The following is a 72089-nucleotide window of genomic DNA, read 5'->3' on the forward strand; positions in this document are numbered from 1 at the left end:
GAACATAAAGGTGTTTTGTGCGAAAGGAAAAGGATCATACAAATTAACCTGTTTTCTCGAGAACTTAGAAGGTGATTTGATTGAAGTCTTCAAGATATTTACAAGAAAAGACAAGATAAGTAAAGATAAACTGTGTCCACTGGTTGGAGCTTCTAGGATTAAGGGCATAAACTAGGGAGTTAGAGCCAGACTGTTCAGGAGAGATGTTGATACACAATGGGTGGTAGATGTTTGGAACTCTCTTCCATAAGTGACTGTGAATGCTGGATCTGTTGTTAGTTTTAAATATGCGACAAATATTTTTACATTAAGCAAATGTATTATGGGATATGGGCTAAGAATAGGTATATGGAGCTAGGCCACAGTCAGTCATGATCTCATTGAATGGAGGAACAGGCTCAAGGGGCTGAATGGCCTACTCCTGTTCCTATGTTCCTAGTGTGTTGTAGAAGAACTATTGGAATGGCTCCATTCCCAAATATCAGAAGGAAAGAATCAACCCACTATCCCAGCAATAACCTTACAGATACTTAACCCTCGGTGAAGATTCACCCTAATCTCCTTGCTAAAGCTTCTTGCTCAGCTAGAATCAGTTTCCTTCCTGCTGCACAGATCTTTATGCCACAAAAGGATGTCATTCAGCCCAGCATGTTCATGCCAGCCAACAAAAGTCTCACTACACTAATCCCATTTTCCATCTCTTGGCCCACAGCCCTGGAGGCTACAGCAACACAAGTGAAAATCTAAATACTGCTTCCATGTTATGTGAGTTTCTGACTTAACTACTCTTTTTGGCTGGCACTGTGGCTCCATGGTTAGCACTACTGCCTCACAGCGCCAGGGACTCAGGTTCAATTCTAGCCTTGGGTGACTGTTTCTGAGGAGTTTTCACATTCTCCCATGTCTGCATGGGTTTCCTCAGGGTGATTCAGTTTCATCCCACAGTCCAAAGATGTGTAGGTTAGGGTGGATTAGATCTGGGAAATGCAGGGTTATAGGGATTAGGTGACAATAGATAATAGACAATAGGTGCAGGAATAGGCCATTCATTATGATCATGGCTGATCATCCTCAATCAGTATCCTGTTCTTACCTTATCCCCATAACTCTTGATTCCACTATCCTTAAGAGCTCCAGCCAACTCTTTCTTGAAAGTATCCAGAGACTTGGCCTTGCCAGCCTTCTGGGGCAGAGCATTCCATACATCCACCACTCTGGGTGAAGACGTTTCTCCTCAACTCTGTTCTAAGTGACCTACCCCTTATTTTTTAACTGTGTCCTCTGGTTCGGGACTCACCCATCAGCGGAAACATGCTTCCTGCCTCCAGAGTATCCAATCCTTTCATAATCTTATACATCTCAATCAGATCCCCCCTCAGCCTTCTAAACTCAAGCATATACAAGCCCAGTTGCTCCAATTTTTCAGCGTAAGGTAGTCCCTCCATTCCTGGAATTGGCCTCGTGAACCTACGCTGCACTCCCTCAATAGCCAGAATGTCTTTCCTCAAATTGGGAGACCAAAACTGTGCACAATATTCCAGGTGCGGTCTCACCAGGGCCCTGTACAGCTGCAGAAGGACCTCTTTGCTTCTATACTCAATTCCTCTTGTAATGAAGGCCAGCATGCTATTAGCTTTTTCACTGCCTGCTGGGTGGGATGCTCCTTGGAAGGTTGGTGTGGACTTGATAGGCTGCTTCTGCAGTGTAGGGATTCTATGATTCAGGTAGTGGGTTCCAGATCCCATCAGCCTCTGGGTGAAAAGATGTATCCTCTCATCTTAACTTCTTACCCCTGACCTTAAACCTATGCCCTCTGGTTATTGACCCTTCTACTAATGGAAAAAGTGCCTTCTTATCCACCTTATTTTTGCTTCTTATAATCTTAGTTCCATCTTGTGCATCTCTCTCAATTTTCACTATTCCAAGGAAAACTACCTCAGCCTATCCAATCTTCTCCCTTGGCCCAGTGCCTCCAACCCACGCACCATTCTGGTAAATCTCTTCTCCAATGTCTCTTGTGCAATTTCATTCTCCCCACAATGTGATGACCAGGACTGCACAGAGTCCTCCAGTCGCACCCTAACTAGCATTTTATACACTGCATAACCTTGCTGCTCTTGTATTCTATGCTTTGGCTATTTAAGACAAATACCCTATCTGTCTTCCTAACCACCTTATCAACCTGCCCTGCTATCTTCTCTGGATACTTATATCAATGTCTTTCTGAACACCAATACTTTCCAAGGTCCTACCTTTCATTGTCCTGTTAGCCTTTCGCAAATGTGTTACTTTGCATTTTCCTTGTTGAATTTCATTTGCTGCTGGCTCTGCCCACCTGTAAATATCATCCCTGAGTCTACGGTTATCCTCCTCATGATTTAACACCCTAACAATTTTCATGTGATCCACAAACATTTTGATTATACCAGCACATTTAAGTCCAAATCAGTAACTACACCACAAACAGCATGGGCCCAACCCTAAGCCCGACTGAACCCACAGACTTCCATTTAGGGAAATATCCCTCTACCACCACCCTCGGCTTCCTGCCTCTCAGTTAACTTTGGATGCAACGTACCACTTTGTCTCGGATCACATGGTCTCCTTGCCCAGTCTGCCATGAGGGACCTTATCAAAAGCCTCGTTAAAGCCTATGTAGACCACATCAAATACAATAGGAGAAAGTGAGGACTGCAGATGCTGGAGATCAGAGCTGAAAATGTGTTGCTGGAAAAGCACAGCAGGTCAGGCAGCTTCCAAGGAGCAGGAGAATCGACGTTTCGGGCATGAGCCCTTCTTCAGCAAGGGCTCATGCCGAAACGTCAATTCTCCTGCTCCTTGGATGACATCAAATACAATAGCAACATCATCACTCCTGGTTATCTCTTCAAAGCATTTGATCAAACTTGTCAACATGACTTCCCTTAACAAATCCATGCTGACTATCCCTGATTGAACCATGCATCTCTAGGTGAAGACATATTATGTCTCTCAGAATTCTTTCTAATTATTTCCCTTAGGTTAGACAGACTGGCTTGAGGTATTCCTTCATTTCATAAGATCATGACTGAGCTGATAATGGCTTCTATTTTCCTTTCAATCCACATATCAATCATTTGTTTAGGGTTAAAAGGGTCAAATGGTATGGGGAAAAAGTAGGATGGGGCACTCAGTTCAATGATCACATTAGTTTACAAAGATATTACTGAGACTGGAGGGTTTGAGGCATAAAAATAGGTTGGTACGTTTTTCACTGGAGCGTAGGAGGTTGAGGGTTGACCTCATTGAGGTTTATAAAATCATGAGGGGTAAAGATAAGGTTAATAGCAAAGGTCTTTTCCCTAGAGTGGGGGGGTTCAAAATTAGTGGGCATATTTTTAAGGTGAGAGGAGAAAGATTTAAGAAAGACATGGGGACAACCTTTTTACACAGAGAGTGGTTTGTGCTTGGAATGAATGGCTAGAGGAAGTGATGGATGCAGATACATTTACAATGTTTAAATGGCACCTGTTACGTGAATAGGAAATGTTTGGAGGGATATGGGACTAGTGTAGTTTGGAAACAGATCCGGGTGGACTGGTTGGACCAAAGGTTTTGTATCCATGCTGTATGACTCTATGACTCTGTGAGGGCACCAGTACTGCCTTAAGATGGGTAGTTTCTCTCACTTAGCAGGTTGTCTGCCAAGCAAATTCCAAACAAAACCCAAAAACAAAGCCATGAACCAAGGAACCCACTTCCCAGTAAACAGGTTCAAGCAATTAGTTTAAGATATGGGACTGCGAACAGGTGTCTTTAAAGTTCCAATATCATTTTAGTGATCCCAAGAAAACAGGTTCCAGATGAGCCACTGTCCAGACTCCTTCAACATGAATCTTCAAGAAATGTTAAAACTGATGTGTCTTCACGGCGACTGTCTGAACTTACTAATCTCCCATGTTCACCAATGTTGAGTAGAACAGCCTAACAGGAATTGGAAAAGGGCAGAAAAGTCTAAGGAAAGTTTACTGTTAGATAATATCCCACAAAACAGGAACATGCAAAAGATGCTTTCTGTTATTGTTAAGATGTGGAGGTGCCGGCATTGAACTGGGGTACACAAGGTCAGAAAAGTGACTTCACTCGATGAAGGAGCAGCGCTCTGAAAGCTTGTGATTTCAAATAAACCTGTTGGACTATAACCGGGTGTTGTGTGACCTCTGACTCTGTTATTGTTAAAGCAGACTAGCAATTGCTTTCTAGATCAACTGGTGGAACAATCCACTAAATCAGTTCTGTTGCTGCTCCTTTCCATAGAATTGCTTTTGTGGCTGATTCACCACAATTAACTAATTTCGATCCGCAGGGACTCTGTTTCAATATTTACAGCTGCTGAGTGGTTTTTTTAAATGAACTCCCATTTGGAAAAATAATTAAGCGTGCGTGTCCCACTATTAATAATTAACTCAGTAGATTGTTTGCTGAGTGCAATATTCATTTGCTCTTTCTCTTCTTCCACATTATTCAGACCATCCTGAGCAGTTTGGCTTTTACCAATGCTTTTGCCCAAAATACTTCCTGCTGCAAATATAGAAACATAGTTGTTACTTAATCCTACAGCGTTTGGATGGGATTTGGTATCTCCTTTGCTTATTGGCTATCTTCCTATTTCCCCCACATTTCCTGTGGAACAATAAATCAGCCATCAACATGCGTCAGACAATCTGATTTCATGAGTTTAAACTTTGGATGCGATATTAAATTAAGATCCCTGAACTGTCCTATCAGATGGAGGTAAAAAAAGTCCCTCAGTCATTATTTCAAAACATGTGAAGATCATGAGAAGACTTGAGAGGGTCACTGGGAAAAGGGTGTTTTCCCCAGTGAAAGAAAGCAAAGTTTGAAAATAAGAGGTTGCCCTTTTAAGACACAGAGGATGAGAAATGTTTTCTGTTCTCTAGAGAGCAGTGTCAGTGAATATTTTTAAGGTTCAAGTAGATGGAATCATAAAAACATAGACAATTGGAACAGGAGAAGGCCACTCATATCTCCCCTGCTCAGGCCAGGGAGAGAATTCCAGGATTTCGACCCAGTGACGGTGAGGGGCTTGGAGGGTAACTTGCAGGGGGTGGTGGTCCCAAGTACCTGCTGCCTCTGTCCTTCCAGATAGAAGTGGTCGAGGGGTTGGAAGGTGCTGCTTGAGGATCTTTGGTGAATTTCTGCACTGCATCTTGTAGATAGTACACACTGTTGCTACTGAGCATCCATGGTGGAGGAAGTGGATGCTTGTGGACGCTGCTTTGTCCTGGATAGTGTCAAACTTCTTAAATGTTGTTGGAGCTGCTCCCAACCAGACAAATGGGGAGTATTCCATCGCACACTTGACGTGTGCCTTCTCGATGATGGACAGGCTTTGGGGAGCCAAGAGGTGAGTTACTTGCCAAAGTATTCCTAGCCTCTAACCTGCTTCTGTAGCCATTGTGTTTATGTGGAGAGATAGTCAATGGTAAACGCAAGAGGTGAGACAGTGCCTCTGAGATTAGCATTGCTGCCTCACAGTGCCAGGCTTTGATCCCATCCTCGGGTGACGGTCTGTGTGGAGTTTGCACATTCTCCCTGTGTCTGCCTGGGTTTTCTCTGGGTGCTCCAGTTTTCTCCCACAGTCCAAAGATGTGTAGGCGAGGGTGGATTGGCCATGGGAATTTGCCCATAGTGTCCACGGATGCATAGGTTACGTGGACTAGACATGACATGTGCAGGGTTGCAAAAATAGGCTGGGGCTGGGTTTCGGTGGGACCCTCTTTGGACTCAATGAGCTGAATAGCCTGCTTCCACACTGTAGTGATTCTTTGATTGTAAGGATGTTGATAGTTGGGGACTCAGTGATGGTCACATCATTGAATGTTAAGGGGCAGTGATTAGATTGTTTCTTGTCGGAGATGGTCCACACCTGGTATTTGTGTGGTGCAAATGTTACTTGCCACTTGTCAGACCAAGCCTAGGTACTTCTCAGGTCTTCTTGTGTTGAATATGGATTGCTTTAGTATCTGATGAGTTGTGAATGAGTCATAGAGTCAAACAGTATGGAAACAGGCCCTTTGGCCCAACTCGTCCATGGCGACCACATTTCTTAAACTGCATTTGCCTGCATTTGGCCCGTATCCCTCTAAACCTTTCCTAATAATGTACTCATCTGGATGTCTTCTAAATGTTGTATTTGTAGCCGCCTCTACCATTTCCTCTGACAGCTCGTTCCATATACACACCACTCTCTGTGTGAAATATTTACCTCCCTTTTAAACCTTTCCCCTCTCATCTCAAACCTTTGCCCTCTACTTTTGGTCTCCATTATTTTGGGGAAAAGACCTTGGCTATTCACATTATTTATGCTGCTCATGATATTTTAAACATCTATAAGGTCACCCCTAAGGCTCCTATGCTCCAGGGAAAGACATCCCAGCCCATCCAGCCTCTCATTGAGTCATTAAAATGTACAGCATGGAAACATGCCGACCAGTTATCCTAGATAAATCTAGTTGCATTTACCAGCACTTGGCCCATATCCCTCAAAACCCTTCCTATTCATATATCCATCCAGATTCCTTTTAAATGCTGTAATTGTACTAGTCTCCACCACTTCCTCTGCCAGCTCATTCCATATGTGCACCACACTCTACATGAAAAGGTTGCTCCTTAGGTTCCTTTTAAATCTTTCCCTTCTCACCTTAAACCTATGCCCTCTAGTTCTTGACTCCCTCATCCTGGGAAAAGACCTTGTCTATTTATCCTATCCATGCCCCTCATGATTTTATAATCATCTATTAGGTCATCCCTTAGTCTTCAACGCTCCAGAGAAAATAGTCCCAGCCTATTCAGCATCTCCCTGTATAGTATAAGCCTTCCAACCCTGGCAACATCCTTGTAAATCTTTTTTGAAGACTTTTAAGTTTCACAACATCCTTTCTATTGCAGGGAGATCCTATAGCAGAATTGGACACAGTATTCCAAAAGTGGCCTAACAAATGTCCTGTTAATCGCAATATGACTTCCCAATTCCTATACTCAATGCACTGACTAATAAAGGAAAGCATTCCAAATGCCTTCTTCACTATCCTATTTTCCTGTGACTCCACTTTCAAGGAACTACATACCTGCACTCCAAGGTCTTTTTTTTTCCAACAACCTTACCATTATGTGGAGAAGTCCTGCCCTGATTTGCCTTTCCAAAATGCAGCACCTCACATTTATCTAAAATGAACTCTATCTGCCATTCCTCAACCCATTGGTCCATCTGATCAAGGTCCTGTTGTACTCTGAGGTAACCTTCTTCGCTGTCCACTACACCTCTAATTTTTTTTGTCAGTCCATGTGACATTTTATAAATTCCTACTTTGGAAATAGAACCAGTCTGACTCAAGGTTGGGATACAGACAAACTCTAACCTCACACCTTTAATGCATTGTCTGAGCTGAGTTGTCACCTTTTTTCATAAAACCTTAAGTTATCTCAGGACTGTGACTTGGAAGAAGTTCTGAGATTTACATATTAATCAATTGAAACCTGCCTCCCCATTCTAAGTGGTTAAAGACTTAACAGCAATATAGATTTGCTCAATACATCGTATCAGTTGTATGACACTTTTATGTTTTGGCATAAATTCTGTGTCCTGTGATCCTGCCCCACTAGCTATCTGATGAAGGAGCAGCGCTTTGAAAGCTTGCAATTCCTAATAAACCTGTTGGACTGTAGCCTGATGTTGTGTGATTTTTAACTCAATCAAGTTCATGAGATGTGATTTCCCATGCACAAAGCCATGTTGACTGTTCCTATTCAGTCCTTGCCTTTCCAAATACATGCAAATCCTGTCCCTCAGGATTCCCTCCAACAACTATCCCACCACCGACATCAGGCTCACTGGTCTATAGATCCCTGGCTTTTCCTTACCACCTTTTTAAAATAATGACACCACGTTTGACCTCCAGTCTTCCAGCACCTCACCTGTGACTATCAATGATACAAATATCTCAGCAAGGAGCCCAGCAATCACTTCTTTGGTTTCCCACAGAGTTTTAGGATACACTTGATCAGGTCCTTCGGGGGGCGGAGAGGGCTTATCCACCCTTATGCATTTTAAGCCATCCAGAACCTCCTCCTCTGTAATATGGATATTTTACAAGATTAGATTAGATTAGATTAGACTACTTACAGTGTGGAAACAGGCCCTTCAGCCCAACAAGTCCACACTGACCCGCTGAAGCGCACCCACCCAGACCCATTCCCCTACATTTGCCCCTGCACCTAACACTACGGGCAAGCCGCTGTTTATTTCTCCATGTTCTATATATTCCATGTCCTTCTCCACGGTAAACACTGATACAAAATACTCATTTAGTATCCCCCTCCCCCATCAAGGTTCGACACATAGATAGCCTTGCTGATCTTTAAGGGACCATGTTCTCTCCCTTTTGTCCTTAATGTATCCTCCTAACTCAAACCCTTCAGTCTCGGTAATATTACTTGTCAATCAATCTGATCATCAAATTGAGTGCCCTATTTCCACTTTCTCCCCATGCCCTTTCACCCCTTTAGCCCTAACAAGTATGACAAAGATGTGGGAAGAAAGGACAATAGAAGCCACAATCAGGTCAGTATGAAATGACAGAATACCTAAAGGGGCTGAATGGCCTTTATCAGAACTTTGGTTGAAAATTCGGTGCCCTAGCTAATATTTCTTGCTCAATCAACTCAATGGTCAGTATGACATTGATGTTTGTGAGAGCTTACTGTGCACAAAATGGCTGCTGTATTTCCTGCATAATGATAACTTGTAACTATAAATAATAGAACATTTCAAGATTCTTCAAGAGAGTCTTCTAAAGCAAGATTTGACACCACCATCCTTACTTGGAAATGTGTCACTGTTCCTTCAGTGTCTCTGGGTCAAATCCTGGAATTCCAGGATGTTAGGGGCATTGTGGGTCTACCTACATCACATGGCCTGCAGCTGTTCAAGAAGGCAGCTCACCTCCATCTTCTCAAGGGGCAGCTAGGGACGGGCAATAAATGCAGGCCCAACCAAAGACACCCATGTCCCATGAGAGAATAAAAAAGACATATATGGCAGTATTAGGGCTGGTAAATGAAAGTTGCTCAAAAAGAGAGAGGCTTTAAGGAGAAAGTTAAAAGGGGGAATGAGGGCAAAGGGAGGTTTATGAGGGTAGAGGGAGGTGTGAATTCTGGAGCTTAAGAACTTGGCATCTAAAGGCATGGGTTCCAAATGATGGGAGCAATTAACATCAGAAATGTTTAAAAGGCTCAAATTAAATAAGCACTTGGAGGGTTATAGGACTGATGGAGAATAGGAAGAGGGCGAGGCCATGGAGGGATTTGAACACCAGTAACTGCACTTTCAAAAGTACTTCATTGGCCGCAAGGCTTAATTATCTCATTAGGGAAATTGGCAAATGCAAGTCCAGCAAATTCTCCGGGATCTCACCGCACAATGATCCTGGAACAGCAGAGTCTTCATGCACCGAGTCCAAGGATCAACATCGCCAGCCTGTCCTCCAGGAGATTAACTTGGAATTCTAAACAAAAATCTTCCAAGCGACGGAACGCTGGTAAACAGGAAGCTGCCCCACTTTGTGACCCCAGCGTAGCTGCTGGACTGTGAAAGAAAACATCCTGAAACAATCAGGCCCAGCAAACTACTGACGACAGCAGGAGTCAAGAGTTTAGAAAGGAAACTTTGTGTCATCGCTAATGACTGGCAACTCCATGAACTAATCATGAGAACAAGTGCCTATAGCGTGAGTGAATTAGAACTGAATCTGGTATCTGCTCTGTTAACTCATTTAAACGTGTGGAGATGGAAACCAGGGTCAACAATGAGTGACTCAGAAGGAAGAAGCAAGGCTAACATTACTATTATATCTTTTACCAGCTCACGGTGTCCCAAAGCTCTTTACAGGCAATGAAGTACAGGCATAGTCATTGCTGTAATGTGGGAAACACAGTGCAGTGGGTCCCTGGTTTATGAATACTCAATTTACAAATACTCATTGTTACACCACAGTATGGATTGGGACTGTAATTCATATTTCTAAGGTTCTTCTTTCCTCTCAAGATCGTGACAGCAGGATAGGAAGTGGTCAGGCTCTTGGCCCATCTGCTTTTGATCATCAGTTAAAAATTACACAACACCAGGTTATTGTCCAACAGGTCTATTTGGAAGTACAAGCTTTCAGAGCGCTGCTCCTTCATCAGTGGGGCAGGATCATTGGACACAGAATTTACAGCAAAAGATCAAAATATCATTCAACTCTTGCAGTTTATTGAACAAACCTAGATTACAGTTAAGTCTTTAATCACTTCGAATGGGGTGCAGCTTTCGATTGATTTGTATGTAAATCCCAGAATATCTTTCAGGTCACAGCCCTGAGATAACTTAAGGTTTTATAAAAATCTCATTGCAGCAGCTTCAGTGGTTTCCATGGCGTCGTGGTAAGCCCAGCCCGGGATTCCAATGTCCCGGAATACCGACAGTCAGAAAGTGTTGTGCTGGAATAGCACAGCAGGTCAGGCAGCATCTGAGGAACAGGAGAGTCGATGTTTCGAGCATAAACTCTTCAACACACATTCCTCATGAAGGGCTTATACCTGAAACATCGACTTTCCTGATCCTCGGATGCTGCCTGACCTGCTGTGCTTTTCCAGCACCACTCTAATCTTGACGCTGATCTCCAGCATCTGCAGTGCTCACTTTCTCCTCCCGGAATACCGATCATCGGTTTCATCGGCAGCATCCTGGGATTCCTTGCAATGACTTTGGTTTCGGGTTTCCTCTACCTCAAGAGTCCTGGAGCCGTGAATTGAACTAAGATGGACTTTGTCTTAATTCTTTTTTTTAATATATAATTTATATTATTAAAATGGCACTGGAATATGGCAACTTAAACACATTTTGCTGTATTCCTTTTTGTAAAAATACAAAGTGACAATAAATTACTGTTCTGTTCTGTCAGTTTAAAGATCTGCCAGATGTTAATCTCCTGTACTGACAATCAATCATTGGCTGTGGGCTGCTTCATTTTGTCCTGCATTGCGTTCCAACTCGTGGACAAATTGAGAAGAGTCCAGAACAGAACTCATTTGCAACCTGGGGATAGTCTGTAGCCAGTTTGTGTACAGCAAGAGTAATAGATTAATGGCTTCATATTCACTATTCTTAATGATGTTAGTTGAAGGGTAGTCATTGTCCAGAACCCTCGTAGAAATTTCCACGTTTTTCTTCAAAAATAACAGCAGAGAGCTTTCACATTCTTCTGTGATTCTCCGATGAGGTCTCAGGTTAACATCTCATCTGTAAAGATGCTACCTTCAACAGCACAGCACTCACTCAGTGCCACACTGGATCACATGCCGAGATAGACAATAGACAATAGACAATAGATGCAGGAGTAGGCCATTCTGCCCTTCGAGCCTGCACCGCCATTCAATATGATCATGGCTGATCATTCCTAATCAGTATCCTGTTCCAGCCTTATCTCCATACCCCTTGACTCCACTATCTTTAAGAGCTCTATCCAATTCTTTCTTAAATGAATCCAGAGACTGGGCCTCCACTGCCCTCTGGGGCAGAGCATTCCACACAGCCACCACTCTCTGGGTGAAGTAGTTTCTCCTCATCTCTGTCCTAAATGGTCTACCCCGTATTTTTAAGTTGTGTCCTCTGGTTCGGCATTCCCCCATCAACAGAAATATGTTCCCTCCTGCCAGAGTGTCCAGTCCTTTCATAATCCTATACGTTTCAATCAGATCCCCTCTCAGTCGTCTAAACTCAAGGGTATACAAGCCCAGTCGCTTCAGTCTTTCCGTGTAAGGCAATCCTGCCATTCCAGGAATTGACCTCGTGAACCTACGCTGCACTCCCTCAATAGCCAGAATGTCTTTCCTCAAATTTGGAGACCAGAACTGTACACAGTACTCCAGGTGTGGTCTCACCAGGGCCCTGTACAGCTGCAGAAGCACCTCTTTGCTTCTATACTCAATCCCTCTTGTTATGAAGGCCAGCATGCTATTAGCCTTCTTCACGACCTGCTGTACCTGCATGCTTGCCTTCATTGACTGGTGGACAAGAACACCCAGATCTCTCTGAACAGCCCCTTTACCTAATTTGATACCATTGAGGTAGTAATCTGCCTTCCTGTTCTTGCCACCAAAGTGGATAACCAGACATTTATCCACATTAAACTGCATCTGCCATGCATCTGCCCACTCACCTAACTTGTCCAGGTCACCCTGTAATCCCCTAACATCCTCATCACATTTCACCCTACCACCTAGCTTTGTGTCATCAGCAAATTTGCTAATGTTATTGCTGATACCATCTTCTATATCATTTACATATATTGTAAAAAGCTGCGGTCCCAGCACGGATCCCTGCGGTACCCCACTGGTCACTGCCTGCCATTCCGAAATGGAGCCGTTAATCACTACCCTTTGTTTCCTATTAGCCAACCAATTCTCTATCCAATCTAGTACTTTGCCCCCAATCCCGTGCGCCCTAATTTTACTCACTAACCTCTTGTGTGGGACTTTATCAAAAGCTTTCTGAAAGTCCAGGTACACTACATCCACTAGATCTCCCTCGTCCATCTTCCGAGTTACATCCTCAAAAAATTCAAGAAGATTAGTCAAGCATGATTTCCCCTTCATAAATCCATGCTGACTCTGTCCTATCCTGTTACTATTATCCAGATGTGCCGTAATTTCATCCTTTATAATAGACTCCAGCATCTTTCCCACCACTGAGGTCAGACTAACTGGTCTATAATTTCCTGCTTTCTCCCGCCCACCCTTCTTAAAAAGTGGCACAACATTAGCCGCCCTCCAATCCTCAGGAACCGACCCCGATTCTATTGAACTCTGGAAAATAATCACCAGCGCATCCACGATTTCCCGAGCCACCTCCTTCAGTACCCTGGGATGCAGGCCATCAGGTCCCGGAGACTTATCAACCTTCAGACCTAACAGTCTCTCCAACACCAAATCCTGGCAAATAGAAATTCCCTTAAGTTCAGGTCCTTCAGCCACTGTTACCTCAGGGAGATTGCTTGTGTCTTCCCCAGTGAACACAGATCTGAAGTACCCATTTAATTCCTCTGCCATTTCTTCGTTCCCAGTAATATATTCCCCTGCTTCTGTCTTCAAGGGCCCAATTTTTGTCCTAACCATTTTTTTGCCTTGGACATACCTAAAAAAGCTTTTACTATCCTCCTTTATATTCTTGGCCAGTTTACCTTCGTACCTCATTTTTTCTCTGCGTATTTCCTTCTTACTAATCCTCTGTTGTTCTTTAAAAGCTTCCCAGTCCTCCGTTTTCCCGCTTATCTTCGCTAAGTTATACTTTTTCTCTTTTAACCTTATATGTTTCTTTACTTCCCTCGTCAGCCACGGCTTGTGTTCAAGTCTTCAGAATGAGAATTGAAACCACAGTCACTAAAAGAGACAACAAGGTTACTCCCTAAGCTGCAGCACCATGGTCCTACCTGGCAAGTGATCCCAATGAGGCCACCGAGGAACCGGAACAGTCATCACAGGGAGCCATTGAGGGGGGACCAAAGAAGGTGTCAACTTGGACCCCACCAGTGGGCCGCTGCCCTGGGTTTGACATGTATGCTCAAACTGTCAGGGAATATATAAATGCCAGGTTCATCAGCCGCACCCAAAAGGTAGAGCAAAACATCACCCGTTCACAATGCAATGTCATCCATGCTCTCAAAACCAACCTCTACATTGTCATTAAACCAGCAGATAAAGGAGGAGCCATTGTCATTGAGAATAGAGCAGATTACTGCAAGGAAGCGTGCCGACAACTCAACAACCAGGAACACTATAGGCAACTATCAGCCAATTTGACCAAAGAGCACACCCGTGAACTAAACACATTGATCAGGAATTTGGATCCAGTCCTTCAGAGTTCCTTATGCGGCCTCATCCCATGTACTTCTTGCATAGGAGACTTCTACTGTCTTTGGAAGATACACAAAGCCAACAAACCAGGACGTTCCGTCGTATCAGGCACTGGGAATCTGTGTGAGAACTCCTTTGGCTATGTTGAAAGCATCTTGAAACCCTTTGTACGGGGGACCCCAACTTCTGTCGCAACACTACAGATTTCTTACAGAAACTTAGCACCCATGGACTAGTCAAACCGGAAACATTCTTCATCACAATGGACATTTCAACATTCTACACCAGCATCGCCCACTATGATGGCATTGCGGCAACAGCCTCAGTCCTCAACACAACAACTGACAATCCCTAAACACCGTCCTACAACTCGTCTGCTTTATCCTCAACTACAACATTTTCACCTTTGAAAACCAGCTCTTCATCCAGACACACAGAACAGCTATGGGGACCAAATTTGCACCCCAGTATGCCAATGTCTTGATGGACAGGTTCAAACAAGACTTCTTCTCTACACAGGACCACCAAGTAACACTACACACCAGATACATTGATGACATTTTCTCCTCTGGACCCATGGTGAGGAGTCAGTGAAACAACTACGCAGTGACATCAACGAGTTTCATCCCACCATCAGACTTACCATGGACTATTCTCTAGTATCTGTCTCATTCCTGGACACATGCATCTCCATCAAGGATGGGCATTCAGCACCTCACTTTACTGCAAACCCATGGATAACTTCATGATGCTACACTTCTCTAGCTTCCTCCCGAAACATATTAAAACAGCCATCCCCTACGATCAAGCCCTACGCATACACAGGATCTGTTCAGATGAGGTGGAGTGTGATGGGCACTTGGAAGTACTCAAGGATGCCCTCATAAGAACAGGGTACGATGCTCAACTCAGTGACTGCCAGTTCTGATGTGCCACAGCAAGAAACCGTAATGACCTCCTCAGGAGACAGACACAGGCTGCAACCGACAGGGTACCCTTCATTTGTCCAGTACTTCCCAGGAGCTGAAAAACTACGCCATGTTCTTTGCAACCTGCAACACATTATCAATGAGGATGAGTACCTCGCCAAGACCTTCCCCATGCTTCCTCGTCTAGCCTTTAAACAACCACCAAATCTCAAACAGATCATTGTTCGCAGTGAACTGCCCAGCTTTCAGGACAATACCATGCAACCTCGTCACGGTGGACGCTGTAAGATGTGTCAGAGTGTCGACTCAGATACCATCAATACGCGTGGGGGCACCTCCCACCGTGTACGTGGCAGGTACTCATGTGACTCGGCCAAAGTTGTCTACCTCATACGCTGCAGGCAAGGATTCCCTGAGGCAATGGTGAGACTGAGCAGAGGCTACAGCAATGGATGGATGGGCACCACACAACAACCACCAGGCAGGAGGGTTCTCTCCCAGTTGGAGAATGCTTCAGTGGTCTAGGACATTCGGCCTCGGACCTTTGGGTGACCATCCTCCAAGGTGGACTTTGGGACAGGCAACAACGCAATCAGCCAAGCAGAGGATGATAGCTAAGTTTGGCACCCATGGGGATGGCCTCAACTGGGACAAACACACACACACAGACACTCCTACATACATACATACATACATACACACACACACACACACACACAGACACTCCTACAGACATACATACATACACACACACACACACACACAGACACTCCTACAGACATACATACATACATACATACACACACACACACACAGACACACACACACACACACACAGACACACACAGACACTCCTGCAGACATACATACATACACACACACACAGACACACACACAGACACTCCTACAGACATACATACATACATACACACACACAGACATACATACACACACACAGACACTCCTACAGACATACATACACACACACACACAGACACACACAGACACTCCTACAGACATACATACATACATACACACACACACACACAGACACTCCTACAGACATACATACATACACACACACACATACACACACACACACAAACACACACACAAACACACACACATACACACACACACACAAACACACACACACACACACACACATACACACACACACACCTATAGACCCATACACTCACAGAGATCCTCTCTCATATACTTACAAATACACGCGCACACTCCCACATGCATTGTCTCACAGATTTATACCCCTTTACACTCACACTCACACACTATCTCACAGACACTCATACCTCCCCTCCCCCCGCACACACCCACCCACATGCACACTCACACATATAAGTTTATGAAGTGAATTTGTACTTGCAGAGTTACATTTTATTTTGCTCAAAAACCGCATGAATCCATATAAGATTCTGTAAATCCCTTTTTAGATTAGAATTAGTCTGAACATTGGGCACAGATGTTATGGGCTAGGCCAGACCACTCAAAACATTCTTAAGCAGGCAGCCCAGACCAAAATTTTGCAATTTGTTTCGATAAGTGTACAGTGCAAATTACCCGGATTAAGTTAGCGAGGTTGACTACCAGGTTTAAAAAAGACAAAAAATTTATGCACATAGTTGCATAATGAAACACGAAGAACAGAATAAAAAACCCCTACAGAACTCAGTCTATCCAAACTAGACTAAAGTATCCTGTTCCGAATATACACAGAAGTCCCAATAAGCAAATCCCTTTAAAAACCAGTACATAAGGAACACACGCTTACAGGTTGAAGTTAGGAGAGAGAGAGAGTTTTCACATAGTTCACTGTTGAACTCCCAACCAATACTGGACTGAACTAAACTGCTCAGCTCACCGAGAGAACTGACCACTCCCCTTTCTTTAAACAGGTCACTTCTAAAACATGACCACTTTGGTCTGAAGTTTCATCCGTTTACATATAAACAAAAAGGCCTCTCAATACCCTTTAATCTCTGTACCAAACCAGTCTGATCGGAGCCCGGCCTGCTTTATTGCCCCTCTGAAAAAAATCAAGGACAGAGTCTCCTCGAGCCAAGGAACAGCTTTTAGAAAGCAAAAGGATCTAGCTTTGTGACACAGACAGCCTCACACAGGGCACCTCACACCTTCAATGCATTATCTGGCCAACATGGCACCTATTGTTAAAGTTCACTTGAGAATGTAACTCGAAGAAAGTTCTGGGATTTACATTTTTTAGATTAGATTACTTACAGTGTGGAAACAGGCCCTTCGGCCCAACAAGTCCACACTGACCCACAACCCACCCAGACCCATTCCCCTACATTTACCCCTTCACATAACACTACGGGCAATTTAGCATGGCCAATTCACCTAACCTAACAGTTTTGGACTGTGGGAGGAAACCCACGCAGACACAGGGAGAACGTGCAAAACTCCACAGTGAGTCACCTGAGGCAGGAATTGAACCCGGGTCTCTGGCGCTGTGAGGCAGCAGTGCTAACCACTGTGCCACTGTGCCAACCATTTGAAAGAACTGAAACCAACATGCCCATTCTAAAAGATGAGAGACTTAACAAACAATCCAGATCTTTTTCAATATATAATTTCAGTTCCATGCCTTTGTAAACTTTTGCTATAAATTCTGTCTCCTATGATCTTATACTCCACAACCACCTGAAGGAGCAGCGTTCTGAAAGCTAGTGCTTCCACATAAACCTGTTGGACTATAACCTGGTGTTGTGTGATTTCTAACTTTGATATTCCAAAGCTGTGCAGGTTAGGGTGGATTGGCCATACTAAACTGCCCATGGTGTCCAGGGATGTGTAGTTTAGATGTATTAGCCAGGGGAAATGCAGGGTTATAGGGGTAAGATGGGGGGGGGGGTGAGTCTGGGTGGGATGTTCTGGGTGTGGACTTGTTGGGCTGAATGGCCTGTTTCCACACTGTAGAGATTCAATGATTCTATGATCATGTCAAAACTACATTCACTCCCAGCAGAGGGCACCTCCTTTATTCATGGCCATACCATGAACTATTGGCCTTATTCAGAATCGAAACTGAACTTCCTTTCAAAGCACAGAGCTGCGCATTCCCAATCCGCTGACCAATGATTTTCCCGATCAGCTAACAGCACAAATGACCAATAACAGAAAATAGCATTTGACTTTTATTTCTTCATTAATCACAGTTTAAAATAAGGCATTAACCTTTACACTGCGAGAGTCACAGGAACTTCACAGAAGGGTAGAGTGATTACAGTCAATGTCATCATGTGAGTGCTTTGACACAGTGTCAGATTGCTCTCTCTGACAGTTTGGTCTGGATCAGGGGGACCCAGGATCAAGTCCCAACTGTCCAGAGGTGACATATCTGAACAGATTGATTGAAAATCTATACAATACCAGCAGAATTAAGCAATTGCTTGATAGTACAGAACTGTGGTCTTGTTCAAAGTCTTGTTCAAAGTCCAAGCTTTCTTTCATTCATTCATCACACCCGGAGTGCAAGAAATTGTTCTGAGACAAGGAACATCAATGTATGCAGCATAAAAGAGAGTGCTGATTAGTTGGGCCGTGGAGATGCAGCAAGAACTGTTAACTGCCAAGCTTAGATAGCTGAGTAAACTCAAGCCAGACGGATTGGTCAGGGTATTGCCATGGAGATAGCAGAATTGTTGATGCTCCCTATTGGTTAGTCTACAGCAGACCCAGGCATTCATGGTGAGGAGACTCTATTCACCACACCCACACTCTAATCCCACTCCCCCAGTGGTGGGGAGCTTTAACAACCAAATGCCATTTGGTTATCCCAAGTGGAATTTCCAAGCTTTACTCTCCTAAATGGCCATTGCCATGGGCCATAACCCAATTGTCTGGTGTCACTCAGTGGCAGCACTCTCATCTCTGAGTCAGAAATTTAGGAAGGAGAAATAACTTGGCTTTGCAACTGAGCTTCCCAATATTGGAGTTGGGGGCTGGGAGTCAGAAGATTGAGGAGTCAAGCCCCATTTCTGGAGATTCAGGCACAAAAACCAAGCCCAACACACTCAAAGAGTGCTGCACTGTCAGAGGTGCGTATTGGATGACATGTTAATTGACGCCTGTCTTCTCAAATGGGGAGGAAAGATCACACATTCCTCCAAAGTGAATCAGGGGACTTTTGTCCCAGAATCCTCATTCAGTCCCACTAAAAGAAAATTGGATGAGCTAGGCATTTGTCACATCGCTACTTGTTATTGCCACTTGCTATTGGAATGAACTTCTTGAGGAAGTGGTGGATGTGGACAGAATTGCAACGTTTAAAAGACATTTGGATAGGTACATGAATGGGAAAGGTTTGGAGAGATATGGACCAGGAGCAGGCAGATGCGACTAGTTTAGTTTGGGATTATAGTCAGCATGGACTGGTTGGACTGAAGGGTCTGTTTCCTGCTATATGGCTCAATGACTGTACGTGTAAATTGACTTGGGGCTCGGCCACTGATGCAGGGCAAGATCAATAGCATGGGTTCTATTCCCATACTGGCTAAGATCACCCCGTGAAGACCCTGCCTTCTCAACCCCACCCCTTACATTGTGGCCTTCTGATTAAACTCACTAATAGTCATTCCCTTTCAATGAGAGAGCAGTCTGTAGGGCTCAAGTTGCCGTCATTGCACAGTTGGCAATTTTATAAAACACACTCCAGTTTGAGAAGTACTCCACTGAATTTCTGAAACACTTTGGGATGCCCCATGGATGTTATAGGTAATATTGAATTATTACAGCCCTGAAAGAGGCTGTTTGGTTCATCATGCCTACACAAGCTCTCTGCAAGAGCATCTCAGTTACTCCCCCATTCTGAGTTCTTCCTTACTTTCCATTCTCTGTATTGTCTGCTCTCTGACCTCTTTAGTTCAGCCCTTCTATCGGTCAATTGTGACAAAGATACACAACAATGGTGTCCTTTTGAGGGTGGTCTTAATAGGAACATTGACACTTGCTTAAATATATATATACTGTATACCTATTTATAATACATTACAGAAATACTCTTCATTAGAAACAATCATGTTAAAAAAAAAATCACTTACACAAAACACCAGTCTAGTCAATGAACAGAATTCTTATTTTACACCCACCCTGAACACCACCAATCTTCTTGTACATGGTATGACTATGTGACTATATCTTGACTATATCCAGATTACATTGGATAGTTGGCTTGGGAAGGGGATTGATAGATTTTTATTAGCCAAGGCTAATAGGAGTTATGGAACACAGGTGAGTACATGGATCGGAATGGCAGAATAGATTCAATGGGCTGAATGGCTTCCTTCTACTCCCATTTGTGAAAAGCACCAGCATTTGTGGAATGCACGAATGCTCATCCTCCCATTGTTCACTATGTTATCCAAACACATCAGGGTGTATTGTTCCCAATTCCATCTCCGATAACCTTTTCCCAGCACCCGAAATCCATGGGGCTCCATATCTTCCTCAAACTCAAAGATGGAATCATACAAACCATTGCTATCTTGATTAATCACTTGCCAGCTTCTTCCACTTTTCCAACCTGGTTTGCTGTATGTGTTGTATTACACAGTTACACATCCAAAGCCATCATTGTGATCTACTGAGCGTTAACAATCTCAATTGTCTGTGCCACCAAATGAAAGGAAAACAAGCTGGGGGTGAGTAGGAAACTGTACCTTTACTGGCACAGATTAATTAAGCCAATTTGTTTGCTTAAAGGTCAGTGTTCATTGTCCATCTCTAATTGCCCTTGAGAAGGTTGCAATGAGTCACAACTGAGAAGCTTGCTGCAGCCATTTTGGAGAGTGTCAACATCACTGCATTGGGTTGGGAGTCACATATAGGCCTGACCAGGGAAGGATGACAGATTTCCACCCCTGAATGACATTAATGATTCAGGTGGGTTTTTAAATAACAATCTCGTAATTATATGGTCACCATTTTCGACCTTAGCTTTGTGAGATATATTTAATGAACTGAACTGAAATGTGCCAACAGCCATAGAGGGACTGGAACTTTTGTCCCTGAATAATTAGGCCAGGCTTCTGGGGATTACTAATTTAGTAATACAATCCCAAAGCTGCTACTACCCTCTTGTCATGTATTCTAAATGATTTTTAAGATTTGTTCATGGGATATGGATTTAAGACTATATGATTTAGGATCAGAATTAGGTCATTCAGCCCATCGAGTCTGCTCCACCATTCACTGAGATCATGGCTGATAACCCTCAACTCCACTTTCCTGCCTTTTTCCCATAATCCTTGGTTCCTTTCCTGAGTAAAAATCTGTCTCTCTCAGCTTTGAATATACTTAATGACCCAACACTCTGTGGTAAAGAATTCCACAGGTTCACTCCCCTCAGAGAGAAGAGATGCCTCCTCATCTCTGTCATAAATGTGCAATTCCTTATTCTGAGATTGCACTCTTTGGTCCTAGACTCTCCCACATGGGAAACAACAGGATTCCCCTGAGGAATCTTTTATGTTTTAATATTTGCTGCCGAACTCCAATTGCCCTGGCGGAGAAGATTGTAAGAAGGTTGCCCTTCTTTAACTGCTGTGGGTGTGGGAACCCATGTTAGGGAGGGAGCTCCAGGATGTTGACCCAGTGACATTGAAGGAGCAGCGATATATTTCTACATCAGAATGGTGTGACTTGAAGGGGAACGTAATGCTGGTAGAGCTCCCACCTATCTGCTGCCTTTGTCCTTCTAGATGATTGAAGTCATGGGTTTGATGGTGCTGTCTGAGGAGCATCGGTGAGTCATTGTGGTGCATCTTGCAGATGGTACACACTGCTGAAAGTTTGCATCGGTGATAGTGAGGGAAGTGGATATGGAAGGTGGTGGATGTGGGGCCAAGCGGGGGCTGCTTTGTCCTGGAAGGTGTCAAGCTTCTTGAGTGTTGTTGGAGCTGCCCCCATCACACTCCTGACTTGTGCCTTGTGGATGGTGGACATGTTTTGGGAAGTTGGGAGGTGAGTTGCTTGCTGCAGGATTCTTAACCTTTGCAGCCACCGTATTTATATGGCTAGCCCAGTCCAGTTTCTGGTCAATGGTAACCCCCAAGATGTTGATAGTGGGAAATTCAGTGATGGTAATGCCACTCATGTCAAGATACAATGGCTAGATTGTCTCTCACTGGAAATAGTAATTGCCTGGCATGTGTGGAGTCTGGTTGCTACTTATCTGCCCAAGCCTGGATATTGTCCAAGTCTTGCTACAATTGAACATGTAATGCTTCAGTATCTCAGCAGTTTCAAATGGTACTGAATATTACGCAAATCAACTAACATCCTATTTCTGACCTTATTATGGAGGGAAGGTCATTGATGAAGCAGCCGAAGATGGTTGGGCCTAGGACACTACCCAGAAGAACTCCTGTCACTTTACAGCACTGTAACTGACACCTTCCATTATTTTACTAATAATTGAGAGTACAGTGATGCTTTGGTAATTGGCCAAGTTGGGTTTGCCCTGCTTTTTGTGGACAGGACATATTGGATAATACCTGGTAGATGCCAATGTTGTGGCTGTACTGGAACAGCTCATCCAGGGGTGCAGCAGGTTCTGGAGGACAAGTCTTCTGTACTATTGCTGAAATGTTCTTCAAGGTGACTCTGCAGTGCTTTCAACTGTTTCAAGCTATCGCATGGAATGAATTGAATTGGCACCTGTGAATGTGGGGACTACCGAAAGAGCCTAGGTGTCAGGAATTGCTTGGTAATTTAACAGTGGGGTGGTATCACCAGCTGATTGTTATCAACAGTGGCACTTCCAAAAAGAGACAGAATGGGAGAGAATGCACAACAGAGAAAAAGGCAATTTGGCGCAATTGGTATCTTACGCAACATACGCAACCCCTTATTCACCTAACCCAGTCTGCAAATCCCATTCCCTCCTGCTTGTTGAATAATGATCCAGAGCAAAAGATTTGTTTTTCTCCACCTCACAAAGCCTTGAAAACGGAATAGGAAATTTAGACTTTGAGTTTGTTGCAGACTGGATTCAGGATCTTCCTGACGAAGGGCTTTTGCCTGAAATGTTGATTTTCCTGCTCCTTGGATGCTGCCTGGCCCGCTGTGCTTTTCCAGAACCACTCTGATCTAGACTCAAGACCCTCTACTCTTCTCTCTAACAGATTTTTAAAAACAATGAGGATGGGTGAACTGGTTTTATGCAAAATGAGAAACTACCAAAAGGGCCATTTGGGTCCTTGGGCCTGTGACACCTCCCAGAAAGTTTGATGCAAGTGATGCAATCCTACCCTTTCCGTGTAGCGCTGTAAACATTTCTCCTTCATTTGTTACGATTGTACTAAAATTATTGTTGAGCTCGCTTCCACCATAATGTGCTACCTGATCAACTGTGCCGTTAATCAGGAACAGTTGGGGCAGACTACAGACCTTACAGTCGTAAGGTGGATCCATGGTTATCCTACCTTTTAAGGCCACTGTTCTCATAATCACTCTGTGAGGGAAGTAATCTAGTGTCAGCGATCTAGTCTAAAATTGATTTACTTGGGGGGGGGGTGCTTCTGTGAATTGCTGGGTACTGCAAACCCCTTGGTTTGAGGAGGAGACCAACTTCCAAAAGATGGGAAAAGCCAGGGCAAAATGCCTGGCCTTCTTTACAAAACCCCTTTGGTTGTGATGGCCATCTGATACGCAGATTATATAAAATGTTTATTCTCCTCACTTCGCTTCATTTAAACATTGACGAAGAAAAGAGCAAGCCCATTGCCTAGGCTTTTACATGGTGCAAGAACATCCCTTTGACCTTCTGCCTCCGTGCCAGGCAGCAACCCAGAGCTACGACAATGGTGAGAAATATTACAATCATCAATATCAGCAACAAGAGACTCCATGTCGCCCAGTCTCGTGTGCCCTCTTGGCAGAGGCTGGGCCGTGGGCTAAACAATTGCGCTTGCGAGTATCCATCTTTGGTCTGGTAATGGCACAGCACTGACCGTTTGTCTGGGACATCGACCCAGGCCAGCCACCGGACCTCAGTCGACCGGCAGCAGTCAAATGGGTTGCCAGAGAGCAGCAGGGTACGTAGGGTCCCATTCAGCAGCTCCATGGAGGTTTGCTGCAAGGTACTGAACTGATTGTTGCGCAGATCCACGGTTTCTAGCGACAAGCTCCTGCTGGAGATGGCAAGCTCAGTCAACTGGTTCTCAGACACATCCAGCGTCCGGAGATTGGAAAAACGTGACAGGTTCACGCCCAACGAGAGAAGCCTGTTGCCTTTCAAAGACAAGTTGGTCAATGAAGCCTCCAGATCAGACAGAGCCTCAGGATGAATGCTCATTCCAGGATTCAAGGACAGGTCCAACTCCACAAGTGGAGTTTGATGAAAAGCATGAGGAGGCAAGTGCTTAATGTTGTTGTTGTGCAGATATAAATACCCGAGTGTATTGATTCGGGAGAAACTTGTGCACCCATTCTCATGGTCCTCAGGCCAATGGGTGCCCCAACAAATGTTGACGTTGTTGTTATGAAGGCTAATGATCTGAATTCTGTTCAGGCCCCTGAAGGTATTGGAAGGTAGATTCTGTAGGTGGTTGTCTTGAAGGTGCAAGTGTTCCAGGAAGCTGAGGCTGCCCCAGGCCAGTGAAAGGTTCAGTAATGCGTTGGAACTCAAGTCGAGGTTGACCAGCAAGTTCAGCATGTTGGCCTCACCGATGACGAAACTGTGCAGGCAGTTCCTGCTGAGGTTGAGGAACCTCAAGGAGTTCATGTTTCGGAAGAATTCCCATGGGATGGAGGTTATCTCATTGTAGCTCAGATCCAAGTAGACCAATTCAGTCAAGTGCAGTGAGAGAGAGGACTTGGTCACGTTTGTCTGCAAATTCCGATTCAGGCTCCCTTCTAGGTGGGAGGGCGGTGGGGACAGCCCTTGAAGTGAATTCCGTGAGAGGTCGAGGTGCTGGAGGCGGTTCCTCTTGGGAAAGAGGGGAAAATAGAGCAAATTATTGTCACTGAGATCCAACCATTGCAGAGAGTACTCCTCCTCTGACTCAGCCATGAGGAAGTGTTCAATGCTGTTCTTGCTCAAGTTCAGCACCTGAAGTTGCTTGAGGTCGAAGTCAGAGATACAGGGTATGGAGTTCATGGCCAGATCAAGCACAGACAGATTGGGGAGCGACTGAAATGCCCCCGACTCGATCTCAATGATGATGTTGTGCTGTAGGTTTACGTGGGTCAAAGAGGGGGATCCGCGGAAGGTGTGGTCTGAGAGTTTGGTGATGCTGTTCCTAGCCAAGGACAGCTCCTCGAGCAAGGGGGCCTCTTTCAGAAAATCCTCAACAACGTCAGTGTACAAACTGTTACCCGATAGCTCCAGCCTTTTCACATACGGTAACCTGCCGAGGCCATATTTGCTGAGATCCAGGAGGTTGTTTGCGAGGTTAAGCACCTCCAGGTGAGACAGACTGGCAAAGGTCCCTGGTTGGATAAACTCCAGGCGGTTGGATTGTAAATCCAGGTACTGAATGAAGTGGTAGAGAGTCAGATTCTCCATTGTCAGCCTCTTAATGCGATTAACAGATAAATCCAGTTTCCATATGTCGAAAGGGAGACCTGTGGGGATTATGTTAAGGTCTCTATTCTGGCATAATGCTTCTGCCTCTACCTAAAAAAAGGAGAAAGGGGAAAACAAAAGGACAAATTTGTGTTATACACAATTTGCAAATCCAAACTGTGCCTGATATGCCTTAAATGCATCTGCTTTGGCCATTTAAAACAGAAAATTCTGCTGTCAGAAAGAAATGTGGAAAGAAGGGCTGATATTTTTATAGCCACCACCTCAAGACCAATGCCCCCTAACTACGTTTTGAGTGCAGCCAAAGTGCATTAAATTAACTCCCAAGAGGCACCTCCTTCTCAGAATTTGTCACAACATTCAGGTTTTGAGAAACCATTGGTCAGAAAATTCCAGAGCACTTTACAGCAACCTCCACTGATGCAGCACCTTTTAACAAACGGAACATCTCAACATCCTTTACGGAAGCATTACGGAACAGAGTTTGACATCAAGAAGGTTACCTCAGAGGACAATGGGATCTTGATCAGATGGGCCAATGGACTGAGGAGTGGCAGATAGGAGTTTTATTTAGATAAATGCGAGGTGCTGCATTCTGGAAAGGCAAATCAGGACAGGACTTATACACTTTATGGTAATGCCCTGGGGAGTGTTGCTGAACAAAGAGACCTTGGAGTGCAGGTTCATAGCTCCTTGGAAGTGGAGTCACAGGTAGATAGGATAGTGAAGGTGGCGTTTGGTATGCTTTCCTTTATTGGTCAGAGTATTGAGTACAGGAATTGGGAGGTCATGTTGCAGCTGTACAGGACATTGGTTAGGCCACTGTTGGAATATTGTGTGCAATTTTAGTCTCCTTCCTATCAAAAGGGTGTTTTGAAACTTGAAAGGGTTCAGAAAAGATTTACAAGGATGTTGCCAGGGTTGGAGGATTTGAGCTATAGGGAGAGGCTGAACAGGCTGGGGCTGTTTTCCCTGGAGCATCGGAGGCTGAGGGGTGACCTTATAGAGGTTTATAAAACTATGAGGGGCATCGATGAGGGGTAAATAAACAAATGTCTATTCACTGGGGTCGGGGAGTCAAATTAGAGGACATGGGTTTAGGGTGAAAGGGGAAAAATTTTAAATGGATCCAAGGGGCAACTTTTTCACGCAGAGGATGGTGCGTGTATGGAATGAGCTGCCGGAGGAAGTGGTAGATGCTGGTACAATTACAACATTTAAAAGGCATTTGGATGGGTATATGAATTGGAAGGGTTTAGAGGGATATGGATCAAGTGCTGGCAAATGGGACTAGATTAGGTTGGGATATCTGATTGGAATGGACAAATTGGTCCAAAGGGTTGGTTTCCGTGCTGTATATTTGTGTCTATCGAGACACATCAGGAGAATGTCTGGGTAACAGACATTGGAGGGGACGGGGGGAAATAAGGATGATGATAAGTTAGAAAATCATTGGTTGAATAATCCAGCGATCCGGGCCATTACCCTGGGAACACAGGGTTAAATCCCAGCATGGCAGCTGCTGGACTGTCACTTAATTGTCTGGAGTTGAAAGGTAGTTACATGACATGATTTCTGACAGGCCTATTGCAAAACTTTTGGACGGAGGCTGAACATTGGCCTAGGACACTGGACAGAAGTGCCTCCACAACCTCACATCCCATCTCTCAGCTCTTCCCATCCATGCCCCGTGAACATTGACACCACAAAGAAGAGCTCGTAAGTTCTCCCCAGTATCCTGCTCAGTCTTTAGTGCTCAACCTAGAAGGTAGCTATTAGTCATTATCATACCTCTGTGCAGGGGGACCTGACTGTTGTGTTTCCAATATTACAACATGATCTTCCACCTACTATACTCAATGCTCTGACCAATAAAGGAAAGCATACCAAACACCTTCTACACTATCATATCTACCTGCAACTCCACTTGCAAGGAACTACGAACAACAATAATCACTCCTTCAATAAAGCATTTTAAAGGGCTGTAAAATATTTCAGCACATCTCGTGGTGACAAAAGACACTGTCTGAATGCAAGCCTTTCTTTCCAAGTGAAACCTATCCAGGAATCTAATGACCCAATTTCAACACAACCAACATCCTGTTTTAATTGTTAACAGGTCCACTGCAATGAAATGGCATTGTATATACTCTCCGGTATTCCCCAACTGTTACTCAACATTGTTTCATGCATTGCTTCCTCACCAAAATCTCAATTACATGAACCATATTATTTTGCATTAAGCTGTGTCATATTTGTATTGGGTTTCATTTTACACAAAAGCAACCACTGTCAGTCTGTGAACATTATGTGCTGATTGATGCTGTCAATTCACAGCACAGGACACAGCCCTAAACCTTCCTTCTTACTTCAATCTCCAAAACTCTTTCACTTCAGGACTTGAGTTGTCATGTTGAATTGTACAGGACATTGGTGTGGCCACATTTGGAGTGCTATGTCCAGTTGTGGTCACCCTGTTATAGGAAGGAGATTATTAAATTGGACAGGGTTCAGAAAAGATTTACCAGGATGTTGGCGGAAATGGACTGTTTGAGGTATAAATATAGACTGGAAAGTCTGGAACTTTTATCACCGAAGCAAAGGATGTTGAGGGGTGATCTTATTGAGGTTTACAAAATCATAAGGGGTACGGATTGGATAAACAGCAAAGGCCTTTTCCCTGGGGTAGGACAGCTCAAAACTAGAGGGTGTAATTTTAAAGTGAGAGGAGAAAGGTTGAAAAGGGACTTGAGGGGAAAATCTTTCACACAGAGGGTGGTTCATATGTGAAATGTATTGCCAGAGGAAGTGGTAGGTGCAGGGACAGTTCCAACATTTAAAAAGCATTTGGACAGGTACATGAATAGGAAAGGTTTAGTGAATATGGGTTAAATGGAAGAAAATGGGACTAGTTCAGCTTGGAAAACCTGGCCAGCATGTTTCCTTGCTGTATGACTCTATATTCAGCCCAAATGGTCAGTCCCCATCAGCCTTTTCCTACCTAACCTCACAAACATAATCATCTACTTGTTTCTCTCTCATGTGTGTTCAGCCAGCACCCCCTGAAATGCATCTATGCCATCGGTACTCCTTGTGGTATTCACAGAATCCCTACAGCGTGGAAACAGGCCATTCAGTCCAACAAGTCCATGCCAACCCTCCAAAGAGCATCCCATCCAGACCTGTCCCATTCCTGTAACCCTGCATTTTCCATGACTAACACTTAACCTACACAGCCTTAAAACCTACAGGGTAATCTGTTATGTCCAATTCACCTAATTCGCACATCTTTGGATTGTGGGAAGAAACCGGGGCACTCAGCAGACATGGGGAGAGCATACAAACTCCTCGCAGACAGTCACCCGAGGTTGGAATTGAACCTGGGTCCCTGGTGCTGAGGCAACAGTGCTAACCACTGAGTCACCCGGGTATGTGCTCCAAATGTTAACCTCTTGTTTCAAACAATAGGCAGCCCCCTGAACATGTCCCACCATTCAATCATCTCATGGCTCATCTATATTCCAACTCCGCCCATCTACCTGGTTCCATAAACTCCTGGCATACTTCCCTTCTGAATTCCCGAATGGGTTGGCTAATGACCAGCTTGTATTGATGCTCACTACCGATATCACCAGAAGTAAGTTACCTCTAATCTTTCTCTTTCTAGAGAAAGGGGGTCCCCTCTGATTGGTGTGAGCTTTTAAGTCTTAAATATGAGGGTGCTACTGACATTACTGTCTTCCGTTGTAGGCTAACAACAAAGGGACATTGCCCAGTGAACCTAAGGAATGGGAACACAAATAGGCCATTCAGCCCTTTGAGTTTACTCCATTATTCTAGATCATGGTTGATTATCTATTCCAATGCCATTTCCACCTATACCCACATTCTCTCATTACTTGTATTTGTCTTGAGCTTCATGACTGAGTTGCTACAGTCCCCTGCGGTTGTGAATTCCAAAGGTTCATCAACTGTTTTCCTCTCGACCCGAAATGGCCTAATCCTGAGACTGTATCCCATGGTTCTAGACCACCCCAACAGCTCTGAGGAAAAAATCCTTTCTTTACCCACATGGTCTAGCTTTTTAATGAACTTTGCAAGCTTCAGTGAAATCACCCAGAAAATACAAGTCCAGATACCTCAATCTCTTTCCATGGGATAGTCACTCCATCCCAGGAAGTAGCGTGTTAACTCTCCATTGCATTCTCTTCATGAAAGGGAGGTCCTTGCTTAGGATAATTGATCTCCTTCAGTGGAGCTAATGAATGGCAATGGATATTAAAAAATAAATGGAAAGTGGTAACGTGGGGTGTTGTATAAATCAGAAAACGAGAGATGCAGGCAGCAATGAACGTCCATTATTGTCACAAGGTATTGCAGTAACCATGGGTGACTTAAATCTGTACATAGACTGGGTGAATCTAATGAGCACCAATTCTGAGGAGGACAAATTTCTGCAATGTGTATGAGATGGTTTTCAAGGACAGGAACCAATAAGAGAACTGGCTACGTTAGATTTAGTAGCGTGCAATGAGAAAGGGCTGATCAATCTTGTTGTAAAAAAAATTTTTAGGGAAGAGTGACCATAATATGGCAGAATGTCTTCAAACATAATGTCATAGGGTAGTTTGATCCAAATGAGTGTCTTAAATCTGAGGCAGGAAAACTTTGAAGGGTTGACAGGTAGATTGGCTGCAGTGAGTTGGGAAAATACATTGAAAGTATTTGAAGAATTATGCATGGTTTGCAACATACATTCCTGTAAAGCATAAAGCCCCAAGAGACAAAAAGAGTTAATCTTGGCCATCAAAAGGAGTTCAAGGTTACATTAGGTCAAGGGAGACGTTTATAGAGTTGTCCAAAAATGTAAAACCTGAAGACTGGGAGCATTTAAGAATTCAGCAAAGGAAAGCCAAGAAACTGATAAACAAAGGGGGAATAGAATATATAGTAGCAAAGAATGTAAAATCGATGGTAAAGCCTTCTATAGCTATGTGAAAAGGAAAAGATTAACACAGGCAGACAGGATGTGAATCAGCAGGGAAGCAGGTTGTAGCACAGAAGCTAAATAAAAACTGTTTCTACCTTCACAGAAGATGATGCATAAAATCTTCCAGAGAAATGACAGTCCAAGGGACTGATGAGAATAAGGAAATGAAAAAAAAGTTATTTAAAAAAAAGTTGAGCTGGAGGAATTAATGGGACATTGACAACTCCCTAGAACCAGATGTTCTCCACCCTAGAGTGTTGAAAGAGTTGACTATCAGGCTAATGGGTGCAGCGGTGATCATCTTTCAAAATGCTATAGATTCTGGAACAGTGCCTGCATGTTGGAAGATTATAAATATAACCCCAGCATTTAAGAAAGAAGGGAGAGAGAAAAAGGGCACTATAGAACTGTCAGTAGTAAGTGTCAGTAGTAAGGGAAATACTACAACCTATTACAAAGCTCTACATAACTGGTATTTTAAAAATAATGGTAGGGTGGGGCAGAGTCAAGGTCAAAAAGTGTGGCACCGGAAAAGCGCAGCCAGTGTGGCAACATCCGAGGAGCAGGAGAGTCGACGTTTCTGACATAAGCTCATTCCTGATGAAGAGCTTATGCTTGAAATGTCAACTCTTCTGCTCATCAGTCACTGCCTGACCGGCTGTGCTTTTCCAGCGCCACACTTTTTGACTCTGATCTCTAGCACCTGCAGTCCTCATTTTCTCCTGGGGCAGAGTCAATATGGATTTAAAGAAGGGAAATCAGTTTTGACAAACTGGTGGAAAGTTCCTTTTAAGAATGTTACTAGCTGAGTAGAAAAGAGAGAACCAGTGGATGTGGTGTATTTGGATGTTTTGGAAAGCTTTCATACAGGAGGTTAGTGAACCTCAAATTGGAGGACAGTGTTTATTCTCTGAACTTGCTGAATTCAATGTTGTGGCTTGAAATCTGGATGTGTCTAAGCATCATATACAAGGTGCTAGAGATCTGGGAAGGCGGTGGTGCAGTGCTAACATTACTGGACGAGTTAGGCTAACATTGTGGAGGCATGGACTCAAATCACACCATGGCCGCTACTTGAAATTTAATTAAATTAAAATCTGGAATTAAAATAAGTTAGTCTCATGGTGTCCATGTCACTTTTACCGATTGTCATAAAAATCCACTTCTTTTTATTAGGAAAGGAAATCTGCTGTCCTTCCCCAGTTCTGGCTTACAATGGACTCCAGACCCATGGCAACCGGATTGATTCTTCATTGACCACTGGGCAATTAGGAATGGGCACTAAGTGCTGGCCTAATCAGCAATGCCCTCATCCCATGAGTGAATACATTTCTGCAGTCTGCACTGGGCTTCACCAGAACATGGCAGGAGCCCAAGGGCAGAAATATTACCATGAGTACAAGCTCCCATCCCCATGAGATCACCCCTTGTACCTCGAGAAAGTAGTCTTGTGAATTTAGGTCCAGAACTAGAGCTGACCATTCAGAGCAGTCAATCTCTTGGTTACTGCACAGACATGATAATATGACTGCTACACTACTGCTCAAAGTCAGCTCTTCAAACTAGGCCTCAATGTTTTCAAAGTATGGTTTTAATTATACCCAAGGTCTTAGCAATCGCTGGAGTAACTTTACTTTGTTATTTGATATTAGCTCCCTGTACCATAATGCTAGGTTCAATCCTGCAGATTCAATATGCCTTAAATCTAGCTCTTTGCAAATAAAACCAATGATGAAATGGTTTCCTAATTAAGGGATCACCTGAGAATAGTGAATGCGGAGAGAAGTCGAGAGTGTGGTGTTGGAAAAGCGCAGCTGGTCAGGCAGCATCCGAGGAGCAGGAGAATCGACGTTTCGGGCAAAAGCCTTTCATCAGGAATTCCTGTTGAAGGGCTTTTTTCCGAAACGTCAATTTCCCTGCTCCTCAGATGCTGCCTGACCAGCTGTGCTTTTCCAGCACCACACTCTCAGCGCTAATCTCCAGCAGCTGCAGTCCTCATTTTAGCCTAAGTGTGGACAGAAGTCTTCCTTTCTAGAAATATTTCCTGTTCTATTGAGGCATTCACAATTGGACAATTACTTGGATTAAATAAATGCGTAAAAATATGGAGAAAAGGCAAGAGAATGGCACTAGGTAACGATGCTCCTTTGAGGAGCACGCTGGGCCGAATGGCCTCCTTCTGCACCGTAAGCCTTTCTCAATTCCGTTTCACCTGTCTTTTTATTAAAATGGCGGCTGAGAGTACTGTCAGCAGTTTACAAGTTCCAACACCAGGGGGCACAGTATTTGAAGCTGACACTCCCTGTGCAATACCACACAAGGATACTGCACAGATGCAGATCAGCGCTTTAGGTGAGATTTTAAACCAAACTCCCCTCTGCCTTTCTCTGTGGATATAAAACTGATTCTACAGCATTATTGTGAAGAAGATCGTGGGGCCTCTCCCCAGAGTTCTGGCCAATATTTAACCCTCAAGCAACACTTCAAAGAGAGAAACCCAGTTTATTTAATAGTTATTGTGCAGAGTAAGATCCAGTCTAGCTGAATTGTTCTCTATATTACAGTAGTAACTGTACATCATTGGCTAAAATGTACTTTGGGATACCCCGAACTGCAGAAACACTCTACACACTAGGAAGGTGATGGCCAAGTGGTATTATCACTGGAGTGTTAATCCACTAGACGGTGATCAACATTGCCTCATGAATAACAAGTAATAATGTGTAGTGGGAAGATCCATACTGTATGGGAACAGTGTGTTGATAACTAGACTCCCAATTTGTAGAGTGTTGCCGTGGATAATGTACGATTAGATAAGGACTGACAGTCAACTGCCAAACAGTCCATAGACTGTTAATTTAATAGATTGGAGACCTGGATTTGAATCCCACTAGAGGAGCTGGTTGAATGTGAATTTGATTTTTTTTAAAAATCTGGAGTCTAATAATGACAATAAATCGATTGTCAGAAAAATCCATCTGGTTCACTAATGCCCTTTAGGGAAGGAAATCCTCACCTGGTCTGGCCTACATGTGACTTCAGACCCATAGCAACGTAATTGACTCTTAACTGCCTCTTAGCCAGCGATGCCATCATCCCATGAATGAATAAAAAGGGGGAAGAAAAACTTCTCTTTTCCTGTTTTCCACAAGTACGGCTGCGCTGCTGTGACTGCATCTATATACGTGAGGCAGCAAACCTCAAGTCCAAGTCTCCTGGCACTCACCGTCTGGCAAGGATGGAACTCCAGTGGTCGGGAAGTTGTTGCCACACTGCGCACAGCTATCAGAAGGAGGAGGAAATGTTCCATAGTTTCTACAGGGAATATAAGATGAAAACAATGTTTAGTAATAGGAATCAATGACAAAATACAGCAAAACAGTACACATTGTAAATGTAAAGACAGTGGAAATGCTTACAGTTCTAACATAAATTTTGAACAACTTTGAGATGTAGAAATAGATATAACATATAATTAAAAAGTACCATATCATTGACTATCATTGATAGGCGTCATTAAATTACTGCAGTGTAGATAGGCTGGAGTGAGGGAAGAGAAAGTTGAGGGTTAACTTGATAGAAGCTGATTATATACCCCCCTTCCCCACCCCATAAGCATTGAAGCTGGGAACATGTAAAATTGAATGGGTGGCTTTCCAGCTGACTGCTCACCAGACCAGCCAGCTTGAACCATCGTTTGTTCGAGGGTGGAGGAGAGAAAAAATGGTTGGGCAAAGACCTGGGCCTATCATGTTCTTTAGGTGGCCAGTTAATGACCAAACGACTTCATCCCACCACTACCAATATTTCGTCCATGGTGATGGTCAGGAGGTGCGGAGGTGGGGGTTGGTGAGGTGATCTCCTTTGAGGTCTCCTTTGGCCCATTTCCCCTCTCCACCTCACACCTGCTTCCCCTTCCCACCTCAAAACACCCCACCCCTTTCTCACCCCTCTTAGACTCCTCATCAGCTTCTCAAATTTAGCCCCTCATTCCCTTCACCACTCCTCACTGAGCCACTCCTCACTGGCTGCTGGGGAAAGACCCTGTCAGGACTGGGTGCAGGTTAAATGGGAATCCTCCAGAGACAGAGGGTGGAGTCTCACCTTGAAACCATTAGTCCTCCTCTCAGCAAGGTGGGTCATAGGCAGGTCCCCAAAGGGGACATGACTATTCTTGGATTCATTCTTCAAGGCAATGCCTTGACCAATCAAATTCCACTGGTTTGGTTTCAATCTAAACCAGGTTTGGCAGTTGACTGTTAGCCCTATCTAACTGTACATTGTCCACTCTACAAACTGGGAGTCCATTTATCAACACTCTCTTCCCCTACAGTATGGAACTTCCCACGACACATTATTACTCATTATTCATAACAGAATGCTGATGAGAGTGAGACAAAAAGCTTCAACAAAATGTGTCACTTTTCAGCAAGATTTATGACCATATGACTCTGCCATTCAATGCGATCATGGCTGATTTGATGATGCTCAATTCCTGCCTTTTCACCAATACTTTCACTTATTGATTAAAAATCCATCTATCTCAGCCTTGAATATACTTAACAACCCAACTTCAACAGTTCTGAGGAGAACTTCCTGCTTATCGCTGTCCTAAATATGTGATTACTTGCTTGGAGATGATGCCCAGGTTTAGGATACCTGGTTGGCATTGATGAGTTGGGCCAAAGGGTCTTTTTCCACGCTGTATGACTCTTTAACTAGAGTACAAACAGTAAAACATTGTAAAATCCCTATGATATGAACAATGTTGTACTTGATTAAACAGTACTATAGGAACAACATAAAATCCATTGGCCTAGCTCACAATCACCCCTCTTGGCTCCTACGCTGTTATAATATTGTCAGTTTGCTCATCTAACATCCACACTGGATGAGCAGAAAAATCGCAGACAGAAAACAATACCTTTGCCCACAGTTTAACAGACTGTTATCCAAATGTTGAATAAAGCAGAGAAAGACTTTCAGAGATTTACAAGGGTATGATTGTCAATCTGTAGTTTAGCATGAACAATCCCTTCCAGAGCCTATCCCCATCCAGCAGCCAACCTCCCTCATGGGTGGAGAATCGAGCTTTTTTTTTAAAGTTTGATAATTCCACCACCATCTGAAGCAATCACCTAATGAACAAACAACAAATTACAAACATTAGGGGAAGTATAACAATAAATTAAAAATAGTGTAGAAACACAGAAGGGAACTAAGTTGAAAAGAAATCGAGAACAGTTTTCTTTAAACATCCGGAAGTGATATTACATACAATTGATTGCCCTTTCCCACTAAATCCCCTTTTTATCTATTATCCACCACGGTGTTTCCAATTGCATTGCACGTTTTCTAGTCAACCTGCTCAGGGATATTATCACACACCACTCGAGCAGGTAGCATTTAAACCCAGGCCTCCTGGTCCAGAGACAGGGACATTACCACTGCGCTACAAAAGCACATAATTAATCAAAATATTATTTGTAAACAACCTATTCAGAGACATAATGACACAATTCTGGAGCAGGTGGGATGTGATCCCAGACCCTCTAACTCAGAGATAGGGGCTGTGGCACAAGAAACCTTTCAATTAATGCAAAGTTCAATCAGCATCACCTGATCTTGATCAACTCCAAACCCGATGTGGTTTATATATAAAAAGGGACAGTATTTCTACTCACTACACACCCCATGTCAGAGCTTCACTGCGTCCCTTTCCCTGTCTCAGGATGGGCAGAATGTTGGCAATCTTGCTGTCGAACTCATCTCCCACTTACGCACCAACACAAAGACCATCTCCTCACCTCTGACCCCACCTTAGTTTACCTGAAGCTGGTGAGCCGACAGTCTCCTCTGTCCTAAGGAAAATAACCATGGCCGCCCCGTTCTTTTTCCTCATAGCTGCCAGCCCTTGCAGCATTCTTTGTAATCTCTTCGAGCAATCAGGACCTTCCTGCAGTGTGGTGACCAGAACTGTACACAAAACCCCAGCTGTGGCCCAACCTGTGTCTTATATAATTCCAGCATTCCTTCATTGGGCGAGGAACTGAATACAAGAACAGGAATGTAAATATTTCATAAACCTTCCTTACCAACTTCAGGGGCCAGTTAACATGTACTCCAAGGTCTCTCAATACCCTCCTGTTTACCTTGAGTGTTTGCCCTCACTGAATGCATTATCTCACTCTTCTTAAGATTCAATTCCATTTGTCATTCTTCCACTCACTCAACCAAACCAGTGATATCATCCTGCCACCATTAGCCATCCTCCTCACTGGAAACAACCTGGCCAATATTTCTGTTGTTTCCCACATTCAAGTCGAAGTCATTAAGAAACACCACAAACAGCGAGGGACCCACAACAGAGCTCTGTGGAAAGCCATTGAAACCACGTGCCTGTTGTAAACATTTTGGTTAATTATTACCCTTTGTTTCCTGTTTTTTTTAAATCAGACTAATACCTGAGGTCTGGGGTTAGACCATAAGACAAAGGAGCAGAAATTAGGCCATTCAGCCCATCAAGTCGGCTTTGCCATTCAATCATGGCTGATAAGTTTCTCAACCCCATTCTCTCGCTTTCGTCCCGTAACTCTTGATCCCCTTGATACTCAAGAACATATCTATCTCGGTCTTAAGCATATTCAATAACTTGGCCTCCAGCGCCTTCTGTGACAATGAATTCCATAGATTCCCCACTGTCTGGCTGAAGAAGTTTCTCCTTATCTCCATTCTAAAGGGTCTTCCCTTTACTCTAAGGCTGTGTCCTCGGGTCCTGGTCTCTCTAACCAATGGAAACTAGATTACCTACAGTGTGGAAACATGCCCTTCGGCCCAACAAGTCCACACTGACCCTCCGAAGAGTGGATTGGTTAGGTCAGCCATGGGTCTCATTGAATGGTCTCGGAGGTTCAGAGGCCATGATGACCTACTCCCACCCCTTGTTTGTATGTTTGTGCTGCAGAGCCTACATTACTTAACCTGGAAGCAATGCTACAATTTACAAAAATAAAACACACCCTCCTTTTCAAGTCCATGATGTGGAGGTGCCAGTGTTGGACTGGGGTGGACAAAGTTAAAAGTCACACAACACCAGGTTATAGTCCAACAGGTTTATTTGGAAATATAAACTTTCAGAGCACTGCAACCCGATGAAGGAGCAGCGCTCCGAAAGCTCATCTTTCCAAATAAAACTGTTGGATTATAACCTGGTGTTGTGTGCTTTTGAACTTTTACAAATCCGTTCACAGATTTCTGATCTCAAATACTTTTCAACCCCACCCTCTCGCGATCCCTAGGCAAAATGGCCCAGTGGTATTATCGGCAGACCCTTAATCGAAAAATTCAGCTATTGTTCTGGGGACCCGCCACTACAGATGGTGGAATGTGAATTCAATAAAGATTCTGGAATTAAGAATCTACTAATGACCATAAAACCACTGTCAGGAAAAACCCATCTGGTTCACTAGTGTCCTTGAGGGAAGGAAACTGCCATCCTTACCTGGGTCTGGCCTACATGTGACTCCAGCCTCACAGTAATGTAGTTGACTCTCAGCTGTCCTCTGAAATGGCCGAGCAAGCCACTCAGTTCAAGGGCAGCTAAGGATGGGCAATAAATGAATTAAAAACTCCAGCCATTCAACAACGTACCTTTTGCATTCCTCCACTATTTGCAGCCTCTCTCTCTTCCTACCCATCCCCCCACCCCTCCCACCGGGCCTCTCTCTCTTTCTTTCTGAATCAGATTTGGACTGTCTGCCCAAACATTATATGTGGGTGGGTGTCAGATTTTGCCTCAGTACACTCCTGCAAGAGGTTTTAGTGTGTTTCATTAAAAAGGTGCCATATTAAGCTAGTTGTTGTTACATATAAAAGGGATGAAAATGCAAAAAGCGTCACGAGATGAAGAAGGAACACGTTGCTATAAGCGTGGTCTGAACAATCTGTAATATGAACAGCTCTTTCATGTGGACAGTGTCAGAACCTAAACAGCGAGTAATATAAACAACTCTGGAAACGGGGGGAAACGGGACCAATGAAATCTTGCGCTTGGCGATATTAATTAAACAGATGGATTGTTCCCTATATGAGTTAGACAATTATTATCCACAATTTTTCAGCACTGCCCGGGAAAAAGTTCGGAATGGGAGCAGCAAGGTTACTCTTGGAAAAACATTGTCCTCCTTTGAAGGCAGGAGGAGAGATTTAACAAATACTTGAATTTTCAAGTGACTTTGACAGAGGGGAGTTGATAGACTAGAATAGAAATCGCTGGAAAAACTCAGCGGGTTTTGTGAAGAGAATGTGGGTTGAGTAACCCATCCTCAGAGCAGCACCCGCAGTTCTTTGAGGGTTTTTTTTTAAACTGAGTAGTTAGACACAGGGTACAGTCAGCTCTTGTATAACATGATGGATGGGGTTTTTTTTGTGTAACCCCGCTTCGCAGAAGGATTTGCGCTTTAAGACACAGCAGCCAACACACGTTTGCACGGTAGAAACACAGTCTCCCCAATTTGTCAATCGGGCTACAGCGAATTCGGGTTGACGAAACGCATGTTATAACAGAACGACCCGTAATCACTAATCACAGAACACAGACTTCACCTAAAACGGAGAACTGCTGTCAATCTGAAACAAAATCAGAATTTGCTGGAGATACTCAGAAGGTCTGGCAGCATCTGTGGAGAGAGAAACGGAACCAAGTGACCTTCCTTCAGTTCCGACCAAACCTGCTGAGTTTCTCCAGCTATTCCCCTTTCTGTTAACACAGCCAAAGATCCACAGAGGAGAGGAACAGTATGATTTTCTTTTTTTAAAAAAAAAATCAGGTTGGGTAAGACTTGCACTTACATAGCACCTTTCAGCATCTCTGGTCATTCCAAAATCGATCTTAAAGATTAGTGCAGGTGAACCAATCGAGTTGTGAAAAGAAAATCTGCACTGGAGTGGGGAGTGGTTGGGTTTGGTGATTTGAGGGATGCTTTCTATATTTGTGTCTTGGCCAGTCTATCTCCACATGCCTTGTGGTGTTTACTTGCTAACTCTGGGATATAAAGTGGCAAGCTACAATACGCTGCCTGAAAGATTGGTGGGAAAAGGTGCAAAGAATTGGACACAGAGGGGAGAAAGCTTGCAAGGCAAGGGGGAAAAGAGCAGATTCATAGAACCCTTACAGTGCAGAAAGAGGCCACTTGGCCCATCAAGTCTGCACTGTCCCTCCGAAGAGCATCCTACCCAAACCCAGCCTATCCCCGTAACCTTGCATTCCAAATGGCTAATCTAGCTAGCCTGCTCTTCTGAAGGCAACTTAACATGGCCAATCCAGTTAACCTGCGTATCTTTGGATTGTGGAAGGAAACCCAAGAGAGGACCAAAGCAGACACAGGAGAACGTGCAAACTCCATGCAGACACTCTGCCAGAAGGTGGAATCGAACCCGAGTCCCTACCACTGTGAGGCAGCAGTGCTAACCAGTAAGCCACCATACCGACTAATTGGGTAGCTTGCATTAGACGGGTCAGCACAGCCATGGCAGGCCAAGTGGTCTCCTTGATTCTGGAGGAACAGGAAAGAAAGTCAACAGGCTGAAGAAATATGCTCTTACCTCAGGCAGTTTCGAGCTGGACCGTTGTTTTCAGAAATGCAACTGGCATGAGAGAAACACTCAGCAGGAATGTTTCCGTAACAGACCGACACCTGCATAGGAGTAACCTTCAGTTTCATGGAGTTCTCCTCAAATCATTTACTGTCTGGTGGCTAAGTGAGTTTCTGATCTCTCTGCTGACTGTAGATAAAACATCAAAGTCAAAGCGCTTCAGATTGAAGACAATTGACTCTGACCTCATCTGTCCAGACTAAAGAGAGCAAGCAGCACTGTCTCTTATCACTTAAAGACAAGTGGTCTCTGGCTATCTTTCTACCTGATTAGAGTTAATGTTCAATAGGTGACTGAAGATGGCAACAAGGTACCAAGGGAGAGGCTGGCTAAAATCAAAGCACAGAACATCCCCCTCAATGACACACTCTAACTCACAGTGCAGACTCCCTTTTAAAACTTCATCATGGTTTCAGCTGTTCACACTTTGAAAACCCACTCTGATATGTCATGAAAGGTGCTATATAAATGCAAGTCATTTCCAATCTTCTGAGGTTATGGTGGCAGACAGGGAGATTTGTGAGACATTCCTTTCTCTTTGTTGTTGATTGTCAGGGGAGAAAAGAACCCATCTACTTCATTCCTGGCCTTGAGGGAAGGAATTCTGCTGTCCTTACCTGATTTGGTCTACATGTGACTCCAGACCTAGAGCAATGTGGATAATTCATAATTAGGGACAGGCAATAAACACAGGCCTGGCCATTGACACCCACGTCCCATGAATTAATAAGAATGAATTCCCCATCTGAAGGCACTGACTCACAGCAGATTCAGCAGGCTCCTCACTCAACTGACCAGTTTTCAGGAACTTTGAATAGGGTTGATTGTGCAAACTCTCAATCTTTTGTTGTTACACATTCTTCCCATCCCTGCAGGTGCTCCGGTTTCCTCCCACAGTCCAAAAATGTGGAGGTTAGATGGTTGGGCCATGGGAAATGCAGGATGACAGGGATAGGGAAGGGAGGTAGGGGGTCTGGGTGGGATGCTCTTCGGAGGGTTGGTGTGGACTAAATGGGCTGCTTCCACACTGTAGGGATTCTATGATTCTATCAAATATTATTGGGAAAAAAAGAGACATGTTACCAATCCTCTTGTTTTGCAGTCATCAGGGCAAATGCAAGGATGCTTAACAGGCACACACATTTATACTACAGGAGGAAAGGAAATTGGTTCATTGGCAAGTTGATTACTTCCTCCATGACAACATCATTGCTAATGGAGATCAATAGGCACCACTTCTCCTGGCAATTCAAAGAAGGCATGAGAGTTGAACATATTCCTTTTATTTTGAAGAGCTATGGAGGGGGGACGGTGGGGGGGGGGGGGGGGGGGGGGAGGGGGAGGGGGCGTGCTACTTATGAATATTTTTTGCTCCTCGCAAGTATAAATAAATCACGTTATGAGCTCAACTGATTCAGACTTTGGCGAGGATTATACAACTTACTGTCGCTCTCAATTCCTATGTCCTGATTACCTTAAAGTAGTCACCAGCATTTATTAGCACACACAGAGCTGTTCAGCAAGTGTTGCAAATGAATAATGAAAGCTTAAGAAGCTTGTATCAACTTGTTAGCAGGACTGGATGGTACAACAGGTTAGCGACTTTACAAATAATGTGCACAAGAAACAACAGTAGACCACTCAACTCTTTGAACCCCCTCTGCCGTTCAGTTAGATCATGGCTGATCATTACTGGGCTGTTACCTCGGTGAGACTAGGAGCTCCTGACTAACTACATCCAGCCCCAGACGATGTTGATGAGAAACCATTGCTAAACGAAAGAACAAATTTATACAGGTCACCTTTCATAAAGGGAATCTAACCTATGTCCCCAGAACATAAGCAGGGGTCTCTGGATTGATAGTCCCCCCAAGTAACACAGCTGCCAACTGGTGCACAGCATGCTGCCACTATAGCAATGCAATAATGAGAGGTAATATGTTGTTCTGACAATGGTTGAGAGATAAATATTAGCTAGGGCACTGGGGAGATCTTTACTGCTTTACATGTTGGCTCTGGACAATGTACCTAAAGGGGTGGACAGAGCTTTGCTATGGAGTCTCATTCCAAAGACAGCCTCCAACAGTGCTGCACTCTCTCAGTACTGCACCACCTAGCTTCCATTCCTTTAAAAAATGTAAAATCTATCTATCTATCGGTTGGTTGGTTGGTACAGTACTTCCTGTTTTGAAGTTCCACTAATCTATCAAGGTGTGATCCATCAAATCCTCCACTGGAGTTTTGTAGAGTCTGATTTCTTACCAGAGCTAACTTGTGTGATGTGCAGTACACCCTACAGCAAACTGCATTTAATAAAAAGGTGACTTAATTCGGGAGCGTTTTTCCAAATGACAGACACTCAATTATCTAGTAGTGGCCCCACCAACACCCTCCCTTCAGTTATTCGGAAACCGCACTACCTCTCACCCCCAACACGCCCCTCTTTTAAAACCATTAGCCTTTTTGAAATTCCCCTTGAGATGTGAATTTTATAACCAAAGAAAGGTGGATTAATAGCATCATCACTGCATAGACTCTATCAGTATGAAACTCACCACACATACCTGCGCTGAAATTCAATCCAATTGGTAGCCAACAGCTTAGAAGTGACCAGGAGGATGTTACCAGGATGGTGCAGGGAAAGCTAAGGTTAATTCTTGCCAAGGAGTTCATGTGGGAAAGAGGGCTAAAAGGAGCAATCACTCACTGATTGTACAACATCCTGAAATCAAGGAAGTCTGCCAGTGTTTTGCTCCCAGTGGTAGGAACCGGAAAGTACGGAGCAGGGAAAATCCAGTTTTTTGCATTATCAGGTTTCATGGCAGATTTGATCAGCAACATAAAAAGAAAACAAAATCCAAAACCAGCTGTCATCTTAGCCAATCCAGGAGTTTCCAAATGATGCAAACTAAGTCGTTATTTTTAATTATTCATTTGTGAAATGTGGGCATTGCTGTCCTGGTCACATATTGCTCATCCCCAGAGGACAATTAGGAGTCAGTCAATCACATTGCTGTGGCTCTGGGGTGATACACAAGGCAAGATCAGGTAAGGATAGCAACTTCCTTCCTGATAGGGGCATTAGTGAATTGGATGGGGTTTTCCGACAATAGTTACATGGTCACCATGAGATTCGTATTTCCATATTTTGTTTTGAATTCAGATTCCACCATCTATCCTAGCAGGATTTTAACCTATGTCCCCAAAAGGGGCGGCACGGTGGCTCAGCAGTTAACACTGGTGCCTCACAGCACCAGGGTCCCAAGTTCAATTCCAGCCTTGGGCAACTGTCTGTGTGGAGTTTGCACACTCTCCCCGTGTTTGTGTGAATTTCCTCTGGGTGCTCTGGTTTCCTCCCACAGTCCAAAGATGTGCGGATCAGGTGAATTGGCCATGCTAAATTGCCCATAGTGTTAGGTCTATTAGTCAGAGGGAAATGGGTCTGGGTGGGTTACTCTTCGGAGGGTCAGTGTGGACTTGTTGGGCCGAAGGGCCTGTTTCCACACTGTAGGAAATTTAAAAAAAATATATAAACAGGGTCTCTGGATTGATAGTGTAACCATTATACAACTAAACCACCATCTCCTCCAACATGAGAAGGAGCAAGTTGCAGCTTGGAGTTCACAGGGGCAAAGAACAAGATGCTAGGACAAATGATTTCCATTTAACCAGTCTAGAAATTGTAAACAGGTTACAGCCAAAGCACTTCTGAAGTTCAGTTCCTGTTGTAATGTGGGGAAGCAGCACTCCACTTGCACAAAGTAAGCTCCCACAAACTGCAATGCAATATGAACAGGTAATCAGGCAAGAAATAAGTATTGTCCAGGGAGAATTCCCCCACTTGGTGGCTTTTAGGGTCTTTCTGGCCCTCAGGCCCAGCTTAATATCTCATTCAAACAAAGGCACCCCCTGATGGAATTGCAACCAAATTATTTTCCCATCCATGTCCGAATTCTTCATCACATAAAAATATGGAGTCAAGGTACAACCTAGTGGCCTACCTGTTTTCTACCTTGTTACCTCTCTTTCATCCCTCCTCGACAAATCTTTTCTCAGAATATCATTTTACATGATAGAGCATCAAATTGATTTAGGATCACTCCTGTGAAGCACCTTGGGACTTTTCTACCACTTTAGAAAATGGTGCTACACAAATGAAAGCTGTAATTGTTGGATGGCAGTTCGGCATTGTTGCCTGCCCAGCAGTTAAAGGCAATGGGAGGAATAATTGGCTTTTGATATTCATTTCTCTTATAATAGCACTTCATTCGTGCCACTGTGACCTTTCAAAATGCTTCTGAAGCAATGAATAACTATTGGTAGCCATAATGAAGAGAAACAGCAAAGTCCATATGCAAACACCAGGTTATTTGGGGTGACTTTAGGCTGCATTAACAGGCAAGAGTCTGTCATTTCAGTGAGTTACATTTTTTTTCCCACAGCCATGGAATCCTCCAACTAAAGCTCATTCAGAAAGACAGCACCTCTGACAAACAGTAATTAGTGAGTGTTAACCAAGATTACATATTGCATTCTGAACCAGGCCTGTCTCCACAATCCTATGAGCACGGTCAAACCAGGTACAGGTTCTCTTGAAAGGATTGCAGCCTCACTTTGCGACTGACTTTCCTACCTGTAAACAGTACAAACCTCCCAAAAGCCCATCCACTCAGAAACCTCTGTCAATGCAGGAAGGTTGCCATCAGACCTTCAAATGTCTCCTTCCGTTCAACGAGATCATGGTTGACCTATATTTTAATTCATGGTATTCCTTGTCTTTAAAAGAAAACTCATTCCTTGGACGAGTGGCCATCTCTGGCTGAGCCAGATTTTACTACTCGTCCCTAGTTGCCCTTGATAAGGTGGTGGCGAGCTGCCTTCTTGAACTGTTGCAGTCCAAAAGGAAGACCCACAATGTCCTTAGGGAGGGATTACTGGGATTTTGACTTAATGACAAACAGCAAACTAGTTCCAAGTCAGGACGGTGAGTGGTTTGGAGAGGAACTTGCATGGAGTGGTGGTGCCATGTATATGCTAGCCTTGTTCTTTGAGATGGAAGTAGATGGAGGTGCTGTCTGAGGAGCCTTGGTGAAATGGTACACACTACTACTGAGCATCGATGCTGGAGGGAGTGGATGGTTATGGATGGGGTGCCAAACAAGGGGACTGTTTTGTTCTGGATAGTGCTAAGATTCTTAAGTGTTGTACTCCCCATCCATCTTGACAACTGGGGAGTATTCAAACACGCTCATGACTTATGACCTGCTTTGATGCCATAGTTCTTAATACCCTCACCCGACAAAAATCTACCCACCTCAGTTTCGATTTTACTGGCTCAGACACATGTTGAGTGTGCTCTAAATGTGAAGAAGTATTTCCTGACATCCCCAAAAGAAACACGAAAGAACAGCGGGTTTTGGAAATCAGAAACAAAAACAGCAATTGCTGGGAAAACATTGCAGGTCTGGCAGCAGCTGTGGAGAGAAATCAGAGTTAACGTTTCGGGTCAAGTGACCCCTCCCCAGAGCCGCCAGACCTGTTGAATTTTTTTCAGCAATTTGGTTTTGGTTTTCTTCCTGACATCATTCCTGAATGACTTAAAATTAGGGATATGGCTTTGTGCTCTCCTCATCCTTGACTCTACTTCAAGGAAATACATTAGATGGACAGTCACTATCAATTACTGTCATCGCCTCATTCACCCTCTAATCTGTAGTCCAGAGAACATGGACTGATGTAGTAATATGGCCGTCTCTACAAATCTGTCCTCCTAATTAGCCTGTTTAACTCTGACTTAACTCAATGCAACGGAAGGAGACGGAAGGAGCTACATATGGACTGTATGTACAAAAGCACACTTCAGGAGTCAACATAGCGGGCAAGATGTGGCTGTATACTGGATTAGTGGTGCTGGAAGAGCACAGCAGTTCAGGCAGCATCCAACGAGCAGCGAAATCAATGTTTCGGGCAAAAGCCCTTCATCAGGAATAAAGGCAGTGAGCCTGAAGCATGGAGAGATAAACTAGTGGCTGTAGCCTTTTAACCATTTACATTGGGGAACAGTTCAGAGATTCACATTCAGGACCTGAAATGCCACTCAGGCTGGGTGGTGGGATGGGGAAAGCGGTATTCTCATTTCCTAGAACTCCCTGCTGTACCAAGCAGCACTGGGTGATTTTGTCTCCTGTCGGTTGGAGATCAGATTGCTGGCAAGGGAACACAGAGTGCAAGTAGGAAAGCCCAGCGGCAGTGTACAAAATGAAAAAAAAAGCCACAATTATACATCCAAGAGACAGAAGGAAAAATAGCTCAATGCTACAATTGGTTTATTTACAAACAATATTCCTATTGCAAAAACAATACAGCTCAGATTCTGGAAGATGTCCATAAAGCTCTTTGCATTAAGGAGACAACTATTTAATTACTACACACACACAGATTTAACTCATTGTTACAATGCACTAATATCTAAACACAGCCATGATGTTTTACATTGTGGTTCACTTGTTTCGCACATCCTTTTCTGGTGAATAATAAAATTGATGTCTAAGCCTAAGTGTCTCACAAATCCATCCTTTCATTCATACACCAGTTTCTTGATTTGGATTATTTACACTGTGCTGTACAGAGCAGCAGGGGTAGTGATGTAGGATTAGTGTCCCAGCTTTTGAGCCAACAGCTCTGGGCTCGTTTCCCACCCAGGAATCAGTAGCTGTGGAAGGCACTCTCATGATGCAGTTGATTGTCAAACTGCAAGTTGTCCTGAACTCAGGTCACTGGTGGGTCGTAGGAACAAGAGAGATTCCTGGTCAGTCATAGAGATGTACAGCACAGAAACAGACCATTCGGTCCAGCTGATCCATGCCAACCAGATATCCTAACTTAATCTAGTCCCATTTGCCAATACTTGGTCCATATCCCTCTAAATTCTTCCTGCTCATATACCCATCCAGATGCCTTTTAAATGTTGTAATTGTACCAGCCTCCACCACTTCCTCTGGCAGCTCATTCCATACACACACCACCCTCTGAATGAAGATATTGCCCCTCAGGTCCCTTTTAAATCTTTCCCCTCTCGCTTAAAACCTATGTCCTCTAGTTTTGGACTCCACCATCCCAGGGAGAAGACTTTGATTATTCACCCTATCCATGTCCCTCATGTCGTGGAAAGAGCATCTACCATCACTGTGCACAGCTCCAGGCAACAATATACATGTAAAAACTGCACTTTGTCACCATAACTCTGTCTCCCATACTAAGGTGTAACATGCCGTTACAGAGTAACCCGTACATTAACAGGCCCTTTGCCCCAAGACATCTCTATATGCCCCATAAAAGACTTTTGCCATTCCAGCTCTTCATTCCAGACTTTCAGCAGTGTGTTCCTTCCTCACCCTGGGCAAAGTGGATACTGATTCATACAGACAACGCAGTACCAGATGCAGACACAGATCCCTATCATTAAGAAAACGAGTCATTAGCTTTGGGCTAGAGAGAGGAAATAAAATCAGCCAGACTTCCTGTTCATCACAGAATTACACTTTGCAGTTTTGATGTTGAAATTATAGCCCCGGTCATTCATTGCTGGGAGGCTAGGTGGGGATATGAATTGGTGCATGGACTAAGTTCACCCCATTCCCTCTCTGGTAGGGTTACTGGAATGACCAGTCACCAAGGGAAGAAGGGGATGTCTGAATGCTTCTCAAGCTGACCAGGGTAGAACCTTTTCAGTGGAAAAGGGGAGGAGAAAAAGATGAAAGAAGGAGCCGTCATTTTGTCCAACAAGTACATTCCTTAAACAGATTGTGACCAATCCCATTTCACACTGACTACCCCTGACATTAAGGCAGCATTTGACCATGTGTGCCATCAAACAGCCTGGGGAAAACTGAAGTCAATGGGAATCGGTGGGTGGGGGAAATCTCCCTGCTGGTTAGAGTTAAAAATCACACAACACCAGGTTATAGTCCAACAGGTTCAATTAGAAGCCTGTTGTACTATAACTTGGTGTTGTCTGATTTTTAACTTTGTACACCCCAGTCTAACACTGGCATCTCCAAATGCTGGTTAGAGTCATACTTGGCACAGAGGAAGATAATTGTGGTTGTTGGAGGTCAGTCATCTCAGCTCCAGGATATCCCTGTAGGAATTCCTTAGGGTAGTGTCCTAGGCCCAACCATCTTCAGCTGCTTCATTGATGACCTTCCCTCCATCAGAAGGTTAGAATTGTTCACTGATCAATTCATGACTCCTCAGAAACTGAATCAATCCATATTCAAATGCACCGAGACCTGGTCACTATCCGGGTTTGGGCTGACAAGTGGCTAGTCACATTTGTGCTACACAAGTGCGAGAAAATGACAGCCTCCAACAAGAGAGAACCTATGCATCACCCCTTGACATTCAATATTATTACCATCACTGATGTCTATCCACCCCCTAAAAGGGTCAAAAGTGTGGTGCTAGAAAAGCACAGCCGGTCAGGCAGCATCTGAAGAGCAGGAGAATCAATGTTTTGAGCATAAACTCTTCATCAGGTGAAAAGCTTTCCTGATGAAGAGCTTATAGTTGAAACGTCAATGCTCCTGCTCCTCGGATGCTGTCTGACCGACTGTGCTTTTCTAGCACCACAGTCTCGACTCTGATCTCCAGCATCTGCAGTCCTCACATTCTCCCACCACCTAAAAGGCACAAGTCATGGTTGAGTTAGGTTATGGAGTCTGCTTGAACAATACAAGGAGCTCATTGAAACAACCTGTTTGCTTAGCATCACATCCACCACATTCAGCATTCATTCCCTCTCCCTGGACAGTAGCGGCAGTGTGTACCACCTACAAATGCATAGCGGAAACTCACCAAAGCGCCTTCAGCAACATCTTCCAAACCTGTGACCTCTGCAATCTAGAAAGACAAACATGCATTGGAGAACCCAAGCTTCCCTTCAAGTCCGACTTGGAATAACATTGCCATTCCTTCCCTGTGACTGAATTAAAATCCAGGAACTCCTTTCCTTCTTATGGGCGTCTGCACCGGGTGGACTGCAGCCGCTCAAAAAGGCAGTGCACCATCACATTGTCCAGGATAACCAGGGTCAGGCAAAAAGTGTTGGTCCAGCCAGTGAGGCCCATATCCCATGGAAAAATAAAGGCCAAAGCCTGTGGCACAGCTGATTAGTGACACCACTCGTATGTCTGCCAAACATTACAGCCCACAATATGTTCATGAGAAATTGTTGTGTCCATGCATCACTTTGAGCCAGCAGTTTGTGATTTCCATCTTGCCTCCACAGACTTGAGCATAAAAATCTGAAATTCTGGTACAAACTCAGGGAATGCTGCTTGGTTGGCGATGCAGTCTTTCTCACTTGAAGTTAAACCAGGTCCCATCTACCCTTTTAGGTGAATGGAGTAGATTTTGTGGCATCATTTTGGGAAAAAGAACTTCTCCCTGGTGTCCCGGTCAATATTTGTCCCTCAGTCAATGGCACAGAAAAAAACTTTATATGATATGGCAATTTTTGGGAGCTTCCTGTGATTAAACTCTTTCCTAAGTTCAAACAGCACTCTTCAAAAAGTGCTTAGTTGGCTGTGGCACTTTGGAGATATAGCAAGCTTATAAAAGGTGATATATAAATGCAAGTTCTTTCATTCAAACCTGAGAAGTAAAGACTTCAATATCTCCTACGTTAGTAGAAAAGGTAGGTGTAGGGGGAGTTACAGATCCAGTCAGCATTCTCTTCTCATGCTGTGTCAATGTTGGCTTCCCTTTGGTATTCTTGCAAATTGTCCTGATAAGTGTCAGCCAAAAAGCTTTGACAACATATGCTCTTTTTCAGCAAGACTCAAGTTACACATCCTTAGAGCATTTCACAGTGTTTCCTGGTAAAACAATTAATTGCTCTGTAGGCAAATACAACAGCCAATCTGCACATAGTATGATCCCACCCAAAGTAAATGACATTAATGACCAGCTGAACTGCTTCCACTGTGTGAGAGATCTTGGTCTGAAAAGGTCTTGCATTTATAGAGTGGTTTCCACATTAACTGGAAAGGCCAGAATTTGTGGCAGATCCCTAGCTGCCTTTGAGTGGATTGCCAGACCATTTCAGAAGGCAGTTTGGAGTCACATGCAAGCGAGACTGGGTAAGGATGGCAGATTTCTTTCCCTGAAGGACATTACTGAACCAAAAGGGTTTTCACAACAATGACAGCTTGATAGTGACCATCCCATCGTAGTTTTCAATTCTAGATTTTAGTAATTGAATTTAAATGCTCTGGGAGGTTTCAACCGATATCCTCAGTCTACGGATTACAAGACCAGTGATGTTACCAGTAGGCCACTACCTCTCCCAGTCAGGTTTGAAAGTCAGTGATGTTTGCTCCATGTTCTACAATGCAGAACTGAAATGGTATAGAAGGAGGCCATTCAGCCCACCATGTTAGTACTGGGTATCCGAATATTTATTGCCAATATCCTGCCTTTTCCACATAACCCTGCACAAAATGTAAGTAGAAATAATGATCCAATGCTCTCTTGAATACCTCATTGGAACCACACCTCAGGGCACTGTATTTCCTGGTTCATATTCCACAAATACTCGCTGAGTGAAAAAACAAGCTTTGTCTCACCTTACATTTGCTTCTTTTGCAAAATACCTGAAAACCATAGCCTCTGATTCTCGAAATGCTCGTAAGTGCAAACAGCTTTTCCCTATACACTCTCTCTAGAAACCAGCATCGATGCTCAGTAGCAGCAGTGTGCATACATCTATAAGATGCACTGCAGACATTCACCAAAGATCCTCAGGCAGTACCTTCTAACCCTGCGACCACTTCCATCCAGAAGAACAAGGGTAGCAGATACATGGGGAACACTATCTCCTGCAAGTTCCCCTCCAAGTCACTCACCATCCTGACTTGGAAATATATTGCCATCCCTCCACTGTCACTGGGTCAAAATCCTGGAATCCCCTCCCTAAGGAGGGTGGGTCAACCCACAGCACATGGACTGCAGCGGTTCAAGAAGGCAGCTCACCCCCACCTTCTCAAGGGGCAACTAGGGCCAGGCAATAAGTACCAGAGAAGTCCACATCCCCACCAGTGAACCACACAAATGAAATCTTTGAATATGCTTCATGGGTTCAGTTAGCCCATCAACTTCATTCATACTCTTAATAAATCAAACATTCATGCAATTTTTAGAAATAAAATATAACAACTTTTAAGGAATCTCTTCTCTACACTTTGCAATCAAGCTGTTTAAAACATAAGACCATAAGACATAGGAGCGGAAGTAAGGCCATTCGGCCCATCGAGTCCACTCCGCCCTTCAATCATGGCTGATGGGCATTTCAACTCCACTTACCCGCATTCTCCCCGTAGCCCTTAATTCCTTGTGGCATCAAGAATTTATCAATTTCTGCCTTGAAGACATTTAGCGTCCCAGCCTCCACTGCACTCTGCGGCAATAAATTCCACAGGCCCATCACTCTCTGGCTGAAGAAATGTCTCCGCATTTTATAAAACATGTAATATTTGTCCAGAGCAGATGGGAATCTGAACCTAGACCTTCTCGTATAAGAGACAGGGACATTACAACTGCTCCCCAAGATTCAGGAGTCTACTCTATACCATCTCAGCAATGTACTGCAAGTGGGAGAATAGCCGAATCAAAGCACATTCACACTGGGACCGCAGTTAAACCATTCACATTAGCACACATCAGCCCCAACCCTCTTCAGATGATAGCTATGAGACCAGAAAGGTGCTGAGAATACACAACACGTCTGGCAGCATCTGTGGCAAGATGGAGAGAGGTACAGAGTTCATGTCAAACAGTACAGTTCTGAAAGTGCTGTCATATGTGACTTGCTAAGCACTTTTTTATCTTCATTTCCAGCACCTCCATGATTTTGCATTAAATCTCTACAGCAAGAACCTTTCAAAATAGAAAGAGTCTTAACACAAATGGCTCATGCCCCTTTAAGTATCTATTTTAAAAACGTAATAAATGAAGTTGCAGCTATCAATTTAAGTTCTCATTGACAAACACCTCTCTTCTTGGAATGTGGGGAGTTCGGGAGAAGTGTTTGGAGTAAACATCCCCTTGGTTGCTGAATGAAATAAAATGTTTTCCTCTTGGAGTTTAGAATGTCCAAACGCTGCTGTAAAATGAGAACTCCCCTCCTCCTAAGGTATACTCCTTGTTTGAACTGAATCACATCAAATCAGATATGTAAAGCAGCTTGCTGTCCAGATTAAAATATGATTTGGAGATGCCGGTGTTGGACTGGGGTGTACAAAGTTCAAAATCACACAACACCAGGTTAATAATCCAACAGGTTTAATTGGACAATCACCTGATGAAGGAGCATCGCTCCGAAAGCTAGTGTGCTTCCAGTTAAACCTGTTGGACTATAACCTGATGTTGTGTGATTTTTAACAGATTAAGATAGACATAATTAAAACCTACCTGTAAAAGGTAACTTGTTAAAAAAAATTCTTCATACTTGCATTGAATAACAGCTTATTGCCCACTGTTATCGACTTTTGAAGAGACCTCTCCAATATTAGAGCTGATCTTTCTCTGCATTTTCTCTGTAGCTGTGACACTATATTCTGTATTCTAATCTATTACCTTGAAACTTATGTAAGGTATGATTTGTCTGGATAGCAAAGAAAACAATGCTTTCCACTGTATCTCAGTACATGTGACAATAATCATATAAAATAATTAAACAAAATAAGACATTCACAGAGGATTTAGTCAAGGACAGTAGAGAACAAGAGGCATCTGACATTTGATTGTTCTCTTGTTAATAACTTTTCATCAAAATAAATCGTGAAATTTCTCAGAAACTGATAATGTTTTCAATAAAAAGCCCCCGGGGAAAACAGGAGCATCAAATCTCCGGACTGAGATTACTTTAAAATCTTGTTTTGTTATCTGTGTCTATACACACAATCTGCTGCAATCAGTGATAAGCAGGTTTAAACAAGAGAGGAGGGGAAGAGGGGAATACAATAATAATCAAGACAGGTCAGAAATACAAAAGCAACGTAAAAAGGCGAGCATGCTCCCCCTCCCATTCAGTGGACAAGTTTTCAGTTACCTGTCTGGAAGCAGAGCCGATGGAGAGAATGCAAGCAACATTCAGATCTCTCTCCCCAACACTTTGTCTCACATTTTTACTGAAGTCTTGCTCGCTGGCTGTGCACCCATTTAATACGAGGGAGGGCGCTTTCTCCCCTCCTGTTGTGTTCGTACATCTCATCCCCATTGACTGAACGGGAAAGGAGAGGAGGGGGAAGTTGAGAAAATATGCCTCCTGCTCACAACCATATTAGGAAGACGGCGAAAAAAAATCATGGAATATCTGGGAGGTTCAGGCGTGGTGAGTCATTGGTCGGACGCTGGGTCCTGGTGCCTCCCTCGCGTCCTTCGACAGCAGGGAAAACACAGAGATAGACTTTAAACATCTGGATCAGAGCATATGTCTCAGACCAGTCTCCTCCCATCCTCTCCATCCCATCCTATCAGCATAGCCTTCTATTCCTGTCTCCCCACAATGGCTTTCCCCATTAAATAAATTCATCTCCAACCACTTTCTGTGATAGGGATTCCCAACAATCTCTGTCTGGGCAAAACTAGTTTCTCCTGAGTTCCCCAATGGATTAGTTAGTGACTGATATCCCCTGGAAAAGTAACTGAACCATCTTTTCCTCAGCTAACCTGTTAAAGACTCACATAATTTTCGTTATATTTAATTAGATCACCCCACAATCTTCACTTTTTGGTCAACTGCACAGTCAGATACACCGAGATCAAGGTTTGATCATGCTTCAGAAATGGTTGGTGATGTCAGTGAATCAGGGTTTAGCCATTATGGTAAGGTAATATTTGATTTGATTTGATTTATTTGATTTAATTTATTATTGTCCCTAAGTACAATGAAAAATGTTGTTTTGTGAGCCATATAAGCAGAACGTAACATACAAAGACATAGAGTCAAGACTAGAGTGGTGCTGGAAAAGTGCAGCAGGTCAGACAGCATCCCAGGAGCAGGAAAATAATTGTTTCAGGCAAAAGCCCTTCATCAGGAATGAGCTGGGAACCTTGGGGTTGGAGAGATAAATGGGGGCAGGGTGGTGCTGGGGAGCAGGAAGCTGAGAGTACCCACCTCCGCCTATAAAAATCAGATTGATTGACAGAGTGAGGGATACAAAGTTACAGCTTATGAACACAGTGCCTGATCCCCATTGTATTTAAATGGGCTGCTGCCTCTGCTCATAACTTCTCTCCAATTTATTTAACAAACTTGCAGGAGTTTGATTGAAGAGCTAGCAGAGAGGGTTGGTAAGGGTAATGCAGGGACGTGGTGTGCACAGATTTCCAAAAGGCTAGAAATAATAATTTGGAACTATTTGACCAGAAGAAATAGAAACAGCAGTACGCCATTCAGCCCCTTGAACCTACTCCATGATTCAATAGGATCATGGCTGATCTGACATTCCTCATGTCCACTTTCTTGCCCTTTACGATAACTCACGATTATCTATCTATGTATTATCTATTCTCAGTCTTAAATATACACAAGGGATCTGCTCCCACAGCTCTCTGTGGCAGAGAATTCCAAAGACTCACAATCCTCTGAGAGAAGAAATTCCTCCTTATCTCAGTCTTAAATTGAGGCCCCTTTATTCTGAGACTATGCCCACTGGTCCTGGACTCTCCCGTGAGGTGAAATATCATAGAGTCACAGAGACGTACAGCACGGAAACAGACCCTTCGTACCAACTCGTCCATGATGACCTGATATCCCAACCCAATCTAGTCCCACCTGACAGCACCTGGCGCATATCCCTCCAAACCCTTTCTATTCATATACCCATCCAGATACCTTTTAAATGATGCAATTGTACCAGCCTCCACCACATCCTCTGGCAGCTCATTCCATACACATACCACCCTCTGCGTAAAACAGTTGCCCCTTAGGTCCCTTTTATATTTTTCCCCTCTCACCCTAAACCTGTGCCCTCTAGTTCTGGACTCCCCGACCCCAGGGAAAAGACTTTGTCTCTTTATCCTATCCATGTCCCTTATGATTTTATAAACCTCTACGAGGTCACCCCTCACAGCCTCTGATGCTCCAGGGAAAACATCTCCAGCCTATTCAGCGTCTCCCTAAAGCTCAAATTCTCCAACCCTGGCAACATCCTTGTAAATCTTTTTTGAACTCTCTCAAGTTTCACAACATCCTTCAGAGAGGAAAGAGACCAGAATTCCACACAATACTCCAAAAGTGGCTGAGCCAATGTCCTGTACAGCCGCAACATGACCTCCCAACTCCTATATTCAATGCTCTGACCAATAAAGCAAAGCATACCAAACACCTTCTTCACTATCCTATCTACCTGCAACTCCACTTTCAAGGAGCTATGAACCTGCACTCCAAGGTCTCTTTGTTCAGCAACACTCCCAGGACCTTACCATTAAGTGTATAAGTCCTGCTAAGATTTGCTTTCCCAAAATGCAGCACCTCGCATATATCAAAATTAAACTTCCATCTGCCACTCCTCAGCCTACTGGCCCATCTGATCAAGATTCTGTTGTAATCTGTGGTAACCTTCTTTGCTATCCACTACACCTTCAATTTTGGTGTCATCTGCAACCTTACTAACTATACCTCCTGTGTTCATATCCAAATCATTTACATAAATGACAAAAAGTAGAGGGCCCAGCACCGATCCTTGTGGCACTCCACTGGTCACAGGCCTCCAGTTTGAAAAACAACCCTCCACCACCATCCTATGTCTTTACTACCTTTGAAGCAGTTCTGTATCCAAATGGCTAGTTCGCCCTGTATTCCATAAGACTTAACCTTGCTAACCAGTCTCCCATGGGGAACCTTGTCGAATGCCTTACTGAAGTCCATATAGATCACATCTACCGCTCCGCCCTCATCAATCCTCTTTGTTACTTTTTCAAAAAATTCAGTCAAGTTTGTGAGACATGATTTCCCATGCCATGTTGACTATCCCTAATCAGTCCTTGCCTTTCCAGATACATGTAAATCCTGTCCCTCAGGATTCCCTCCAACAACTTGCCCACCACCAACATATGGCTCACCGGTCTATAGTTCCCTGGCTTGTCCTTACCACCTTTCTTAAGCAGTGGCATCACGTTTGCCAACCTCCAGTCTTCCGGCACCTCACCTGTGACTATTGATGACACAAATATCTCATCAAGGAGCTCAGCAAACACTTCTCTAGCTTCCCACAGAGTTGTCGGGTACACCCGATCAGGTCCTGAGGATTTATCCACCTTTATGCATTTCAAGATATCCTCCTTTGTATTATGGACATTTTTGAAGATGTCACCATCTATTTCCCCACATTCTGTATCTTCCATGTCCTTCTTCACAGTAAACACTGATACAAAATACTCATTTAGGATCTCCCCGATTTCCTACAGCTTCACTCAAAGACCGCCTTGCTGATCTTTGGGGGGCCCTATTCTCTCCCTAGTTACCTTTTGTCCTTAATGTATTTGTAAAATCCCTTTGGATTCTCCTTAACCCTATTTGCCAAAGCTATCTCATGTCTCCTTTTTGTTCTGCTGATTTCCCTCTTCAGTTTACTCCTACAGCCTTTATACACTTTCTAAGAATTCACTCAATCTCTCCTGTCTACACCTGACATATGCTTCCTTCTTTTTCTTAACCAAACCCTCAATTTCTCTCATCATCCAGCATTCCCTATACCTACCAGCCTTTCCTTTCACCCTGACAGGAATATACTGTCTCTGGATTCTTGTTATCTCACTTCTGAAGGCTTCCCATTTTCTAGCCGTCCATTTACCTGCGAACATCTGCACCCAATCAGCTTTTGAAAGTTCTTGCCTAATATCATCAAAATTAGCCTTCCTCCAATTTAGAACTTCAACTGTTAGATCTGGTCTATCCTTTTCCATCGCTATTTTGAAACGAATAGAATTATGGTCACTGGCCCCAAAGTGCTGCCCCCCTGACATCTCAGTCACCTGCCCTGCCTCATTTCCCAAGAGTAGGTCAGGTTTTTCATCTCTCAGCATTTATCCTGTCAAGCCCCTTATGAATCCTGTGATTCAATGAGATCACTGCTCATTCTACTCCACTCCAGTGAGTAGATCATCCCAACCTGTTTAACCTTTGCTCATAAGACAATCCCTCAATTCCAGGGATTATCCTTGTCAGCCAAATGGGGAACCAACCTATGGACAAAATTAATAGTCACACAGACAAAAGAAGATGAACGAAAGAAAGCCCACACAGATTTGTTATGGGAAAGCAAATACTTAACTAAATGGCAGGATTATTTTTGAAGAGTAGCACAGTGATGCAGTGTGCATGGATTTCTAAAAGGCATTTAATACAGCGAGGAATAACAGACTGAGAAAATTACAGCTTATGTAACAAAACAGACTGTAGCAATGTGGATATAAAATTGATTGAGCAATGGGAAACAAAGTAATAGTTAATCAATGTTTTTCAGGCTGGAGTGGAGTTCCGTAAAGATGAGAGTTGGAGACTTCTTATTTTCCTCAACCAGTTCAGTATCAGGCCATTGGTGTATAATGCACAATTTCAACACTTGTGGAATTTTGAGAAAATTGTAAACTATGAGAAGGATAGTGTCAAATCAGTAAAGTGACGGAGGGTTGCTATCAAATAGCACTTGCTCAGCAATAACCTGCTCAGTGACACCCAGTTTGAGTTCTGCCCGTACCACTCAGTTCCTGACATCATTACAGCCTTGATTGAAACATAGACAACGGAGCTGAATTGCAGAGGGGAGGTGAGAGTGACAACCCTTGATATCAAGGCCACTTTTGATGGAGTGTGTCATCAAGGAGTCCTAGCTAAACTGGAGTCATTCAGAATCCAGGGGCAAACTCTCCACTGCTTGGAGCCACACCTGGTATATAGGAAGGTGGTTGTGGTTGGAGGTCAGTCATCTCAGGTCCAGGTCATCTCTGCAGGGGTTCCTCAGGACAGTGTCCTAGTTCCAACCATTTCCAGCTGCTTCATCAATGACCATCCCTCCATCATGAGATTAGAAATAGGGATGTTTGCCGACGATTGCACAATGTTCAGCGCCATTCACGAATCCTCAGATACTGAAACAGTCAAATGCAACAAAACCTGGACAATATCCAGGCTTGGGCTGACAAGTGGTAAGTAACATTCATGCCACACAAATACCAGGCAATGATCATCTCCAAGAGACAATTTAATCACCACTCTTTGACATTCAATGGTGTTACCATCACTGAATGCCCCACTATCGACATTTCTTGGGTTTTCCATTAACCAGAAACTCAACTGCACTCATCGCATAAACATATTGGCTGCAAGAGCAGGTCAGAGGCCTGGAATTCCTGGCAAGTAACTTACCTCCTGACTTCCCAATGCCTGTCCACCATCTACATGGTACAAGTCAGGAGTATGAGGAATACACTTGCCTTGATTGGTGTAGCACCAACAGCAATAGAAAATTGACACTATTCAGGATAAAGTAACCTGCTTGATTGGCACCACATCCACAAGCATCCACTCCCTCCACCACCAACACTCAGTAACAGCAGTGTGTACTATTTATTAGATGCACTGCAGAAATTCACCAAAGATCCTTAGACAACACCTTCCAAACCCACAAACACTTCCACAAAGAACAACAAGGGCTGCAAATACATGGGAATACCTGCAAGTTCTCCTCCAAATCATTCACCATCCTGACATAGAAATACACCACCATTCCTTCACTGTCGCTGGGCTAAAATCCTGGAACTCTCTCTTTAAGGGCATTAAGGATTTAGCTACAGCACATAGACTGCAGGGGAACAAGAAGACAGCTCACCCCTACCTTCTCAAGGGCAACTAGGGACAGGCAATAAATGCTGGGCTGTGAGTGACACCCAAGTCCAATGAATGAATATTAAAAAAACTTCAAAAGCACACAGAGAAGTTGGTGGAGTGAACAGCCTATTCAGACTCTCCCCGTAGCTCAAACCCTCCAACTCTGGCGACATCCTTGTAAATCTTTACTGAACCATCTTTAGTTTAACAACATCTTTCCTACAGCAGGGAGACAATGATGGAGCAGTCCCTATTCACCTGGGCAACAACAACAGAGACTTAAAAAAACTCAACAACATCTTTGGCAGAAGCTGATCTTCTGCTTCTCGTTTTGTACGCCAGCAGCAAAAGCATACTATTCCGGCTGAAGCTTCTGGTGTGAGAGTGTAAGCTGCTTGTAGATTTCCTTAGGAGGGTGATATTCAATGATGGAGCTTCAGGGACTGATTAAGAGCTTCCTGGTGAAATAACGAAGGTGCTTTTATCTCCTTTGATTTACCAGGGTTAACCATGACTGATTCTGGCTGATTGTTAACTGTCGAGAGTGTGGTGCTGGAAAGGCACAGCAAATTAGGCAGCGTCCGAAGAACAGGAGAATCGACGTTCCGCATCAGAAACGAGCTCATTCCTGATGAAGGGCTTATGTCCGAAACTTCAATGTTTCTGCTCCTCGGATGCGGCCTGACCTGCTGTGCTTTTCCAGCGCCACACTCTCGACTTTGATCTCCAGCGTCTGCAGTCCTCACTTTCTCCCGATTGTTGACTGTGCACTGTTGGTGAGACCGGTTTGACATTTCAGGTTGTATTACTTGGGGAGAAAGTGAGGACTGCAGATGCTGGAGATCAGAGCTGAAAATGTGTTGCTGGAAAAGCGCAGCAGGTCAGGCAGCATCCAAGGAACAGGAGAATCGACATTTTGGGCATCAGCCCAAAGAAGGGCTGATGCCCGAAACGTCGATTCTCCTGCTCCTTTGATGCTGCCTGACCTGCTGCGCTTTTCCAGCAACACATTTTCAGCTCTGTATTACTTGGGGTTCTAATAATGGCATGTTGTCATCCATTCAATCAGTTCACTGTTAGTCTTCAAGGCTAAAAGACTTTAGTTTTGCTGATTTGGAGATGCCGGTGCTGGACTGGGGTGTGCAAAGTTAAAAATCACACAACACCAGGTTATAGTCCAGCAGGTTTAATTGGAAGCACACTAGCTTTCGGAGCGTCCAATTAAACCTGTTGGACTATAACCTGGTGTTGTGTGATTTTTAACTTAGTTTTGCTGGGTTTCCTTACTGGGTGCTCAGTCTCCAACCCCTCCTTAAATAAGTAGAAATTATCAGCCCCTCTCTCTCCTGAAACCTCTGCCACTAACAAGAGGAAAGGCAGGAATTATTTGGAAGGCCCTCTCCTGTCTCCTACAAACTCACACAGAAACCTGACTTACGGCAATTATATCACCATTCCTCATTGTCTCTGATGTTTGCTCCAGGGTGTCCTTACTAACACTTTGCGGATGGCACGGTGACACAGTGGTTAGCACTGCTGCCTCACAGCGCCAGAGACCTGGGTTCAATTCCCACCTCAGAGCGACTGTCTGTGTGGAGTCTGCACATTCTCCCCGTGTCTGCGTGGGTTTCCTCCGGTTTCCTCCCACAGTCCAAAGATGTGCAGGTTAGGTGAACTGGCCATGTTAAATTGCCCATAGTGTTAGGTGAAGGGTAAATGTAGAGTAGGGGAATGGGTCTGGGTGGGTTGCTCTTCGGAGGGTCGGTGTGGACTTGTTGGGCTGAAAAGCCTGTTTCCACACTGTAAGTAATCTAAAAACTATTGTGAAATCGCATAGATTATACTGAGAGCACAATTCCAGTACTGCCTTGTCAAGGTAGCAAGGAAAGGAGAGGAAACATTAGCCTTGCCATCATCACCCACTGAAAAAAATTTTTTTGCTGAATTCACTACTCCATACACTAGTTTGTAAACTATCTGGGGGGGGGAGCAAAAAGATTGAACAAAATAAACCATCTCAAATGCTCTTACGATGTCGTAATACTCAGAGGAATTGCAACCTTTCCCATCTTGTTGAATATCAACAAAATGAACAAACACTTCAGTTTAACCAGACTTCATTGATAAGGGGGATAAGTGAGTCTGGGACATAAATTCCCACATTGCCAGAGGTCAGTAGGGGTTAATGAGCTGTAAACTGCTTTGGGGTAGCCTGAGATAATGAAGTGTGCTATATAAATGCACTTGCTACTTTCTTGTTACTTAGTGACAGAATTTAGGTTTAGATTCCCTACAGTGTGGAAACAGGCTCTTCGGCCCAACAAGTCCACACCGACCCTCCGAACAGCAACCCACGCCCCTCTGACTAATGCACTGAACATTATGGACAATTTAGCATGGCCAGTTCACCTGACTTGCACATCTTTGGACTGAGGGAGGAAACTGGAGCACCCAGAGGAAATCCACACAGACACAGGAAGAATGTACAAACTCCACACAGACAGTTGCCAGAGGCTGGATTTGAACCTGGGACCCTGGTGCTGTGAGGCAGCAGTGCTAACCAGTGAGCCACCGTGCCTCAGTGTGAGCATGTAACAATAACAGAGACACTTTGATCAGCTACCCAGTAACCTTGCATTGGGGGATATTCATCACTCAGGATCACAGGTAATGATTTATTTGTTGATTTATTTCCCTCCTTGGATTCATTAAGTCATAGAGTCATACATCACTGAAACAGACCCTTCGGTTCAACTCGTCCATGCCAATGTATGGAATGAGCTGCCAGAGGATGTGGTGGAGGCTGGTACAATTGCAACATTTAAGAGGCATTTGGATGGGTATATGAATAGGAAGGGTTTGGAGGGATATGGGCCAGGTGCTGGCAGGTGGGACTAGATTGGGTTGGGATATCTGGTCGGCAGAAAGGTCTGTTTCCATGCTGTACATCTCTATGACTCTATTGGAGCACCCATCCAGATGCCTTTTAAATGTTGTAATTGTACCAGCATTCACCACCTTCTGTGTGAAAAAGCTGTCTCTTACATCCCTGTTAAATCTTTCCCCTCTCACCTTAAAGTAATTCCCTTTAGTTTTTGACTCCCCTACCCTGGGAAAAAGACCTTGGCCAATAACTCTATCCATGCCTCTCATGACTTTATAAAGTTAAAAGTCACATAACACCAGGTTATGGTCCAACAGGTTTATTTGGAAGCACTAGCTTTTGGAGTGCTGCTCCTTCATCAGATCATATTCTCCACAACCACCTGATGAAGGAGCAATGCTCCTAAAGCTAGTATTTCCAAATAAACCAGGTGAAAGTGAGGACTGCAGATGCTAGAGTTTAGATTCAAGATTAGAGTGGAAAAGCACAGTCGGTCAGGCAGCATTTGAGGAGCAGGAAAATTGACATTTCAGGCAAAAGCCCTTCATCAGAAATGTCGATTTTCCTGTTTCTTGGAAGCTGCCTGACGACTGTGCTTTTCCAGCACCACTCTAATCTTGACCCAAATAAATCTGTTGGACCTGGTGTTGTGCGATTTTGAACTTTGTCCACCCCAGTCCAACACCGGCATCTCCACATCATGACTTTGTAAACCTCTTCAAGGTCACCCCTCAGCCTCCAACATTCCAGGGAAAATAGCCCCAGCCCATTCAGCCTCTCCCTATAACGCAAACCTTCTGACCTTGGCAATATCCTTGTAAACATTTTCTGAACCTTTTCAAGTTTAACAACATCCTTCCTATAGCAGTGAGACCAGGATTGAATGCAGTATTCCAAAGACTGCACAGGGTGGCATGGTGGCTCAGTGGTTAGCACTGCTGCCTCACAGCACCAGGGTCCCAACATTGGGCGACTGTCTATGTGGAATTTACACATTCTCCTTGTATCTATGTGGGCTTCCTCCCACAGTCCAATAATGTGCAGGTCAGGTGTATTGGCCATGCTAAATTGCCCATAGTGTCAGGTGCTTTAGTCAGAGGGAAATGGGTCTAGGTGGGGTTGCTCTTCTGAGGGTTGGTGTGGACTTGTTGGGCCAAAAGGCCTGTTTTCACACTGTAGGGAATCTACTCTAAATAGCCTAACCAATGTCCTGTACAGCTGCAACAGGACCTCCCAATTCCTGTACTGACCAATAAAAGCAAGCATATTAAAGAGCCATGAAGGATTATAGTTGAGATAATGGCTGATTCTTGAGTGGATTTCAATTCAAACTGGCTGAAGATAAAGCTATTTGACCATGAAAGCGTGACATCAGAGGTGAGTCTGATCCATTCTCAGTCAATAGGCAGGTACCATCTTCAAGAATTGGATTACTGAATCATATTCTGGCTCTGCAGGTGTGATTGAATCTCTAGATCTCTTCTTGCTCATTTCACTGGCAGATATTTTCTAATCAACTTTATTACACACCCGTGGAGCAGGTGGGACTTGAACATAGTCTCCTGACTCAGAGGTAGGGACACCACCATTGTTTGATAATCAACATTTTTGAGTGTACTATGAACACACTTTCCATTGAATCCTGAAGTGGGAATTGAACCCAGAGTTTCTAGGTCAGGAAACAGCATCACTACCACTGTACGACAAGACCTCTCCTGAAACTGAGTTGAAAGTAACATCTGAACAAAGGTTTAAACCTGAGACTGTCAGCTTAGAAGTTTTATGTTTTACCAGCTGAGTTACTCATCACAGGAATCCCCTTCCTTTCCAGCTCAGAGATATAGTACAACATACTGTGGTATTGCTTCAAATGGAAGTGATGTACTTTGTGTATATTTCCCAAATATAACCGAAACATGCTTTAAAGTGTCATTCAATTAATATCTATTTCTTTCTTTTACTTTCCACTCTTCTTACCTCATTTTCTTTTCATCTGTATCTTTCTCCCTTTCCCTTCTTTCTAGTCCTCCCTTTCTGTTCTTTTATTTTTCTCTGCTCCATCCTATTCCTTTAACTTCATCTCCGACTGTATTTACTTTCAGCTCAGCTGCCTCTAATCTTTAACTCCTGCTCCTCCCTTCACAATTAATCCTTTGCTCGATTTAAATGTAGATTAGTATTGTATCTATATTAACCAGAATAAAGATTGGTATCACATTAATTATAGGATCTTCTTAATTTGTACAGATAGTAATAAGTTACTGAGAAAGAGTGACGTGCCTTTTAAGCTTTATGCCTTGCAAAAGCCAGCAAAAGCACAATGGACCAAATGGCCTTCTTCTGGACTCTGTGATTCTATGTCGATGTTAAGATGCATTAAATACAGCAAATGCTAAACTAAGCTTTCTGGTTTTCAAGACGGCACCAACGCCAGGCTACCCTTTGTGACCTTTCGACAGCAGATCTCATTCTCATATTTCTTATAATTGTTCCGCACTTTTAAATGTAAATTCTGTCTGTCTAACATGTGCATCTTCTGTGCAGCTACACCTTTGTGCACCTCGCTCTGTCTAAGCAGTTTATGATCTGCACGTCCTTCTTTGCTATGATCTGCCTGTTACTGTTTGCAAAACAAAGCTTTTCACTGTACTTAGGTACATGTGACTACAATAAATTGAATCAAGTAAAGGATGGGATTAATTGTGAAGGGAGGAGCTGGGGTTAAAGATTAGAGGCAGCTGAGCTGGAAGTAAATGCAGTCGGAGATGTAGGTAAAGGAAGAGGACGGAGCAGAGAAAAATAAAAGAACAGAAAAGGAGGACAAGAAAGAGGGGAAAGGGAGAAAGAGGCAGATGAAAAGAAAATGAGGTAAGAAGAGTGAAAAGTAAAAGAAAGAAATAGATATAAATTGAAACGTTGAGCGGTTCATTCAGAGGTCTAATAACAGGGGTGAAGGAGCTGGTCTTGAATCTATTGGCTTGTGTGTTTAATCTTTTGCATGTTCTGCCGACAAAAGAGTATAACCGGGGTGGGAAGGTTTGATTATGTTGGCTGTCTTCCTGAAGCAGTGGGAAGTAAAGATGGTGTCTCAGGCTGAACTTGGGGAGATGGTGGGATAGTAGTAAAGCCATTGGGTTATTTTTTACATTATTCTCTCACAGCATCATTGGCTAGGTCAGCATTTATTGCCTCTATCTAATTGCCCAGAGGATCAGTGTGAATGGAGTCAGATGTAAGCTAAACCAGAGAAAGACAACAGATTTCATTCATGACTGAACCAATTGTTTTTTTTCTGACAATTGATGATAGTTTTATGGTCATCATTAGACCCTTAATTCCAGATTTTTATAGAATTTGAATTACAAACTTATGGTGGGATTCAAGCCTGGGTCCGTAGAACATTACCTGGATCTCAGATTAATCATCTAGCAATAGTATGATAAGGCCATCACTTCTTGAACCACGGCAGTCCATTTGATGTTGTTGCATCCAAAATTCCATTAAGGAGGGAATTCCAGAATTTTGATCCAGCGACAGTGAAGGAACAGTGATGTTTTCAAGTCAGGATGGTGAGAGACTTGGAGGGAAACCTGCAGGGGCTGCTGTTCCCATGTGTCTTCTGCCCTTGTCCTTCTCAATAGAAATGGTCATAAGTTTGGAAGGTATTGTCTAAGGAGCCTCTGGCACAAAAGCAGAAGTTGCTGGAAAAGCTCAGCAGGTCTGGCAGCATCTGTGGAGAGAAATCAGTTAACGTTTTGGATCCAGTGACCCTTCCTCAGAACTGATGGTAGTGAGGAAAAAGTCTTTTATAATGCAGAAGATAGGGTGGTGCCAGGGGGTTGGGGGTGGGACAGCGTAAGGCGAAAATGATAGAGGTAGAGGTAGAGCCCAAAGAGAGAGAAGGACAGTTAAACAGACAAAGGAGTTTTTGGTGACATGGGTTAAAATCCAACCACAGTAGCTGGTGAATTTTAAATTCAATTACTATAGATCTGCAATTAAAAGCTAGACTAGATAATAATTATCACAAACCTGTGATTGATTGTTGTAAAACGCATCAGGTTCACTAGGGAAAGAAATGTGCCATTCTTACCTAGCCTACATGTGTAGACCTACAGCAATCTTGTTAACTTATAACTGCCCTCTGAAATGGTGGGTCTAGCTATTCAATTCAAAGGTCATTAGGATGGGTAACTGGGGAAAAAAGATTGCCACCCTGCCCACTCACAGCATGGCCACATAAAAAAACACAGAAGCTGGTCTGTAAAACATAGAAATCAGGCCTGCCAACACATACAGAACACACCCACAATGCCTCAGTCTTGGCCAAACAGGCTAACATAGAAACCAGACTTGGCCAAGCTATTCCCAGACCAGAGAATACACTTCCCAAATAGTCTGCACAGCAAGCTCCCAGCCCCAATTAGCACTGTGGTCCCAATGCCCTAAGGGCAGGCTCATTCCCCACTGAAACTGATACCCATAAACAACAGGCAGACTGAGAGGCCCAGGAAGACTTTGCTCACAGGAGGAACACTATGGACACACCTGGATGCCAGGAGAAGGGACAATTACACATATTTGCATGGACAGGAAATACAATGTAGAATCCTCTAGAAGACATTCTCATCCACTCACGGAAATGGCTGGAATCTCCTGTGTCAATTAAAAGTGAATTACTACTTTTGGACCCTTGATTAACTTCCATTCAGTTTATTCTTGTTTTAATCACTTTACAATTTTCACCATTGTACTGTAACTGCTTTACAATTCTCACCTTTGGGTTGAACCCCTATAAAGCATGCCTGCACCTTCTGTTTCCGGAACAGCATTCCGGCCATCTGTGCAGAGAATCAGTTCTGTGTCAGCCAGGTCAATTTCTCTTCCACCATATGGCTTTGTTTCATAAGCCACTTGTCAATTTCACCACGATCTCTGATGCATTGGGCTGAACTTCAGTAACAAATACAGAATTCTGAGGGGCAGAGGGATCTAAATGTTCTTGGGCAGTAATCACATAAAACTAAGTCACAGATACAGCAAGTGACTAAGAAAGTTAATGAATTGCAAGGCATTGGTGAGACCACATATCAAATACTGCACGCAGGTTTGAGCGCCCTATAGAAGGGAGGATGAACATACAAAGGAGGTAATGCAGAGAGGTTTACTAAGTGGATACCTTGAATGGTTGGGATGTCTTCTGAGGAATGATAGGACAGACTGGGCACGTTTCCGCTGAAGTTTAGAAGAGATTGAGGTCTACAGATGCTGGGGCTCAGAGTTGAGAGTGTGGTGCTGGAAAGGCACAGCAGGTCAGGAAGCATCCGAGGAGCAGGAAAATCGAGGTTTCAGGCCGGAGCCTGATGAGAAACATTGATTCTCCTGCTCCTCGGGTGCTGCCTGACCTGCTGTGCCTTTCCAGCACCACGCTCTCGATGCTGAAGTTTAGAAGAGCAAGGAGTGACTTGATTGAAGTGTCTAAGATCTTGACAAGGTGGACATTGAAAGGATGTTTCTACTTGTGGGTAAATCTGAACAAAGGGGCACAATTTAAAATAAGGGTCGCCCATTCGGTCAAAGAGGAGGGGAATTTCTCTCACTCAGCAACTTTGCAACTCCCTTCCTCAGCAGGCAGTGGAATTCAATATTTTTATGGTGGAGGTGGATGGATTCTTGTTTGGCAAGAAATCAGGTGTTAAAAGGGATAAATGTGGATATGAAATTCGGAACCAAAACAAATCAGCCATGATTTTATTGAATAGTGGAGCATGGGCGACGGGTTGAATGGCCTATTATTGCTCTTAATGCACACGCTGACATGTGTGTTTGAATGCAAGTGCCCACATCCCATGAAAGATTAAAATAAATTAAACCAGAGCAAGACAAGAAGTTGAAGTCATCTGGATTGCATTAACTACAAAAATTCTTTAATCTTTAGTAAGCGTAACCTCTGAACCCTGGTTAATATTGAAATGTTGTTTTATCAGCGCCTTGGACACAACAATGAATTTATATTAGTCTCTGGAGTCCAGATCTTTATGAACTGTGTGTATCTTTATTTCAGCTTTAACATCTTGCTGAGTAGGACCGAGCATGGAATCCTGAGAATAAAATGAACTTGGATTGCAAAAGAATAAGAAAGAGTCGTGTTGTGTTCGTCTAATGTCTTTCTTGACTTCAGGACATCCCAATGAAACATTTTAGAAATGTGGTTACTGTTAGAAAGTAGGAAAATAGGGATGAGCCATAAATGCTGGCCGAGCAGAGACGCCCTCCTCTTGTGAATGTATTTAAAAAAAAATATTGGAGTGAGTTTCTGCAGATGCTGGAATCTGTACTCCAAATAAAATATGCTGGAGATCTCAACGCTCAGGCAGCATTCATGGGGAGAGAACAAGCTAATGTTTTAAGTCCACTAGGTAAAAACAATGACTGCAGATGCTGGAAACCAGATTCTGGATTAGGGGTGCTGGAAAAGCACAGCAGTTCAGGCAGCATCTGAGGAGCAGGAAAATCGACGTTTTGGGCAAAAGCCCTTCATCAGGAATACAGGCAGAGCCTGAAGGGTGGAGAGATAAATGAGAGGGGGGGTGGGGGTGGGGAGAAAGTAGCATAGAGTACAATAAGTGAATGGGGGTGGGGATGAAGGTAATAGGACAGGGAGGAGGGTGGGGGAAGGTAGCAAAGAGTACAATGGGTGGATGGGGGTGGGGATGGAGGTGATAGGTCAGAAAGGAGGGTGGAGTGGATAGGTGGAAAAGAAGATAGGCAGGTAGGACAGGCCATGAGGGCGGTGCTGAGCTGGAAGGTTGGAACTGGGGTGAGGTGGGGGAAGGGGAAATGAGGAAACTGGTGAAGTCTACATTGATGCCCTGGGGTTGAAGTGTTCCGAGGTGGAAGATGAGGCGTTCTTCCTCCAGGCGTCTGGTGGTGAGGGAGCGGCGGTGAAGGAGGCCCAGGACCTCCATGTCCTCGGCTGAGTGGGAGGGGGAGTTGAAATGTTGGGCCACGGGGCGGTTTGGTTGATTGGTGCAGGTGTCCCGGAGATGTTCCCTAAAGCGCTCTGCTAGGAGGCGCCCAGTCTCCCCAATGTGGAGGAGACCCCATCGGGAGCAACGGATACAATAAATGATATTAGTGGATGTGCAGGTAAAACTTTGATGGATGTGGAAGGCTCCTTTAGGGCCTTGGATGGAGGTGAGGGAGGAGGTGTGGGTGCAGGTTTTGCAATTTCTGAGGTGGCAGGGGAAGGTGCCAGGATGGGAGAGTGGGTTGTTGGGGGGTGTGGACCTGACCAGGTAGTCACGGAGGGAATGGTCTTTGCGGAAGGTGGAAAGGGGTGGGGAGGGAAATATATCCCGGGTGGTAGGGTCTGTTTGGAGGTGGTGGAAATGTTGGCCGATGATTTGGTTTATGTGAAGGTTGGTAGGGTGGAAGGTGAGTACCAGGGGGATTCTGTCCTTGTTACGGTTGGAGGGGTGGGGTCTGAGGGCGGAGGTGTGGGGTGTGGACGAGATGCATTGGAGGGCATCTTTAACCATGTGGGAAGGGAAATTGCAGTCTCTAAAGAAGGAGGCCATCTGGTGTGTTCTGTGGTGGAACTGGTCCTCCTGGGAGCAGATACGGTGGAGGCGGAGGAATTGGGAATACGGGATGGCATTTTTGCAAGAGGTAGGGTGGGAAGAGGTGTAATCCAGGTAGCTGTGGGAGTCGGTGGGTTTGTAAAAAATGTCAGTGTCAAGTCGGTCGTCATTAATGGAGATGGAGAGGTCCAGGAAGGGGAGGGAGGTGTCAGAGATGGTCCAGGTAAATTTAAGGTCAGGGTGGAATGTGTTGGTGAAGTTGATGAATTGCTCAACCTCCTCGCGGGAGCACAAGGTGGCGCCGATGCAGTCATCAATGTAGCGGAGGAAGAGGTGGGGAGTGGTGCCAGTGTAACTATGGAAGATGGACTGTTCTACGTAGCCAACAAAGAGACAGGCATAGCTGGGACCCATATGGGTGCCCATGGCTACCCGTTTGGTCTGGAGGAAGTGGGAGGATTCAAAGGAGAAATTGTTAAGGGTGAGGACCAGTTCGGCCAAACGAATGAGAGTGTCGGTGGAAGGGTACTGTTGGAGACGTCTGGAGAGGAAAAAGCGGAGGGCTTGGAGGCCCTGGTCATGGCGGATGGAGGTGTAGAGGGATTGGGGAGGCTGCAAAAGGATCTAGACAGTTTGGAAGAATGGTCCAGGAAATGGCTGATGGAATTCAATGTGAGCAAATGCGAGGTCTTGCAATTTGGAAAAAAGAATACAAGCATGGACTACTTTCTAACCAGTGAGAAAATTCGTAAAGCCAAAGTACAAAGGGATCTGGGAGTGCTAGTTGAGGATTCTCTTCAGGTAAACATGCAGGTTGAGTCCGTGATTAAGAAAGCGAATGCGATGTTGTCATTTATCTCAAGAGGGTTGGAATATAAAAGCACCGTTGTGCTACTGAGACTTTATAAAGCTCTGGTTAGGCCCCATTTGGAGTACTGTGTCCAGGTTTGGTCCCCACACCTCAGGAAGGACATACTGGCACTGGAGCGTGTCCAGCGGAGATTCACATGGATGATCCCTGGAATGGTAGGTCTAACATATGAGGAACAGCTGAGGACACTGGGATTGTATTCATTGGAGTTTAGAAGATTAAGGGGAGACTTAATAGAGACGTACAAGATAATACATGGCTTGGAAAGGGTGGACGCTAGGAAATTGTTTCCGTTAGGTGAGGAGACTAGGACCCTGGGATACAGCCTTAGAATTAGAGGGGCTAAATTCAGAACAGAAATGCGGAGACATTTCTTCAGCCAGAGAATGGTGGGCCTGTGGAATTCATTGCCGCGGAGTGCAGTGGAGGCTGGGACGCTAAATGTCTTCAAGGCAGAAATCGATAAATTCTTGATGTCACAAGGAATTAAGGGCTACGGGGACAATGCGGGTAAGCGGAGTTGAAATGCCCATCAGCCATGATTGAATGGCGGAGTGGACTCGATGGGCCGAATGGCCTTACTTCCGCTCCTATGTCTTATGGTCTTATGGATATCCATGGTGAAGATGAGGCATTGGGAGCCAGGGAAACGGAAGTCTTGGAGGAGGTGAAGGGCATGGGTGGTGCCTCGAACTGCTGTGCTTTTCCAGCACCACTCTACTCCTAATGTTTTAAGTCCAGATGGCTCTTCTTTTCGACTCAAAATGTTAGCTTGTTCTCTCTCTGCATGGACGCTGCCTGACTCACTGCAATCCCCAGCATTCGTTGTTTTGCTCCCACGAACAGCGAAGTAATCAATGATGAGATAATCCGTTTCATTGATACTACTTTTGAGAGACAAATGTTCACTTAACAGTGTTAGGAGCTCGTTTATGTCCAACTGCAACAGCTGATGGATTCTGGAGAAGAGTCATATCGGACTCGAAATGTTAACTTTGTTTCTGTCCCTACAGCTGGTAACCGGACCTGTTGAGTTTCTCCAGCGTTTGCCAGTTTCATTATCAGAGACAACCCAACTTTGCTTTAATGTCTCATCTAAAAGACAGTATCTGTACCCCAGTGGGACTCCTTCAGTGCTGCACCCAGGCATTAGTTTCTGGAGTAGGGGTTGAAGTCATAACCTTCTGATTCAGAGGCATGAGTGATACCAATGGAGCTAAGAATGATGCAGTACGAAGGACTAGTCATAGATCAGTGGTTAGTTAACACCCAAGCTTGGCTTTTGGAAGATTGACGATGTGGTGGGGGTAGTACAGGATGCATCAGATCCTGGAAAAGGATGGAATTGAGTGGGTGGTGATGGGAGGAATTTTGATTGCAGCAGAAGGGGGATGCAACTAAAACGTGGAATATAAAACCAATCTCAGTAATGGTAACTGTGACAACAGATGTTGATTGTTATAAAACCGCATTTGGTTCAGTAATTCCTTTAGGAAAAGAAATTTGCCATCATTACCTGGTCTGGCCTACACATGACTCCAGGCCCCCAGCAATGACGCAGAAGAGGTTTACCAGGATACGACGCAGATTGGAGAGTATGAACTACAAGGAGAGGCTAGAAAAACTAGTTGCTTTCTCTGGAGCTGAGGGGAGACTTGATCGAACTTTATAGAATTATGAGATGCATAAATTGGGTTTGTGGTGAGAATCTTTTTCCCAGAGTTGAAATATTTAATGCTCGGGGACGTGTATTTAAG

General features: G+C 44.0%; 1 protein-coding gene across 3 annotated transcripts; it reads right to left on the bottom strand.

Annotated features, from left to right (window-relative positions):
* Positions 1-18048: 18048 nt before the first annotated feature.
* On the bottom strand, positions 18049-53522 carry lrrc32 (leucine rich repeat containing 32). Of its 3 annotated transcripts, none has more exons than XM_072576827.1 (3): positions 53211-53522; positions 33672-33760; positions 18049-25545 (listed from the first exon to the last, which is right to left on the bottom strand). In XM_072576827.1, the coding sequence occupies exons 2-3, from the start codon at positions 33753-33755 to the stop codon at positions 23653-23655; spliced, it is 1977 nt and encodes a 658-aa protein (XP_072432928.1). In that variant the 5' UTR covers positions 33756-33760; positions 53211-53522; the 3' UTR covers positions 18049-23652. The 3 variants fall into 3 exon arrangements, with proteins under 3 accessions (XP_072432928.1, XP_072432929.1, XP_072432927.1); XM_072576828.1 differs by lacking the exon at positions 53211-53522 and adding an exon at positions 40049-40191; XM_072576826.1 differs by lacking the exon at positions 53211-53522 and adding an exon at positions 36275-36368.
* Between the last annotated feature and the right edge of the window lie 18567 nt (positions 53523-72089).

The sequence above is a fragment of the Chiloscyllium punctatum genome, chromosome 9, assembly GCF_047496795.1.
Source record: "Chiloscyllium punctatum isolate Juve2018m chromosome 9, sChiPun1.3, whole genome shotgun sequence".
Classification (NCBI taxonomy): Eukaryota; Metazoa; Chordata; class Chondrichthyes; order Orectolobiformes; family Hemiscylliidae; genus Chiloscyllium; species Chiloscyllium punctatum.

Excerpts from the sequence above, each read along its gene's own strand:
- lrrc32 (XM_072576826.1), bottom strand. The coding sequence starts at position 36,368 with ATGCTGCAAGGGCTGGCAGCTATGAGGAAAAAGAACGGGGCGGCCATG. Across the intron at positions 33,761-36,274 it reads TGTCGGCTCACCAGCTTCAG|AAACTATGGAACATTTCCTC; the intron begins GTAAACTAAGGT and ends TATTCCCTGTAG. Across the intron at positions 25,546-33,671 it reads AGTTCCATCCTTGCCAGACG|GTAGAGGCAGAAGCATTATG; the intron begins GTGAGTGCCAGG and ends TCCTTTTTTTAG.